The following is a 72,089-nucleotide window of genomic DNA, read 5'->3' as shown; positions in this document are numbered from 1 at the left end:
TATAATAATCAAAATCCAAATGCCTTTATTTATATAGAATATGATACAATAAGTCCAAAATACAATCATCAAATGATTGGCTCTAGGGCTCTAGCTAACATATATAGATCCAAACTGCAGATCCTATGGATTAGAATTTTTATGCTTTTAGTTTATACTATGTTTCTTTAGCTGTATCTTAGATCTGACTTTCTAACTTGGATACATTTGTAGACATACATGTTTAAATATGATACTGTACATGGGCAATGGAAGCATAACGAGATAAAAGTGAAGGATTCCAAGACCCTTCTTTTTGGAGAGAAAGAGGTTATTGTCTTTGGCATCAGGTGTTTAAAATGCTATTGTCTGTTCTGAAAGAAGTAGCTGTTGTCACTGAATTTTTTGTTGGTGTTATTTACTGAGATTGTGGTTGTGTTTAGGAATCCTGAGGAGATTCCTTGGGGTGAGACTGGAGCTGACTTCGTTGTGGAGTCTACTGGTGTCTTTACAGACAAGGACAAGGCTGCTGCTCACTTGAAGGTAGTTGATGATACCATATGCCAAGTTGCTTTATGATGTTGGAATCTATAACTGATGAAGACTAATCTGAGTTTGCTTTGGAATGAGTGAGATCAATTTGATTGAATGAGGAAGGGTTTATGCTGTTTATACTTAATCTTGTTATTTATGTTTACCTAATACTAGTGATTGATTGAGATTGATTCAATTTAGTAACACGTACATTGAGCAATTTCCTGCCAATAATGTTCAATTTTTTGACTAGTATTTCTCAAATACCTTCATTCTACTCCATGTTATCTAGCCTCATTTTTGCACACTTACATAATTATATTTAGATTTTCCTAGCATTACATAATTGGTGGGATAATGTACCTGCCTATTGACTACGAGTGACAAGAAAATTGCCTAATGCTTTGATCTTTTGATATGAATTGAATGGATGGAATTGTATTGGTTTTTCAAAAATGATTAAGGTGATGTCGAAGAATTGATCTGCCTCTATTTAGCATTTTGAAGCATATATGTTCATGTTTTTTTTCACTAGCTATTTTTTTAACTTTTTATTGGAATTGTGATGGATAAAGGTTGGATGTTTTTGCTGAGACAAACTAAGGAATACAGAAAAGGACTTGATAATTTCCTAGATTTTTTATTTTCTAATGCAAACATAAATGGATAAAGGTTAGTACTTTATTGATTTTATTCTTTACTGCTGAATTTCATTGTTTATTTTGATATTATTTATTGTTCGATGTGGCATAATGAGTTGGAGTTTGCTTACTTGAAAGCTATAAGTTGTTCTCTGCAACAACCATTATTTATTTACTGTTCTCAACAACTTTTTCAGCAGCATGTTGAAAGCTACAAGTTGTTCTCAGCAATAACTATTTCAATGATGAGCTGGAATATAGCTTCTTACATTTTGTAAGATTTTGCTACCTCTTTGCTATTTTAGTTTAGCCCTACTAATGCTTTGTCTACGTTTGAGTTCTTGTAATTAATTCATTCTTTGTATTGTTGCTTATTGTGAGAAGTTGAGAATTCAATTAGATTAAGTGATAATGTATAATCTTATTTAGCATAATTGTTGTTGCTGATGGTATGTCATATTTGTTTTCATCAAAACCTTTTCTTTTCCATTTTCATGTAGATTGGATGTTATGTCTCGATAAAAGTCTATTTTATTTGACAAAAATTGTGCAAAAGGAGTTGTTCATAGCATGAATCTGAATACTGAAGTAGGAAGACAAGCGTTGGGACCAAATTGTTGTGAAATACAAGTTCTAGTTGTCCTAGAACGGGAAGAGAGTTTGATTAGGTTATATGATCTTTTACAAAGATTTGAGGATGCACTTGGAGGATTAATAGCTTGGCCTTGTCATCTGGTATGATATACAATCTTTTAATTAACTACTATTTATTGTATATGCTCGTCATGTTGGTGTCTTTTTAAACTAATATCAATTATATTTGTAGTTGATAGTTAACAGTTAACGAAGAAGACTTCTACTAGGTGCATTTGAGTTTTGTGGTATAATAGCAAGATTTTTCATCTTTGCAACTTCGAAAAACATGAGGTTAGATTTTTAGTTTTGTTGATGTGTGTTGTCTTTTTATTTTTCTTTAGTTTCTAGTTTCTCTATCGCTATTATGTATATATTTGACCTTATTTGTGGCACTTTCTTAGAACTACAATGTTTCAAAAGTTTTCCTTATTTTTATTTTTCTTTTTAATCTGAATGGAAGAGTGAGGAAAGGATGTGTGACTTCTATTGCACTAGAGAGATTCTTTGGTTAATAAATTTATAGAAAGTTGTATTTTTATGCTAGGCCTTAACATTCAAGAACAATAGCTAGCAATCCCTTCTAATTTATACTGGTTTCATATTTCTTTCCAATATGTTATGTTTTCACAATGTAGAGCTTTCCCAGTTTATCATTTGGCATGATATTCACTAGTTTGAATTAAATTTAATCTCTTTATTTTATGCTACTTTATTTTTTTTATTTACACAAATATATGAATTTTTATTGTAGGAGACTAGAATATGTGATAGTTGAAGAATGAAGATGCTCCACAAAACTTTGTTGAAGAATGAAGATGTTTGGTTATGTTTTGCTTCACGAGATTTAATTTTTTTTTAGTTCTTATAAACTAAATACATTAGATACATTTGTTGGTGTATATATATTTTTTGAGGTGACAAGTTTGTTAGCACATTAATGATTGTAAAATTAATGATAATTATTGATTAACAATTTGATTTCTAGTTTAGATTTTTTATTTGTATTTATGTTAATTTATTATGTGTGAATATTATATTATGAAAATATTGAAAATAGACGACGTATTTCATAATATATGATATTTTTTAATGTCCTTATAGACTAGTATAGATTGACATTTGTAAATGTCACTATAAATTACATAATGAGACATTTTAAATTAACTTTATAAACTATCATTAGTGACATTTTTTATTGTCACTATAAATAAAATACAAAACACTTATAGTTGTCATAATTAATGATTTTAAAAGGCATATAAATTCATCATCATTATTATAATAACAAGGCAGGTATGGGCGTCATTACAAACTTTATAGTGACACTTTTTTGTCACTATAACAATTATTCATGACATTAGTGGTGTGATTATTTTTATACTATAATGACACTAGGAAATGTCATAATGCTTTAGACGACATCACTATAGAGGACATTTTTACTTAATGTCACTATATCAAAAGTGTCGGTATAAGTAGTATATGATGACACTTTCAAATGTCATTAAAAGCATATATTCTTGTAGTTCTATGAAAATATAACCTTTGGAGGTCTTATGATATCTAATAAAGATATATTTCTTACCCCTAGGTCCTAGTTTCTATACTTGTGAGAACTATCATGAATGTAAGCAGCTGACCTCTAAGGTCTCAGATTACTTAAATCCAATTTTTTGGTTGTCCAATGCTCATATGGGGTAGATAGAATTGACTTTGAATGCACTTTCTTAAGTATATAGGTCGTAACTAATAATGCATCTCAGCAAATTACTCTACACCATCATAGACTTAACCATATCTAGAAGAGTTCTATTTCTTCTTTCAGCAACCTCATTTTGTTGTGGAGTTCCTAGGATTGTTAGTTGTCTAATAATCCCTCTATCATTACATATTGTCTTGAATATATCAGACAAATATTTCCCTCTAAGGTCAGTGCATAAAGTCTTAACTTTACATTCCGTTTGATTCTCAACTTCATTCATTTAACGAATGAAGAAATCTAATGCTTCAGACTTATGAGAAATCAAATACACATGACCAAAATGAGAGAAATCATCAATAAAGGTAATGAAATAGGAAGTTCCATGTCTAGCCTTTGCATTCATTGGACCACAGATATTCGAATGAATTAATTGCAATGATGATTCAGTGCTTATAGCCTTACCAAATGGTTTCCAAGTTACTTTTTCATCAAGATAATGCTCAGATATAGACAAGTGAATTTTAGCCCAAGTGCCCAATAGACCCTCTCTAGCTAACCGATTTATACGTTCTTGTCCTATGCGTCCTAATCTAGCATGCCAAACCCATTAGTTATATCTGCATCACTAGTTAGAAAAATATTTAAAAAACAACCCTCAATAGCACAATTGATATTTGGTTTTACATCAAGAACCATAAAACCATTTGATAAAAACCATATCCGATTGACACTTAGCTAATCTTAAGTTCAACACTCCGGCTATAAAAATTAATACAATACCCTAAATCAAGAAGACCTATAATAGAAATAAGATCCTGTCAAATTTAAGGAGAATATAGGACATCATGTTGAAACAAAATACTACCACCACGGAGGTTAAGTTTGCAAGTGTCGACTCCTTTGACTTTAACTCTTGCATTGTTTCCTACATAGATCCATTTGTTACCAGCTGGTACCCGTCGGTACTCTATAAATGTAACTTACTTCCAAGCTACATGGTTAGTTGCTCCCGAATCTATAATCCACAAAGGATGAGAATCAGCTAACAACACTGAACTAGCAATAAAATACTCAAGAAAAGAAGACACAGTTGCATTGTTTCAATCTGGTCTTCTTTCCTTTCTTCTTGATTGGATCTTGTCCCACAACAACAACTTCTTTCTTCTTTCCCTTCCCCTTCTTGAACCATTTCTTTTTCTTAGATCCAAATGATCCAACAGAACCAATTGCCACATAGGCTAGTCCAGAAATCCTTACAGATTCAACTCTCTCCACCTCCAATTCTATATGTCATGAGATGTCAATGGGAGTCTTAATACTCTCACAGTGAGTTAGGGTCTTCTTTATGGTCTCTCAAGAATCTGGAAGGGAATGAATAACTGCTTGAACCTGTTGTTCATCGGTCAACTAATGACCAGTAGTTTTTAGCTCCCGAATTATGTTTAGCATCTCCCTGAGGTGTTGAACCATTGTAAGATTCGGACACTTCTTGTAGTTGTCAAACTTAATCGTCAGCTGTCAAAGCTTGCTCAGACTTACTCCTCTGTATTTCTTCTTAAGGGCTACCTAAACTGCATGAGCTGTAAGATACAACTCATACTAAAAAACTAGGTCATCAACCATTGAACTAATCAATATTCCCTTAGCAGTGGATTCCTTCTTCTTCCATGCCTTATAGGCGTCAAGATCTCGTCTGTTCTGTGTAGTGAGATCTACAGGTTCTTCCATAACCTGTTTTATAGTCTCAAGAACTTCTTTTTCATCAAGAATATATTGTATCTTGAGTTGCCAGATTTTATAGTTACCTCATATAATTTCTCTCTATTATTGAGTTTAGCTATGATGTTCTTTTTTGTCATGATCTAACATAAATAGACATATTATTTAGTATTCAGTGAAATTTATATACATGCAATTTATTATTGACTCAATATTAATTTGAGTTGGTTTACAAAATCAAGTAATAACTACGTTTCCACTCATCATTTGTATGATTCAATCAAATCAACATTGATCAATACTATTACATACATCCCAACAAATAAAATAGTCATCATTCTATCATGATTTCTTTAGTTAAATGAACTAATCATTTAATAAAATGAACTAATAATTTTTCATGTATCATGTAGAGTAATCAGCATATGAATGAACATATCATTCATATAAATATGCCACATATTGTTAACATATAATAAACGTACATGAACTAAATGGACTAATACTGTTCATACATAATGACAGTAACAATAACACAACTCTTACAAACTAGATAGGCTGACACCACTACTACTAGGATAGACACTAGTGCAGTGGCCAACATAGTCCCCTTCAACCTGGACTCATTTGAGGCAATCTCAAATAGATCAACTTCAAGATTTTTAATTTGATCTATCATAGAAACTTCTTCAGAATCCTCTTTAGATTCTTCAGGATCCTTCTCAAATTCTTCAGGATCTTCCTCTAAGAACTCACAGTGAAGTAGCTCCACACACAACTATGCATATAAGGTTCTCCCTTCGGAGAGCCTCCATATCTGGTGTGCTACCACCTTAGGATTCTCCGGCAGTGAATGAATCAACACCTAGATCCTATAATTATCCAGGATTGGAAACACTTCTTATTCGAGTTTCTAGGATTGGTAATCATCTGAGCCATCATTAAATTAAAATTAAATAAGTTAGTACAAAACTAACTAACCAGTACAAAATCGGCTTAATTTAATTTATATATGTATAGAACCAACATTATTAATCAAGAAAAATAAATCTTTTTGATTTTCAGGAGCCTAAATAGACTGATCCATTTGATCGGTTGATTGGTAATCCAGATCCTGAGCTCTGTCTAATATCCTCGTTAGAACTAATCTAACTAGACTGGGATTTCTTACCTATGTTCTGTTAATCTAATCCCATTTAAATCAATCTTAGACTTATTGATCAAACTCAGGTCTATTTGATCAAACCAATGTCTATTTAATTAAGTCTGACCCATTAGAACAAATCTAATTAGTTTAGTTAAACCAACTAATCATTTGAACTAAATCAAGGTCAAATTGGGCCAAAATTGTCTGATTAAACCAACATAGTCGGTCTAATTTAGTGAACCAGATCCAGTTTAAGTCCGACCAAAAAGTTTAAGTCCAACCCAATTAATTAAGGTAATTAATAATCCCAATTATAAATAAGTCCACATGCATCAATTAATTGAAACGTAAGTTTGATAACATAAACTTAATCTAACATGCAATAATCAAACAGTAAGTTGACGAACAAAATTACTATTGGACCTTTTTCTTCGCTACGCCACACGCCACCTCCACATAACCATGACAGACGTGGTTGTTAGCCATAAAGGCCAATCATCTCCCTACAACGGTGGTTGTCGATCCTTTCTGGCGCTGGATACTGGTCGCCCTTGGCCCGACGATGCCACTGTTGGCTGTTCAACGCATCCTGGCGATTGGCGCATCGCTAGCTAGACGGGAATCCTTCGCCAGATCTGGAATGTTGTCGCCGGCATACCTTCCAGCTAGCGTCTTCTGTCCAACACCAAAGAACGCCTGCTTCTTCCACCAAATCCATGCCCATGTGCACGTTAATGCCATTTGTGCCGCTCCATGCAGTGGCATGGTTGCCGACTACGACAATCAACTACTGATTTTCTAACGCCGTTTCTAGTGCTAGCAGGCCAAGAACATCTATGACTATCCTCCCGACTTGGTCGCTGGTGTTTACGACCATTTCTACGTGACAAACATGTGGTTGGTAGCAGTCGACAGTTCTTTTCGACATGGTTGGCAGCACGTAACACAACAGTCAGTGCAAAATCTGGTCGCTGGTTCTCGCAGCGATCATTCGCAAGCCATTTGCTTGCTCTAGAAGAAATTTTCGATACAAAGTTATGATTTCTAGGTGAAGTAATACAGATTATTTTCATGTTTTTACAACTCGTGCTCTAATACCATTTTTGATAGTTCTAAAGCATGAAAAATATAGAAATATAAATCTATAAAACTCACTGTGATCTCCCGTAGTAGATCTTGATCTTCCTTTGTCGTCGGAAAAACTATCACGAACCACTTGTCGTCAGAAGAACGATCACGAACGAATCGGAAAGTTCTTCATGGTTCACAAACCAAATCCCATGCCTCATATGTTCTTCTTCTCTGCATGACACATAGTCTCAACAGAATTCTGACAGCACTTTTAATGTGCTTCAGTCCCATCTGCATACACAACGCAGCAACCTTTCTTGATGCATGCACACTGGTGTCAACCATATTGCATGTCACGTGGCACATCAAATTAATTAAGATTGAAACTCATTGGATTAAAAACAAAATTGTAATATGGAGTCCCAAGTTGTGTTTCTTTCCAAGGTTAACTAGTAAATGTGTGAGTGCCTAGAATGTGAAATTCATTTAGAACTTATTTCTAGAAAGGAAGTTTAGATTATTTCAAGCTCAGAATTAAAATGAATCACTTTCATTAACAAATGCTATGGAATTTAGAGAAATATATGCTTAACAAAACTTATTTCGATCAAACAACTTACTGTACGATCTAACTACAACCAAACTTACATATGAAGTACTCCAATTCCAAAGTAAATTTGTCAACTTAACCTAAATTGATCCTATTGGATTTTGCTGAATTGAACATGATTCCCTAAAATTAAACCTATCTATGAGAAAGACAAGATGAGGAAATAGAGCAAGTTTAGAAATCAGTAAATTCAGTAACAAAATTGGAAATGAAGTTTGAATTGAAACTTGTTACCTAAGCATAAATTGAAATCCCTACTCATGTATTTGATTTTTTCTGTTTCACCTCAGTTATATGCAATAACAGGCATTAAATGATAACATCTAACAGAACAATTTTCAATTTGGTTTTGCTTGCACTAAAGGGAAAACAAATGAAAACAACAGATCTACTAATTGAAACTAAAACCAAGATGAAAGAACATCACAACTTAAATCAGTGTTTCATGAACTGTCTTTCTGCAAATTTACAGAAAATCTCTCGGAAACTCCCTTGAGCAATCACCGGATCAATTCAGATTCTCGGTTGAGAATTAAGAAGTGTGCAGATGCAGAAACCTCCCTATAAGCTTACAATCTTCTCAAAAGTTCAATGCCCGAAGATCAAGGAAAGATGAATGAGACGCGATCGTCAATCGATCGATCAAACCAATTGCGAAGTCGCGAGCGAATTGAGAAATGGATGTGAAGTAGAAACTTCCGAAAAAACTCCTCCTAGATTTCTGTTGCCTGATGGATTCCTTCAGATCGAAAAAACTCCCCCAATCTGAGCTCGTTTGGTGAATGAGAAATGCAAGGATTGCGACAGAAGAATCTTCCTCTCTCGCACTCTGATGGTCGGACAATGATCGTCGATCACTCCAAATGCTGGCGGTGATGACAAATCTTAAACTCTGATCTAGAAGTTAATGGGAGCGTCGGCGTCGCTAAGGATGAAAATGATGAACTGTAGAGAATCGCGAGGAGCCGAGCTCGAAAATGCACTGTAGCTTCTCAAAGCTTTTAAATCCTCTTCTCATCTGATCTAGCGGTCTAAAACGCTTTAATCTTGATCAACAGTGTAAACATCTCAGATTTGCTTCAAATCTTCTAGATCTTCATCAACGGCTATGATGTACTTCCTCTTAGCTTAGATTAACCAGATTTTTGACGGATGGCTAAAATCTCTCCTATCTTCAATGGACGGTCCAAATCGCTCCAAAGCTTTGATCGCCTCGTTAAGCCCTAGATTTGATCCTAAGTGTGACCTGATCAGATCGGGACCATGACCCTTTTGATGTCTACAAAATAATAATCAAACATTAGCATCAAATACCATGATAATAAACTAATTTACAATTAAGTCCAAGATCAAATGCAATTTATGAAATGTAATGTAAATGTGAGTTTAAGCTATGAATAGACCATCAAAAACATACATTATGAATCAAAATAATATAGAAAAATCATGGTTATCAAATCCCCCACACTTAGTCTTAGACGTCCCGTACAAGTAAAGAAAAACTAAAAATCCTACTTAAATGGCACCCCCTAAACAAATTCCTAAACATGATTAGAAAATAAAGAAAGTAAACCATCTAAGATTATCACATTCCAAAATCTCAACCATTCATGGACTTCAAACTTTACTCTTGGTTAACAACATAATAATTTCCATCTATCATGAGTAAATTAAAATTGATTTCACACTAGAAAACTCACAAGATAGAGTTTTTGTTGCCCTTATCCTATTTCACATGTAATCACAAAAATGGAGGGCACTCATGCTACTTGTGCTTCTTGCCCTACCATATGCTTGCTTATCTTCTACTCTCTACCATGATCATGGATACAAATCATAATATGAAGGCTAATCATGGAAAGGAAAATGTAAGAATATGAATTAAGTGCACATCAAAGCATTATTTGCAAGAAAAGATAAGAAAAGGAAGAATTAGCTCAAAGAAAAGATAAGAAAGAAAGATTTAGCTTTAGTGGAAGACATGGATACAAAGAATGCTATAAAAATGAATACTTTGGCCATACTTCCTTCTTCCTCTTCTTCCTCTACTTTCTTCCAATTACTTCACCATCGATCAACAATTTGAGTTTCTCATTCTTTTAATTTCAATGAATGCATCTCTAAAAATTCAATTAAGCTTAGCAATGATTTTCTTCTTTTCATATTTCTCAATTTACTGAGATTACATCCCTAAAAACTAACCCTAGATAACCATTTCATTCATTCCCAATTCTAGTAATCTTCATTTTCTTAACTTTAGTTCTTAGCCTTTCAAAATTTCGGCACAAAAACTGCATTAGTAGAACTTAACCTTCATTGCATTTGTCTCCTCTTTGTTTAGCTGCAAAACTCACTGTACACTTCCCTTTTAATTGTTTATTTCAAGTTCTAACTAATGATCCTACTAATCCTTGAACTCTACAACTTTTCCTTCTAAATTTTGACCATTTGTTTCACCTTACATCACTGCCCATTTGCAAAATAACCCTGAATTTCAGCTCTACAATTCCAATTTCAGCACTTTGATTCATTAAGATTCTATCAAATTAGTTTGCAATAGCATGGAAGAAAAATGAAACACCATTTGTTTCAAATAATGTAAGATCTTCACTGCTTTTCCCTTTGAATTTAAACACACCCTTGATACAAAATTCTACATTCTGGAATTGACTTCAACATTTCAGCATTTCATCAACCTTCTTGTTCTCTAATTGTACATTCAATCAATGAGACAACTTGGATCATACCTTACCTCCCCCACACTTAGAACTTTGCTCATCTCGAGCAATGAAACTCAACAAATGCTCAACTAACTCAAGAATTTTATGCAACTACAAATTAAACCTGAACTTAGTATCCAGATTCTGATACAGAGTGATTTCTGCAAAATTTTCCAGAAAATTGAGCTTAGGAAGATGGTTCGTTTGATATTGAATCGAAGGACTTTGAGTTCCATTAATTTCTAATCATAAATAGCAAGGAAACTTAACCCAAATCTGTCTTCTTGAAATCAGAATCCACTTCCTGAGTTGATGAGTTTCAGCTCCTTTTCCATTATTTTTACATCCTCAATTTCTGTAGCTTTCCTTCTACATTTAATCCATAGCAAGACCTAACCAAATTCATCTCGAATTATACCTTCAATGACTATAGATTTAGAATTCTAACTCAATTGCTAAATGGACTGATTCAGATCTTAAGTTCCAACTTCCAGTTTCCAGCTTTTATCACTGTTCTGTATCAAATTCTCACTCTAAAATTCAGCTAAACTATAGAGATGCAAGGTCTTCTTTTATCAACACTCTACAAACAGCTAGCTTCCTGATTTCCAGTGAAAAAATAGCTTTTAACTCCAGTTATCATAGCAAATGCAGGTTTTTTGTTTTTTTGTACAATTTCTGAATTTGTATCAACTCATCATCATCTAGCCTCCAAAAATTCCAATTTCATTACATCTGGCCTCTTAAGATCCCCATCAAATCATCCTCCACAGATTTTTTAATTTAAGCTACTTAAGCTTTCTACAACTCATTTTTCAAAATGCAGAAATGCTTCATTCAGTTTTCAGCCAGCACACTGTTTGAGTATCAAGTACTATCCTTCTCTTCCTTCTTTTCAGATTAAATGATTCTATCTTCAAGTACTTCATGAGTGTAAAGGTTCTTATCAATCAAATTCCAAATTTTTAACCATTAGATCAGATTACCAGCAAATACATTCACCTAGCTCAAACATTTCACAGTTTCAAATTAAGCCTTGTGATGCTTTCAAAATTCTGTTCACAACATTTTGTGAAGAAATGGAAAGCTAAACATTCTATTGATCCAAACCTTACATCACAAATCCATAGTTATAACAGCAAAATCTGATTTCAAAGATTCAGATTCTATGCTTTCATGTTGTTTTCTTCCTAAGCTTAAAGAAAGATATCCTTTAGTACTAAAACCTTTTGGAACTCGAAACAATGCAAGTCTGAATCAGCAGTATTGATACATTAATTCCAGAATTCAGATTTCTGCAAATTCTAAAGAGTTTCAGATTTCAATCTCTAATTTCATAAATCAGGTTTAGACCCTTCAAAAAGCTGCTCAGGAACATTCATCAGCATTGGCACATAAACTCAGCCCACTATCTTCAGAGTTGGAATTGCAATGTAACTTCAACTCAACTTTTTAGCTTGTTGTTGCAATAAAGTATCAGATTCAAAGTATTGGATCCAGCTATACATTTCTAAAATTCAGTTTCAACGAAATTTAAAAAGAAGATTTAGTCCTTCACAACAAAATTCTGCCTTTAAACAATTTAGAAATCAAAGTCAGTGAATATTTAAGGAATTCAACTACCTCAAGTTTCAGATTCAATGAAGTTTAAGGAATTCCTGCATTTACAAACTTAGAGAATTATCATTGTCTTCCATTAATCAACAATACAAGGTCTTCAAACAATTGCTCACGGAGTTGATGCATCTTTGATAGCATGAACAATCACAAACATGATCTCAACAATTCATTCTTCATTTCTTACAACTGCAATTGCTGAGGATTAGAGTTCATTATTCATTGAATCAATTCTAGTAGCAACTTAATTATATTAAATTACTCATGATACAACTCTTTCATTTCCCTTTTCAGACTTCCAATGTTTATCCAGAAACCCTTTATTTATCTTCAAAAATCTCCTCTACTTAACATCAAATCTTGATACAAAATTCAACAATCCATCCTGATCAAGTAAAAAATCAAAGTGCTCAAAGTGCATTAATACTTTTAGCTCTGAAATTTCACTAAGCAACTCAACACAAGGACAATGTACCAAGCTTCATGAAACCTTACAAAATCTTCAAAATTTCCAAATAGTGCAAAATCTTCCCCCACACTTCAACTTTTATTCATCTTAGCCAAGTCATTCACAATATAGCATTCAAAGTATCCTCATCCAAGATATTAAATGAGAGAAGATAAAATGATATGATGATTAACAAGAAATATAGTAAGAAATTGTGTTGGAAGAAAGAAACAAATAGATTAACCTTCATAAACATAATTTAATCCATTAGATTGTGGTTTTGAAAGAATCAAAGCAAGTTCTAGAGTGCAATGACACAAGTGCATCACTCAATTAAGGCTTAAACTCACTAGGCATGAAAAAGTATCAATCCAATTCATCAATCAAGTATCCATCATTAAGTAGAAACCTTGATAAAATCAAAAGTCCATTATTGAGATTAAACCCAAAAAATAGATTCTTAAATCTAGCTCACAATCTCTACTTCTAACATGTTATAGAAAAATTGCTAGGGGTGCCATTTTCCTATTCAAAACAAAACAAATTTCAACGATAAACTTCAACAGTAAGAATCTATTCTTTGAACAAAAACAAACATTTTGTTAAAACAACTAGAAATGAAAATAAAAAGAAAACTAAGTTGGAACAAACTCCCCTTCATATGAGTAGATAGCATCAATAAACTTCATCTTTTGCATCACTTCTCCATTGCCAATCTCATGAAACAATTTGAGTCTATGCCCATTCACCTTAAAAATCCGGTTGGTAGCCTCTTCCCTAATCTCAAAAACTCCACAAGAAAATACATTAGTTACAGCATAAGGTCCTTCCCAACGAAATCTCAACGAACCTTTAATCAAATGAAGTCGTGACCTATATAAGAGCACTTTGTCACCAATATAAAATTCCTTACCCATAATGTGCTTATCATGAAAATTCTTGGTCTTCTCTTTGTAAATCCGTGAGTTCTCAAATGCTTCTCACCGAATTTCCTCAAGTTCTTGAAGTTGCAATTTTCTCTCTTCTCCTGCTAAGCTAGCATCGAAATTACAAGCTTTAACTCTATGTGAAACCCCATATCTGCTCAACATAGCCTTTATGTGACTGTTGCAAAAATGTGTCCCTTGATCACTAATGATTGCCCTGGGCACTCCAAACCTACAGAAAATATGTGTCCTGACAAAACTAACAAAAACTGAAGAATCATCAGTCCTGGTGGGGATAACCTCCACCCATTTGGAAATATAATCAACTGGCAATATAATATATGAAAATCCAAAAGAGACAGGAAATGGACCCATGAAATCAATACCCCATACATCAAAGATCTCATAAAATAGCATGTAATGTGGAGGCATTTCATTCCTAGGCCCTATGTTCCCAATTCGTTGACACCTATCACATGATCTACAAAAAACATAAGCATCACGAAAAATGGTAGGCCAATAAAATCCACACTCTAGAACTTTCCTAGCTGTCCTCTGGGGTCCAAAATGTCCCCCACACTCAGATGAATGATAAAATAATAGCACAGACTGAAACTCAGAATCAAGTATGCATCTCCTAATGATCTGATCACTACAAAACTTCCATAGATAAGGGTCATCCCACACATAATATTTTGAATCACTCTTCAATTTATTCTTTTGAGCTTTTGAAAATTGTGCAGGAAAATCATGACCTACTAAAAAGTTAACAAGATCTGCAAACCATGGCGACTCAACATGCACCCTAAAAAGTTGCTCATCTCTAAAGTCATCATCAACACCCGTATGATCCAAATCCCCTTCAATTCTGCTCAAATGGTCTACAACCAAGCTCTCCTTACCACTCCTATCACGAATCTCCAGATCAAATTCCTGGAGTAAAAGCATCCATCTGATCAATCTAGTCTTGGCATCTGGCTTCTTAAGGAGAAACTTCAAAGCTGCATGATCAGAAAATACAACCACGTGAGAACAAAGTAAACATGATCAAAATTTATCTAAAGCAAAAACAATGGAAAGAAGCTCCTTTTCTGTCGTGGTGTAATTTGCTTGAGCCGAATCCAAGGTCTTTGATGCATAGCAAATCACATGTGGTGCTCCCTCTACTCTCTGCGCAAGTACTGCCCCAATGGTAAAATTTGAAGCATAGGTGCAGAAATCAAAGCTTCCTTCAATCTCTGAAAAGCTTCCTTGCACCTCTGATCAAACTGAAACTCAACATCTTTCTGAAGAAGCTGAGATAATGGAAGAGCAATCTTACTGAAGTCCGTAATAAATCTCCTGTAGAATCCTGCATGGCCAAGAAAAGCTCGAACATCCCGCATGCATGCGAGGTAAGATAAAGAAGATATAAGACTAACTTTAGCAGGATCTACCTCAATTCCTTTCCTAGAGACTATATGACCTAAAATAATTCCATGCTCAACCATAAAATGACATTTTTCAAAATTAAGTACTAAATCAGTCTCAATGTATCTATCTAAAACTGTAGACAAATTTTCTAGACATGCATCAAATGATGAACCATATATAGAAAAATCATCCATCAAAACTTCCATGCAATGCTCTAAAAAATCACCAAAAATGCTTACCATGCATCGCTGAAAGGTTCCTGGAGCGTTGCATAGTCCAAATGGCATCCGTCTATAAGCAAATGTACCAAAAGGGCAAGTGAAGGTAGTCTTCTCCTGGTCCTCTAGGTCAATGCAAATCTGAAAATATCCAGTGTAACCATCGAGGAAACAATAATGTGACTTGCCCGTCTCTCCAACATCTGATCAATAAAAGGCAAAGGATAGTGGTCCTTCCTGCTTGCTTGGTTTAGCTTCCTGTAATCTACACAAACTCTCCAAGAATTCTTTACTCATGTGGGCACTAACTCATTCTCTTCATTAGCCACTACTGTCACCCCTGATTTCTTTGGAACCACATGGATGGGACTCACCCACTTATTGTCAGAAATAAGGTAAATGATAACTACCTGTAGAAGTCTAGTCACCTCTTTCTTGACTACATCAAGGATCAATGGGTAAGTCTCCTCTGGGGATGTCTCACTGGTTTCACATCCTCCTCCAACTAAATCCTGTGCATGTAAATAGAAGGACTGATCCCAGGAATATCTACCAGAGTCCATCCAATGGCCTTCTTATGTTGTCTCAGAAAATCTAACAATCTTTCCTCCTAATCTGGCTTCAAATTCTGAGCTATAATGATAGGTAGCTGCTGATTCTCTCCTAAATAAGTATTCTTTAAATATGGAGGCAATGGCTTCAATTCATCCTATGCCTGATCAATAGATGGTGATCCTAGGGGTAATGTTTCCAAGGAACAATCCCCTACACATAATTCTTCTCCTCTGAGTGATCCTAGGGATAGAGCTTCTCCTAAGCAATCCCCTACTCATAATTCATTTCTCTCACTCGAAAATAATCCACAAGACCTATCATCCACTCCCAAGGCTGAAATATCTTCCATATCCGTAAATAAAATATCACCTTGACCAACCTCTGCAGAATCTGAATCTGAATCATTCATTGAAAAGAAATTGATGCTATCCAGCTCCTCTGAGATATCTAAACTAAGAAGAGAATGATCCTCTCTAGGATGTTTCATGGCATCAAAAATACTGAATCGGACCACTATATCACCTATCTCCATCGAAAGTGTGCCCGCATGAACATCAATCTTAGTCCTTGCAGTCTTCAAAAATGGTCGCCCTAGAATGAGTGGAGATCTACTGGCCAGGTAGTCTCCCTCCATATCAAGGATATAAAAGTCTGCAGGAAAAATGAGTTCTCTCACCTTAACCAATACATCTTCAATAACTCTAGCTGGGTGAGTCTGACTGCGGTCAGCTAACTGAATGACTACTCCTATTGGTTGTAATGGTCCAATTCCTAAAGTCTGAAAAACTGATTTTTGCATCACATTAATTGAAGCTCCCAAATCCAACATAGCATCCTTAAAAAGACTACTCCCAATCTCGCAAGGGACTGTAAATACTCCAGGATCTTCACATTTCTGAGGAACTGGTTGAAGAAGTGCAGATACATTCTTGCCCATGCTAATTAACTCATTCCCCTTCAACTTTTTCTTGTGCACACAAAGATCCTTAAAAAATTTAGCATATTTGGGAATTTGCTTGATCATTATGAGTAAAGGAGCATTTACCTCCACCTTGCTAGATAGGTTCACAAGCTCTTGAAATTCCTTAGCTCTTTCCTCTTCTACATCCCTCCTTGGTTGAGTTTTTCATTGAGGAAAAGGCAATGGGATGCTTAGCTCGGTATCTTTCTGAACTGAATTTTGATATCCTGAGTTTCCAAATTTGCTGCAATCTGGATTTGCTGTTGGAAACTGTCCAGCTGTATAATAGTTGTTAGAAATTTTCAGAATACAACTTCTACTCCCTTGTCCATACTCCAAATTCACAGGATCGATGAGAATTTGAGTGGAACTTGAAACTGGCACATTCTGAATTTCTGGAAATTCTTCACTGTTGAAATTCAATTGCTGGATTTCTGGAAAATTTTCAGCAACAACTCCTTCTTTTGAAAATTCTGAAACTTTTCTACCACTCCTTAAAGTCAATGCACTAATGTTCCCTTTATGATTAGGAGTTGTTTGAGATGGCAATAGACTAGATCCCTGAGCTTGAATCTGATTAATGCTGGAAGCCAATTGCCCAATCTGCCTTTCTAAGTTTTGAAGAGCAGAATCTATCCTTTGCCGATTTTGTTGTTGTTGAAGAATTTGTTGCATTAATTCCTCTAATCTGGCTTGCTGTGCATCAGAACTAGAAGCATTACTGGAACCTCCTTGAGTTAAACTCAACCTCGTAGGTGCTGGAAGTGCTTGCTGTGTAAAATTCTGTCCCTGCTGAATACTCTGATTTTGGAAGTGTTATTACTGATTTTGATTTGGAAACTGTTGATAAGGCTGAAATGATTGCTGGAATTGATTTGTAGGGTGGTAATGGTGCTGGAAATGTTGATTCTACTACTGGAATCCATGCTGAGATTGCTGAAAATGTTGATTTGAAGTTGGTTGTTGATAGAATGAATTTCCATACTTCAAATTTGGATGATCTCTCCAACCCAGATTGTATGTCGAGGAATAAGGGTCATGTTTTTGTTGGAATTGAGCTCTAGAGAATGCTGCCGAAGATTCATCCTGATGGAGATTAGGACAAAGTTTTGAAAGGTGATCTTGACTCGAACAAATACTACAAACTACACTTTGTTTACATGGAAATTACACATTTGGCACAATAGAAGAATGAGTGGCATTATTCAAGGCTAGTTGTTTCACCAAGGATGTTAATACCATCAATGAGTTCCTTATCTCCTTTTAATCATTGGAAACCATTTGAACTTCACCAACTCCTCTAGTAGTGAGAGCTCTACTTCCAAATTGCTGTGAATTTTCAGCCATGTTCTTGTAACGCCCCGCCCCTTCCTGCTCAAGCAGACGGGGGTTACTTATTTTTTCTTCTTAAAACAGCGGAAGTCTTATCTATAGTATAATTTTTTTTTCTTTAAAACTTTTTCTTTACTTTTCAATTCATCATCACTAGCTATCTATCATATGAGTCACATAACATGCTTAACATAAATTTAAATCATAATACTAAGGAGCATGATGAAATGTCATGGAGTCATAAAAGAACGACATAAACATAATTCTTATTAACTACAAGCAGGTCTTTCTTTTTAGCCGAGTCACTACTACACACGTCCTTCTTGCCCCCCTCCTGCTGCTCCTTTAGTACATCCATTCCTTTCCCTTATCTGTGGTACAAGGAAAGTAAGCTGTGAGCACACAAGGCTCAGTAAGATCCTTTCCTACTCATAAAAAAAAAAAAAACCGTATAGCATAACTAAATCTCCAAGGCATAAAGCATAAATACAACTCATCATATCATGTATAGAAGCATCATATCATAACATAATCGTAAGGTATCATGGCATATCATAACATGCATCCTAGCATAACATAAACATAATCATAACCTGATCATAAGTTCATCCTAGCATAACATAACATAATCATAAGCATCATAGCATATCATGATATACTCATAAAGTGCATCCTAGCATAACAATATCATGATCATAGCATGCCATAACATAATCATAAAGTTCAACCTAACATAACATGTCATAAGCATCATGGTATATCGTAACATAATCATAAAGTATTATGCGAGATGACTTTCAAAAACATGATTCATGCAATAATATATGCAACATGTCCTTTGAAAACTTATTACATACATACTTAAACATAATCATAATCATAACATGGTTAGAGCCCCGGCTTGTACCACATACATAAATGCGCGCGTCCTATGTAGGTCCAAGGTAGCAAGTCTTGAACCCTACAAGGCATACATACTAGGCCCGTTTCTTAGTCCATCGACCTAGGGGCACTTAGGAGCCCATCCCTAACGAGGCCCGTTTCTTAGTCCATCGACCCCGGGGCGCTTATGGAGCCCACCCTTGGTACAAGCCATATAAAGTAAAGTAGCATGTCATACATATCATGGTTCTTATCATTTCTTGCACATCGTATTTCTTATCATATCATACCATATAGAATTTGGGCACACAGCTCATCATAATGGTATGTAAAATTTGGACACACAGCACATCATAAATACATGCATAGTTTGGGCACACAGCTCATCATAAATAGCATGCAAACTTGGGCACACATCTCATCATATATATCATGCGTAAATTGGGCACACAGCTCATCATAAATAACATGCAAACTTGGGCACACAGCTCATCATATACATCATGCATAAATTGGGCACACAGCTCATCATAAGTAACACACAGCATAGCATAAGGGTTTCCATCATGTATAGATCATAAGTGTGCATAATTAAACATAGAAGCATAGCAATCTCATAAAACATGGCATATAAGATACATGGGAAACATAATTAGTTTTCTAACCCTAATGTCTTATAGTGGCCGAAACATATAGTTGGGTTTTAGGTAAAAACTCCATACCAACATGTGAACCCTAAACAAGTATCATTTCTTATACCATAACAAAAACACCATGAGCAAGTTTAGATAGAGTTCTAGGTTTCTTAAGCTTACAACTTATCATGGCCGAACCTTATCGAGCATACATTGGGTTAAAAATTATCATTCAAGCTTGTGAACCCTAAACAACTTTCATAGAAATTATTTCAAGGAACAACATGAGCATAGTTGGGTTAGGTTCTAAGTTTTCTAGGCCCTTAAACATAATGTGGCCGAAACTTGTAGGACTTAAATCTAGGGTTCAAGTGTCATAAAAGCATGAGATACTTAAACAACTTTCATAGAAATTATTTCAAGGAACAACATGAGCATAGTTGAGTTAGGTTCTAAGTTTCCTAGGCCCTTAAACATAATGTGGCCAAAACTTGTAGGGCTTAAAGCTAGGGTTCAAGTGTCATAAAAGCATGAGAACCTTAAACAACTTTCATAGCAATTATTTCAAGGAACAATATGAGCATAGTTGAGTTAGGTTCTAAGTTTCCTAGGCCCATAAACATAATGTGGCCGAAACTTGTAGGGCTTAAAGCTAGGGTTCAAGTTTCATAAAAGCATGAGAACCTTAAACAACTTTCATAGCAATTATTTCATGGAACAACATGAGCATAGTTGAGTTAGGTTCTAAGTTTCCTAGACCCTTGAACATAATGTGGCCGAATACATATGAGCATGGAATGAAATTCAATCATCATATGAGCATAACAAGTTAACAACTTCCTCATCATGAGGCACCTATCATAAATCAACAATAAAGGACATGCTTGGTTTGAGTCTTAGCTTACCTATTTTTCTTTTTATTCATGTTTATCCGAGAGTCTAGGGGTGTGATTCTAAGTTCTAATCAACATTCTAACATATGAACATGAGATAAATCCTTACCATAAAAATACATGTCACAAGGAACATATTGAGCATATCAAAATTTAGATCTTTACATTTCCTAGGTCCCTCTTTTTGGTCTTATCTTGGCCGAAATTCTTCATGAGGATTTTCTTAGTTTTTTTTTTGTAACCAAATCTCATAGAATACGCAAAAGCTATTGTACCACAGGTGAGGGAAACTTACATCCTTTCGCTTGTGGTTTTCTTAAGGAGAAAAGTATCCTAAGTGCCAAGGAAGGAGAAAACTTCTTCTTCTTGTACCTCCTTTTGCTTCTTTTTGATTGGAAGGAATAGAACTTGAAAGCTTCTTCTCGGAAATTAGTTTTCTTGGAGAAGAACTTAACATAGCTATTGAAATGAGGAGAGGGAAGAGGTTCTTGGTTCGGTGAAGAATGAAGAAGGAGGAAGGAGGAAGAAAGAAAAAGGACTTAATCTCTTGTTTTTCTTCTCCCAATCTATTTATTCCTTTTGCCAATGAAACATGTATTCATTCATTCCCTCAACTCCTATTTTCCCTCATTCCTTATATTCCCATGAAAATAGAGAGAGGGAGGGAAGTAGGCAATTCATCTTTTGCTTGCTCCTTTTCTTAACCAAGAGGAAAAGAAGGTAAGCAACTTGGTTTTCTCTTGCTCTTTTGCTTAGTTTTCTTTTTATTTCCTTCTCACCTTTAACTAAAATTCCATCCTTTTCTATCCATATATTATTCATTATCCTAGTGGTTATCATACATTAATTTATCTCCATTATTTGTGGGAGGTTCAAGGTTCAATCCTTGACCTCACCTCTTCTTATTCTATTTTCCCTTTTTCTTTTATCCTTTTTATTTCTATACTCTAAAGAAAATAATATCCATATACCTATCTTATAATTTCGTGGGTGTTACAGTTCTAGATAAGCTCCCTTGCTTACTCTAGAGTTTTGTTCACTAAAGCTCCTCCAGCTGCTGCATCTATCCTACTTTTGTCCATAGGTAATAAACCCTCATAGAAGTATTGGACTAGTAACTGCTCACTGATTTGGTGTTGAGGATAACTTGAACATAATTTCTTAAATCTCTCCCAATATTCATAAAGTGTCTCTCCTACCACTTGTTGAATTCCACAGATACTCTTCCTGATGGTAGCAGTCCTAGAAGCTGGAAAGTATTTCTCCAAGAAAGTCTTCTTGATATCAATCCAAGAGGTAATATATCCTGGTAGCAAATAATATAACCAATCCTTTGCTACTCCAGTTAATGAAAATGGAAAAGCCCTTAGCTTGATGTCCTCTTCTGATATTCCCTGTGGCTTCATAGTAGAACAAACCACATGGAATTCATGTAAGTGTTTGTTTGGATCTTCTCCAGATAACCCTTAAAATTTAGGAAGTAAATGGGTCAACCCTGATCTCAACTCAAAATCTCCTACCAAAGTTGGATAAGTGATGCATGAATACTTGAAAGCTTCATCAGGAGCTGCAAGCTCCTTCATGGTTCTATTATGATCAACCATGGGAATATCTGAATGCAATAAAGTACTCTCAGAGTCTTCTAACGTTTTCTCTTGAATTCTCAATGCCCTGAAGGTCCTCTCAATCTCCAGATCAAGTTCAAATAATTTTTTTGTTGAAGTCCTGGTCATAACATCAAAAGCAAAATGAGTATTCAGATAAATGCAATGTAAGCAAATAAGATACAAAACAAAGTATCTAATCTAAAAACAATCACACTTTTCTAGTTAATTCCCCGGCAACGTCGCCAAAATTTAGTGTCAACCATATTGCATGTCACGTGGCACATCAAATTAATTAAGATTGAAACTCATTAGATTAAAAACAAAATTGTAATATGGAATCCCAAGTCGTGTTTCTTTCCAAGGTTAACTAGTAAATGTGTGAGTGCCTAGAATGTGAAATTCATTTAGAACTTATTTCTGGAAAGGAAGTTTAGATTATTTCAAACTCAAAATTAAAATGAACCACTTTCATTAACAAATGCTATGGAATTTAAAGAAATATATGCTTAACAAAACTTATTTTGATCAAACAACTTACTGTACGATCTAACTGCAACCGAACTTACATATGAAGTACTCCAATTCCAAAGTAAAACTGTCAACTTAACCTAAACTGATCCTATTGGCTTTTGCTGAATTGAACTTGATTCCCTAAAATTAAACCTATCTATGAGAAAGACAAGTTTAGGAAACAGAGCAAGTTTAGAAATCAGTAAATTTAGTGACAAAATTGGAAATGAATTTTGAATTAAAATTTGTTACCTAAGCATAAATTGAAATCCCTACTTGTGTATTTGATTTTTTTTTTCTTTTTCAACTCAGTTATATACTATAACAGACATTAAATGATAACATCTAATAGAACAATTTTCAATTTGGTTTTGCTTGCACTGAAGGGAAAACAAATGAAAACAACAGATCTACTAATTGAAACTAAAACCAAGATGAAAGAACATCACAACTTAAATCAGTGTTTCATGAACTGTCATTCTGCAAATTTGCAGAAAATCTCTCGGAAACTCCCTTGAGCAGTCACCGGATTAATTCAAATTCTCGGTTGAGAATTAAGAAGTGTGTAGATGCAGAAACCTCCCTACAAGCTTACAATCTTCTCAAAAGTTCAATGCCCGAAGATTAAGAAAAGATGAATGAGACGCGATCATCAATCGATCGATCAAACCAATTGCGAAGTCGCGAGCGAATTGAGAGACGGATGTGAAGCAGAAACTTCCGGAAAAACTCCTCTGAGATTTCTGTTGCTTAATGGATTCCTTCATATCGAAAAAACTCCCCCAATCTGAGCTCGTCTGGTGAATGAGAACTGCAAGGATTGCGACAGAACAACCTTCCTCTCTCGCAATCTGATGGTCGGACAATGATCGCCGGTCACTCCAAATGCTATCGGTGATGACAGATCTTAAACTCTGATCTAGATGTTGATGGGAGCGTCGGCGTCGCTAAGGATGAAAATGATGAACAGTAGAGAATCGCGAGGAACCAAGCTCGAAAATGCACTGTAGCTTCTCAAAGCTTTTAAATTCTCTTCTCATCTGATCTAGCGGTCTAAAATGCTTTAATCTTGATCAACGGTATAAACATCTCAGATCTGCTTCAAAGCTTCCAGATCTTCATCAACGGCTGTGATGTACTTCCTCTTATCTTAGATGAACCAGATTCCTGACGGATGGCTCAGATCTCTCCTATCTTCAATGGACAGTCCAAATCGCTCCAAAGCTTTGATTGCCTCATTAAGCCATAGATTTGATCCTAAGTGTGACTTGATCAGATCGGGTCCATGACTCTTTTGATACCTACAAAATAATAATCAAACATTAGCATCAAATACCATGATAATAAACTAATTTGCAATTAAGTCCAAGATCAAATGCAATTTATGAAATGTAATGTAAATGTGAGTTTAAGCTATGAATAGACCATCAAAAACTTACATTATGAATCAAAATTATGTAGCAAAATCATGGTTATTACACACCCTCTTGCTCTCTTTTCCTCATTGCAACAATTACTTTGGACGTTTTTTTATAGAGGAAGATGACTCTTCATCTTCCTCTACCTCCATTAATGGAGGAATGAGAAAGGGTTGGAAGGTAAAGGGGAAGAGGCACCCTTTCATCTTCTTAACACCAACACTACTCTTGTTTCAATGCTTTAAAAGAAAAAGTTTTTAACATGCGATATTCACCCCCGCCCCCCCCCCCCCCTCCCTTTATCGCATCTTTCGATCCTTCAACAATCCCTATTCTTATGAACAATACAACAAGAATACAAATATACAAAAGTAAAATAAACTACTTTATAAGAATTTTACTTTTGACGCTTGCTTGTTATTGTGTATTACTTCTTGATGGTCCAAAAATATAGTAGAGCTTTATTCTTAAAACCCCAAGAATTGGCATCTTCAATCTTCCTCGAAACTCTATTTTATAGGTTTGTTGTCTAGTTGATTTCCACCTATTAGTTTATTATCTTTTCCCATAAGTTGATTGTTCCTATGTATTTTCAATCGTTGCTTTGACTTGTTAGCTCAATGTCCATCCATCTCAACATCAATCAATTATCCATTACCATTAGTCGATTGGATCAGTTGAGTCCTACAGTTGATTAATCATGACCAATCGAGTTGAATAATCGATTTCCTAACTTTCTGTTTGCTATAATAACACCACTAGTCAAATGATCAAATCTATCAATCGATAGTTATTATGGAAGAATACTATTCACGATCGAGTTCCAACTTTCAACCTGTTGCTATAGTGTCGAACAATCGACTATTACTGTAGTATAAATCCTAAATCTTGTTAGTATAGAAGAAATCCTAAACTCCATTACTATAGCAAAAATCCTAAACCTCATTACTATAATAGAAACCCTAAACTCTGTTACTATAGTGGAAACCTTAAACACTACTTATGATACCAGAAAATACTATTTGTACCAAATACTCTTATGCCAAGGGACTCTTATGGTATAGGTTAATCCCGACTTATTAGGGGTCTCATCCTTATCTAGTATTTGATTGACTTCAATTTATTAGGACTTTCTATGCCCAACATTCAGTCAATCTTCGTCTACCTAGACTTTTCATTGCTTAGTATATGTCAACCTCAACCTATTAGGACTTCTTTATTTCCTAGTATCTAGTCAACCTCTCCACCCTTCTTGAAGGGGGTCAACTCAATTTAACTCTCCCAACTGAGACTTAGTCACGGATTGAGCTCTCCCTCTTTCTCGGAAGAGATTGACTTGATTTATCCCTTCTGACTGGAACTTAGTCACAGGTTAAAATCTTCTCCCTTCTTGGAAGGGGTCAACTCGGTTTAATTTTCTCAACTTGGATTTAGTGGTGGATTAAGCTCTTCCCCCTTCTTAAAAGGGGCCCACTCAGTTTAACTCTATCGATTGGGACTCAGTCACAGATTAAACTTTCCCTCATTCTCAAAAGTTGACTCGTTTTAACTCTCTCGACTAGATCTAAGTAGCAAATTGGGCCATCCCTCCTTCTTGGAAAGAGTCTACTCAGTTTAACTTTTCTGATTAAGACTTAATCATGGATTGAGCTCTCCTCCTATCTCAAAATGGGTTAATTTAGTTTAACTTTTCTGACTGGGACTTAGTCGTGGATTCAACTCTCCCTCCTCAAAAGGGGTCGACTCAGTTTAACTCTTTGAGTGAGACTTAGTCGTAGATTGAGCTCTCTTCTCCTTCTCAAAAGGGGTTAATTGGTTTAACTCTCTCAGTTAGGACTTAGTTGTGGATTGATCTCTCCCCCTCCCTTCTCGAAAGGGCCCACTCTGGCCCCCTATCACTACTTAGTTGCAAATGGCATTCTCCTCCCCTTCTCAGAGGAGTCTAGCTCACACAGCTTCTCCTAAGTTGGCTCCTATAGGATAATGGGCTTTGTGAACCTAAGTCCAAGGCCTCAGAATCAAGTCGAATACTTCAAGTTGGAGAGGCCTGGTAATAGTCGATAAAGTTAGTTGTAACAACACACTGACAATGGAAGTCATAGGAGGATAATTCATTCATTTCAAAAGATGTTTACATGGATCCTACCAATGGAAAAATGAAAAGACAAATCCCTCCGGCTTGAACATTACTTTGAGGGAGGAGGTAAAGGCTTGGAATTAGGGATGACAATTTCACCTAAACTTGATGGAGGATCCGACATCCAACCCGAATGGAGGTGGGTATGGAGGGACTATCAATACTCGATACCCGACCCGAATACCCGATTAAATAATATATATACATATATTAAAGAAAATTTCTTTTTTTTCAAAATCAACTTACTATTTTTGTTGATATTAGAAGGAGATGTTTAATCTATTTTTTAAAATTATATATATATTTTTTAATAGGTTGTTAATTTTAATATATTTTTATTGAATGATAATAGTTGGATAGAAAGGAGAAAAATTATAACTATAGAAGATATCCGATCATTTAATTGACATGGGTATACCCATCGGAGATCCTATACCGATGGGTATGGGGACGGAGGATATAGAATCCGACAAGAACCTGACTCATTGTCATCCCTACTTGGAACCAAAAACCTCATGAGGAAGACCTCGCAAAAACTTATAACGTGTCCAAGAAGTTAGCTGGGATCCACTCAAGAGGATGGCTAGGCTCCTTAAATTGTTGGATATCTCCCCTAAACCTCAGCTCGAAGAGGAAGACCAAGTGGGCACCCAGTAGATCATAGAACTCAGGTGACTCCAAGAAGTGTTTTTTCTTTTCAATCCATTGCTCCTCTTCCCGAGTTTATAGTTCACCAATTCTACCTTGACATGCTCAAACTCATCCTTAAAAGGGCATTCTTCTCCTTTTTTTCCATCACCAGTTTCACATGCCCTTTGTGACGACTCTCAGTGTTGTCTAGCTTCGCTCAAAGTTTTAGTAGCTGCTCCGAATAGAGGGTCATCTCTACCTTGTCATCCTCCAACTCCTAGGTTTGTCACTCTAATTAAGCCCTATGCTCCACCTCCCAAGCCCACAGATTAAGGTAGGTCTCAATTGAATGAGGAAGCCTATCTAGGAGTTCCTGTTGGCAAGTAAGACGTTGCGGAAGTAGTAAGTTAAGCTTACGGAGGTCAGATAGCAAGTTGAGAGGGGAGAAGCCTTACCTTCACACTATTGGTGGTCATGTCGTCCACTAAAGCCGCCAAGGGGAGATTCTTGACTGCCTCCCACTTGGCCATGGAGATGCTAAACAAGGTGGTGCTAGGGTCGATGTGGGTGACGGGCCTCGGGAGAAGCTATAGCCCAGGCTGACACCGCATAATGAAAACACACTCGGTCTAGAAGGGGGAATTGGTTCCTGGGAAGGTTATTGGCACAACAAGGATGAGGGAGCTAGTGAATGTTGAAGGGGGCTTGACAAGTGCCTATATAAGCTTAGCTTAGTTGAATGGAGGTGCTGAAGCTAAAGAAAGGGACTCAAGTTCTTGGATTGAGGATCGGGGCCATTTCATATGCTTGGTGATTGAAGCACTCCACATCTTATTAGCTATCAAATGAGAGAAAGAGAAAAGGAAGTCAGTGATAACTAAAGGAGAGATAAACAATGAGTTGAATACTTGGAGGAAGGGTGAGCTCAGTCTCTAAGGGACTTTGCCTGAAGTAGTATTATATTTGAGATATGTCCTAAAGACTATTGCGAAGGCTGTTGTGTGGAGATAAACTTTGCCATGCTGGGGGCACCAAAATAGGGTTTGGGCGTCTCGATCATGTCATGCCAACAAACTGTTAGATTTGATTAGCAGGCTATAATAAATAGAGCCCTAGTCTCAATAGTTTGGAAGAACACACTTATGTACTTCGAATTTCATTATGCTTTTCATTTTCGAGCTTTATTTTATGTACAAGGCTTCTCCACCTCTGACGTTTTGTTCGAAAAGGAGATCTTCATAGTGGGTATACTTTCCTTGGAGTAGTAATCTTATGATTGCAAACCAAATAAAGTTGTTTGTCTCGTATTCTTCTTATTTCTATTATCTTTTTGTTAAGTGTGTAATTGTTTAAGCCCAATAGTTTGTGAAAGGTGTGAGTTTTCTTTGCAGGATAATTTACCTCTCTCTTGTTCACCATACAAGACCTATAATTGGTATCAGAGTAAGGTTGCTTCAGAAGGATTAACCATCGATTGAAGCATAGAAAATGATGGTTAGAATAACTATCCATCCGCCTAAATTCGAGGGAGACTTCGCCCATTGGAAAAAGAAATAGAGGTATACTTTAAAATAGATTTTGATATTTTGCAAATTTTGAAAAATAGTTTTATAGTACCTACCAACAACAACAACGATCTAAAGAAAGAGGACAACTAGATAAAGAAGGAACAAGCCAAATTTATGGCCAACAGAAAAGCAGAATTCCATCTACGAGTGCGCTGCCACCACAAGAGGTCAACAGGATCAGAGTCTACAAGTCTGCAAAAGATCTATAGGAAAAATTCTTGGAGCTCCACGATGGATCCTCCGAAGCCAAGCTTGCAAGAAGATATCTACTTCGAAACCAACTAAGAAATCTTCGATTAAAGGAAGGTGAAATTGTAAAATACCGGAAATAGGCGGATATGAATAAGGGAATTTTTCGGAATTTTTGGACATTTTTCGGGAATTTTTCGGATCTTGTACGGACGAGTTCACGGGGATAAAAAACGGGGCTCCGAGAAAGCCTGTTTGGGCTACCCATTTAAGAGAGAAAAAGATTTATTTATTTATCTCTTTTTCCTTTTCTAATTTATTATCTTATTTCTTTTATTTCCTCTCATTCTCGCCGTTCTCTCTTATCTCCCCGACGCCGCCGAGCCTTCTCCTCCTCCTTGCCCTAACCGCCGGCCGACGGTTTCTTCTTCCCGAACGCCGGCGACCGGTTAATTGCCGGAGCCCTAGCACCGCCTGCCTGAGCCAAACTCTTCTCCTCTGCTTGCCCTAGCCACCCGATGCCACCACAGCGCGTCTGTGCCCAGTGCCGGCGCCACCGTGGACCACTCGGTGCCCTAGCCACCCGGCGCCGCCCGACCACCTTCTTCTCTTCTCCTCTCCTCTGCCGCCACCTAGAGCCAACGACCACCTTGTGCCCTAGTGCTCTTTGCCATTGATCAAGTCCACGGTGAGGATTTGTTTGGTTGGGAATTTAGTAGGTGCAAGGATTTTTATTTTTGATCCGGTTTGCTTATGGTGTGCTTTGGTCCAGTGATTCACCTGGTTGCCATTAGCAACGATCTTGGTCTGAGGATCATCAAAAGAGGGGCTGTGAGGAAGAGGTAAGGTTAGATTGTTGTTTGGATTTGTAATCTTTAATTTTTATCCAACCTTGGATCAATTGAGTTGTTGGGCAGTGGCTGAAAGGTTGTTGTTTGTGGTGTTCTTGATCAAGCAACTCATCCTTGTTTCCAGTAGCTGGTTTTATTTCGACATCTACAATAGTTGATTGAGGTAAGGTGTAGTAATTTTTATTCATGATGTATGAATGAATTGGGTTTATGTGTTGATCAGAGATTTGCCCTAATTTAGGGTTAGAGAGTTATTTAGCTATTTATGAGAATGTAGCTAAATAAAAATATATGAAATTGGTAATACAGAATCTTGACGCGAGACGAGTATCTCGGAGTCAGAATTGGACATTTCTATTGGAGGTGGGTACTTTTGACTTATGTCATTTGATATGCTTAGTAATTAAATTAACATGCTGCAATAATTGTGTTTCTTATCTGTTTCGGTTAATCACTACCCAAATCTTACATGCTTGATTGATTGATTGGTTTTGCATCTCAGGTATATTTTACCTGTTTATACATGCTTATAGGGGTAGTGATATACCATGCTTGACCATGTTCAGGACCTTGGTTTTATACCTTCTGTATACCTTTGGATTGTTTTGGATTCGTTGACCCTTGATGCATTTTTATATATATGTGGATTAGGTCAGGATATTCTTGTGGTTAGTGCCATGCACCATTTGCATGATTGCATGCTGTGCGATAGTCCGCTCCATTATTGTTGAGCACATCGCCAGTTACATGGATCTGCACACACCACCACTCATGGGTTAGTGGTCGATTCAGGCAGTGTTGCAGCAGGGACTCTGTTAGGCACCGTTGGTCCGCTCATGGGTAGTGTGACACAACGTGTTATCCGGCAGGGATTCCTCCCCGTCTTTGAGTACCGAGAGTTGAGAGCATTGCGCTCCCCCATCTATGATTTGGGGTAGGAGGATAGGTGTACTCCGACAGCATCCCGTCCACTCGGTCACTCATCAGGAGTAGTGACGACAGAGTGCACGGTTGTCACAGCCCTACCCACTCGGCCTCACTTTTGTATGAGATGATCGACTGGCGTCAGGGGTGACCAGGACGCATCATTGGCATCATATGCATGATGCATTTATTGCTTGTGTTTGTGGCTGCTGCATTTATATGCTGCATATTGTTTGGATACCTATGTTTGACATGCATACAGGATTTCCTTATCCCTCGGACTGTTTGACTTTATACTCAGGACCTGGTTAGTACAGTATTCTCCTGTTTATTTCAGATGCATTCTTATCTTTCTTATCAGGAGACTGTACGCATGATTAGTGCTAGGTGTTGTTTCTTTACTTTGCATATCAACTGTACCTGCTGAGTGTTGGACTCACCCCGCCTCCATTGTTGATATTTTCAGGTTGATGCTGTCAGGAGGGAGTTCCAGTCGCTAGTCCTCACTGCACGTAGTGCTGGTCCTGCAGACCTCCAGGATATGTTTGGTTTTCTTTGGTTTCTTTCTGTTCTAGACTGTTTGAACTCGTTATGTTCTGGATTTATTTATTTATGGACATGATATAGATTTTATTATATTGATGGATTTGGATTTGGTTTTTATTCTAGTACATGCCTGCCTGGATGGCAGAAGAGGTGAGTTCGTTGGTTTTGAGCTTTACGAGTGTAGTTGAGTAGGGTGGTTTTTGAGTCAGAGTATTATTACTGCGTGGTTGTGTCAGCCAGAGGCTGAATATATATATAAACTGCGTGGTGATTGATTTTTATTATTGTTATGATTCCAGCCGCATGTGGCTGAGTATTTAGTGCTTGTAGAAAATTTTTGATTGTCCGCCGTACAGGGGAGATGCTGCCGAAATTTTCTCGGACAGGGACTCTTCTGGGGGCGTGACAATTTAGTGGTATCAGAGCACAGTTTTACGATCTTTTGTTTCGTATTTTGGATTTTCGGGATTTATCTGATACCAATTTATTTGGTATCAGAGCGGGTTACGATACCTGCTTTTGGTGTTCTGGAGATTTATCGGATACCTGTTGTTGGTATTCTGGATATTTGGGTAAGCCAGGTTTGCGAGTCAAACTGGGCATTATTGGATTTTCGATATGTTATGTTTCGGATTTTCGTTTCGGATTTATTGGATTTCCGGCGATATTCTCGTTCGGAATTTTGAGGTTAAATTGGGGACTGGACAGCGACGGAACATCTCCAGACAACAAATAGGTATGTTGTTATTTTATGTTGTAATATTGGTATTGATATCTGTAATTTAATTTAACAGATATGAGACGATCTATTCGTATTGCTGCGAGACGTGGTGCTGGACGACCACGTGGGAGGACCACGGGATCTCTGGATATGCCAGAGATGCCCACTGTTAGTGAGCCTGTCAGTCAGGGACAGACTCAGGATGCAGCGGGAGCATCGGGCTCTCAAATCCCGATAGCTCCTGTAGAGATACCTACTTTGGCCACACCGACGGTATCCACGCCTACCCTGTTTACAGTACCATCAGGAGTACCATTGGTGTACCCAACATCTGCTCCAGCGCAGCCTACGGTGTATTCAGGACCACCGCCACTTGGACCTACAGTGTACCCGACACCAGTGCCTACAGTAGCAGCAGCTGCACCATATCCGGTACCATTACCTACCGTACCTCCAGCTGCCACCTCTTTTGTTCCCCAGGCAGTACCACCGACGGCTTATGCTCCGGTATATACAGCAGCACCGAGAGTTCCTCCTCCGGTCTATTCTGCGGTACCACCTGTAGTATCAGCTCCAGTGTTTCCGCCAGTTCCTGCAGCCGTCCCGACACAGATCACTGATATTGTCGCTGCACGAGCTAGGATTCCAGCACTGGCTGAGTCGATGAAAACTCGTTTCACTCTTTTCCGCGGGGATCTCGATCCGAGTATGGCTCTGTCATAGATAGAGACTATGGAGCAAACTTTCTTCTATATGGCTTGCTCCGAGTGGGAGAAAGCAGAGCTGGCTGCTTACCATATACGGGATGAAGCTAATGCCTGGTGGGTTACTCAGCATGCTATTATTGGTGAGCGCAACGTCACATGGACCAGGTTCAGAGAGGCTTTTGAGAGCCGTTTCTTTCCACTGTCCTATCAGATGGCTCGCCGACAGGATTTTATGAGTCTGAGGCAGAATAATCGCTCTGTGACCGAGTATAATACTGAATTCCTCCGGTTGGCTCAGTTTTGTCCAGAGTTAGTTGCGGAGGACAGAACTCGCATGATGCAGTTTATACAGGGATTGGACGGTTATCTGCATGTACAGCTTGCCGGATTAGGGATTTCATCTTACTCTGATGCATTGAATCGAGCTTTGATGATAGAGTTAGCTCGGCAGACAGCATATCCGGACAGGAAAAGAAAGCATACGGGTCAGACATCAGAGCAGGTCCAGCAGACACAGGCGACAGGACAGCCACAGAGTAGTCGCAGACGGTCAGGTCAGGGTACTTCTGGGGCGTCTCGTAGGCCTCAGAAATCAGGGCGGTCTTCTTCAGGACGTTCCCGATTTTCTCAGCAGAACCGGCAACCACCTTCCGGTGATACTCATTGTTTCAGATGTGGATCCAGAGATCACCTCACCCCAGCTTGCTCTCTGGGACAGTCAGTTTGCTTTTATTGCAAACTGCCGGGGCACCAGAGCCGAGATTGTCAGCTGAAGGCTCAGCACACGGCTTCCGGAGGGTCAGGTCAGAGGGGACAGTCTAGTCAGTCAGGGGCATATCGAGGAGGGCAGAAAGCCCAATCTTCACAGCGTCAGCAGGGAGCAGCTCCCTCCGCAGCAGCATTTGGCATGCTTGGACAGGAGTACTCCAGTGCTTCTGTAGCACCCCAGAGTTTTGCTCCAGGACCTTATTATCCGACTCAGGGGCAGTATCAGACTCAGTCCCAGCCAGCTGCACAGTATCAGTCACCATCCTCTCAGTCTTATCTGGCACATAGTCCAGCATTACCACCTCCTCCTCCGCCAGAGACTGGTCGTGTTCATGCGATTACCAGAGAGGATGCTCAGCGGGCCGACGGATCCGTTTTCCGCGGTACGATTTCTATTTATGCATTTACTGCTGATATTTTGATTGATACTGGTAGTTCGCATTCTTTTATATCCCGTACCTTTATGCGGGAGATTGGTAGATTACCTACTGTTAGGTTGCGGCGATTGACTGTCTCCCTACCGTCCGGTGATACTTTAGACGTCACCCAGGAGATCAGAGGTTGCCCGTTAGACTTTGGCAACATGATACTTACGGTAGATCTTCTAGTATTGGAGATGATCGAGTTTGATGTCATACTTGGCATGGATTGGCTGTCAGTTTATCATGCTACCGTTGATTGCCAGACGAGGGTGGTCACCTTCCAGCCTCCGAACCAACCCTCGTGGAGTTTCACTGGCATCAGAGACGACGGTATCTCGATTATTTCGGCGATTCAGGCGCAGAAGCTGCTGTCTCACGGCTGTCATGGTTTTCTGTTATCGTTGATCAGTACTGAGGACAGTAGTAGTTCGCAGCTCTCCGATGTTCCTGTAGTCCGGGAGTACCCAGATGTATTTCCAGAGGAGCTGCCAGGTTTGCCTCCCAGAAGGCCAGTGGAGTTCGCTATTGAGCTGATTCCGGGAACCGCGCCGGCATCGAAAGCTCCGTATCGTATGGCACCAAAAGAGTTGAACGAGCTGAAGGTTCAACTCCAGGAGCTTTTAGACAGGGGATTTATTCGCCCTAGTGTTTCACCATGGGGTTCTCCAGTTCTATTTGTCAAGAAGAAAGACGGCACCATGAGGTTATGTATTGACTACAGGCAGCTGAATTCAGTGACTGTCAGAAATAAATATCCATTACCACGGATTGAGGATTTGTTTGATCAGCTCAGAGGTACTTCAGTGTATTCTAAGATTGATCTGCGATCCGGATATCATCAGCTGAGAGTCAGAGATTCTGATATCCAGAAGACAGCTTTCCGTACCAGATACGGTCATTATGAGTTTTTGGTAATGCCATTTGAGCTTACCAATGCTCCAGCGGTGTTTATGGACTTGATGAACCGCATCTTTCTGGAGTATCTGGATCAGTTTGTTAGTTAGAGCCCTAGAGCCAATCATTTGATGATTGTATGGACTCATGTATATCATATTCTTGTATATTAATAAAGGCATTTGTTTGGTTATTATACTTATTTATATTAGTGCCAAATAGACTAAGTATAATAGCGTCCTTGAGTAGAAGGTTCATACCTATATCAATCGATTAGTTGAATCGATAGTGAGATGATATAGGGAACACTACTCTAAATCATTCCTAGTCGAGTATTAGCATTCAGGGACAATGTTAATACAATAAGACTAGCATGTAGGTCAGCTCGATGACTTGATCTCACAAATCATGGATATAGAGATATCAAGCTGACACATGGGTATGCATTAGAGAATGTATATTGAATGACCCGCCATGAGAAAGTATCATGGATCGTTATATGAGTGTCATATACTTTCTCATGTGGCTATTAGTATGACTATTAGTCCTTAGACCTGAAGTCACCATAGATCCCTACATAAGGAGTTATGTACTTTAGTTTCGTCAAACGTCACCCATAATCGGGTGGACTATAAAGGCGATTACCGGGTATGTAATGAATTATGCGAGAGGGATGTGAGTGATGTAGATGGGATCTATCCCTCCCATATGACGGGAGCGACATCGCTATTCTTGATAGAGTGAGACCACTAAGCGCATGGCCATGCCCAAATGAGTCAACATTAGATGTTGAGCTCATTCGATCGAGTGAGTCTAACTTGGAGTTCAAGATTTAGATTGATTAGAGGATGACACGGTCTATGCCTCATATTGATCAATCTAGATGTCTAGGATAGAAGGACACTTGTCATTATTTTGTGAGTAGTCACAATTGGTAGTCACAAGGTGATGTCGGATCTCGACATTCTTGTAACTTGGGTAGTAATGATGTGTTGCTAGATACCGCTCATTACTTATGCTCCTAAATGGGTTTAGGGCATTGCCAACGTTACAAGAACCTATAGGGTCACACACTTAGGACAATTAGGTGGAGATTAGGTTCATATGATGAACCAAGAGGATTAGATTCATTTGATGAATCAAATTGGATTAAGAGTAATACTAATTGGGCTAACTTGAGTTCGACTCAAGTTGATTCATGTGTTAAATGAGTCTAATTTAGATTTTGACTCATTGAATCAATTTAATTTAATGAATTAGATTCATTATATTAAGTTGGCTCGGATCAAATTGTTGGATTAGATCCACCATGGTAGAGATTGAGTCAAGTTTGACTTGACTTGAGAAGGAAGACCAAAGGTCAATTTTGACTTGACCTTTTGCCACCTCATTGGTGAGTTGGCATTAGGTGGACCAATAATGATGTTCCACATCATCATGGGTGCCACCTCATGGAAGTGACAAAGCCACTCTCTTAATGGTTTCATATTAATTGCAATTAATGCAATTAATGTGATTTTATGGTTTCATATTAATTGCAATTAATGCAATTAATGTGAATTTTGGAAAAGTGGCCGGCCACTTGGTTTTTGGGTGAAGAAATTCATTTTTCATTCACTTGTGTGCATCTTCCTCCTTCTCCCTCTCAATCTCTCCCTCTCCCTCTCCTCCCTCGGCCGAACCACATAGGTGCTAGCACACCTTGGTTTTTGGTCATCTCCATCTAGTGTGTCCGTGTGGATACTTCTAGAGGACCGGCGCTTGACGGTCTTGAGATCCGGCATCATTTGGACGAGCGGGAACGCGAAGGGCATCGCTACAAGGGTAAACATTTTTTTCTCGTAGATCTAAGTAGTAGATCAGTTTTTGAACTCGTACAAGAAATAGTTTTTCGAATTTTGTATACGAATCTTTGCACGGATCTACGGCTTTGGGTCCTTCGGGGTTTCCGCGACGCGAAAAAGCGGTTTTTACGGCTCGAAGAACCCAACAGTGGTATCAGAGCCACGTGCAAAGACTTGTACGAGTTAGTTTTTGGTTTTTGGAAAACAAAACTTCTGTGATTTTCTGTAAAAATTCAATTTTTTTGTTTTTATGGGTAATTTTTCCTTATAGGCGAAGCACAAGTGTCTCGGCACTTGTAGGCTTCGGCTATCGGGAAGAATTTTCCCAAACGGCTTCATTTCGACTCAAAATCTTTTGGGACAGCGGACTCAGGTGCCTTTAGATCGCAAAGGAGCAACTCACGATGGTTAGATTGTGGGTAGGGGAACTTCCCCTAACCCCGCAAGGGGATTTGCTCCGCGATCGCACCCGAAATCGCTAAAAACGAACCCGCCGGGAAGATTTTTCCGAAACGGCAATGTCTCGACCCAAATCGTTTTGGGACAGCGGGTTTAGGCGCTGTTGGATCGCAAAGGAACCCTCGCGATGGTTAGATCGCGGGTAGGGGCGATGCCCCTGGGCCTCGCAAGGGGATCCGTTCCGCGATTGCGCCCGAAACCGCTAAACGGGACCGCCGGGAAATTTTACTCGTAAAATTGTAAAAATTAATTTTAAAATTATAGAAAATTGTGAAAAATATATAATTTTGAATTATATATATTAATTTGTGATAGTCATGGCCCAAAGCCCAATATGATTGGTTGTGTTGTAATTCATAATACGGCCTGCGTGCCGTGATGTGTTTTCGCGTGTTGTATTTATTTTATTATTCGCGACCTGCACGTCGTGCCTCGTCTTTTATTCTTGTTGTAAATTAGATTTAGACTCGAATGTAACTCGAGTTTCAAATTGTAATGTACAAATTGGAGCGGTGGAGGGTCCACACGAGACGGAGTTCCGAGGTGGGCACGAGCAACACAAGGTGGTCAAAGGGAGGAGCTTGGAGAAGTTGTTGACCCTAGGTTGACCATTCGATCTTCTCATTGGCTTGAGAAGATCGTAGTAGGGCCATGACTAAATCACAAATAGATTAATTATTTAATTATTATGTATCTGATGCATGTTTAATAGTTAATTAATTAATTAGTGCCTTAACGATTAGATTAGATCTAAGTCGTGCACATGATGCACCCTTGCGATTAGATTAGATCTAAGTCGTGCACAAGATGCATCCTTCTCGATTAGATTAGATCTAGATCGAACCAACTCTAAATGCCTAACCGTGTCGTGATACCTATCACTACCTCGATCACATGTATTGTTGAATCTGCCAAAGCAGAGCAATACATATTATCTTGGTAGGGTACGGAGGGACAATCTTGGTCCCGCCTATCAACGCATGGGTGAATACAAACTCAATTAGATTGAGTATTCCTAGTTACTCGGTTGGATCGAGTCAACTATAGGCATTATTCCAACGGTTGGAAAAGATAGGTCAAAATCACATCTATATTAACTCTCGGGCGTATTAGCCAAAGCTAACTCGAGTTTTAATATAAATGCGGATATTGATTCTATAAACAAGAGTTGCATAGAGATGTAATTGGTAATCGTTATCTACCGATCATACTAAGCCTTGGGCGTATTAGCCAAAGCTAACTCAAGGGTTAGTATGATGTGGATCTTGTCCCACAAGAATTATAGAATTCAGTGGGAGCATCATTTAATTAAAGGCCTAATTAAATGATTTTTAAGAATATGATATTTATTTCTGCAAATTTTGTTGTAGATAACCATGACGTCGAATACTTTTTCTCTCTGCGATCCGTCCTTAAGAAGGACAAGCTCAACGGAGCAAATTTCCGACTGGTGCAATCTGAGAATAGTTCTCACCCAAGAACGTAAACTGTACGTTCTGGAGCAGCCCATTCCGGAGGCCCCTCCTGCCACTGCCACGCGAGCAGACCGAGATGCTTACAAGAAGCATCAAGATGACGCATTAGATGTGTCTTGTCTTATGCTCGCAACCATGAACTTTGAGCTTCAGAAGCAACATGAGTTTATGAGCGCTTACGATATGGATGAACATCTTTGTCACCTATATCAAAGACAAGCAAGGCACTGGAAGAGGAACTCCAAAGAATACCTGGAAGATCTTAAGAAGAAAAGAAATAAGATTTCTACTTCAGGTATAAATGTTATAGAAGTCAACCTTTCTATTTCTTCATCGTGGGTATTAGATACCGGATGTGCTTCGCACATTTGTACTAATGTACAAGCGCTGAGGAATAGCAGAGCATTGACGAAGGGTGAGATAGACCTACGAGTAGGCAATGGAGCACGAGTTGCTGCTATTGCTGTATGAACTTATCATCTATCTCTGCCCTCTGGGCTAGTACTAGAATTAGACGATTGTTGTTATGTGCCTGCCTTGACAAAGAACATAATATCAGTTTCTTGTTTGGAAAAGAGAGGATACTCGTTTATAATAAAGAACAAATGTTGTTCCGTCTTCTTAAACGATATGTTCTATTGTAGTGCACCTCTGATAAAAGGACTCTACATTCTAGACCTAGAGAGCCCTGTCTATAACATAAATACCAAGAGGATCAAGTCGAATGACTTGAACCAAACTTACCTCTGGCACTGTCGCTTAGGTCATATAAATGACAAGCGCTTATCCCAGCTCCATAAGGATGGTTTGCTGGACTCATTTGATTTTGAATCATATGAGATATGCGAGTCATGCCTACGAGGCAAGATGACCAAGACTCCCTTTAGTGGGCACGGCGAGAGAGCGACTGATTTGTTAGGACTCATACATAGTGATGTATGTGGCCCTTTCAATGTCGCTGCTAGAGGCGGTTATAGATACTTCATCACATTTACTGATGACTTCAGTAGATACGGTTATGTGTACTTGATGACACATAAGTCTGAATCCTTTGAAAAGTTCAAAGAATTCAAGAATGAAGTACAGAACCAGCTTGGCAAGAGTATTAAGGTACTTCGATCAGATCGAGGTGGTGAATACTTAAGCCATGAGTTTCGTGACTACTTAGCTGAGTGTGGGATTTTATCTCAACTCACTCCTCCTGGAACACCACAGTGGAATGGTGTATCCGAAAGAAGGAATCGTACCTTATTAGATATGGTACGATCTATGATGAGTCACACAGATCTTCCGAAATATCTATGGGGATATGCTCTAGACACGGCAGCTTTCATACTCAACCGAGTTCCATCAAAGGCCGTGATAAAGACACCATATAGGATATGGACTGGGAGAGATGCCCAGGTGTCTTTCATGAGGATTTGGGGTTGTGAGGCTTACGTTCGACGTCAAGTCTCAGACAAGTTAGGACCCAAATCCGACAAGTGCTATTTCATCGGATATCCCAAGGAAACTAAGGGATATTACTTCTACATTCCCAGGTAGTTGTGGCAAAGACTGGGGTCTTTCTCGAAAGGAATTTTTTTTCTAGAAAGACTAGTGGGAGCGCGTTCGATCTTGAAGAAGTTCAAGATGCGAACAATAGCACTGATGCCTCGATGGAAATTGAACTGGAACCACAAAGTGTTGTGGATGATGTTGTTCCACAAGGAGTTGAGGAACAACAACCGGTTCAAGTAGACATACCTCTTCGCAGGTCTGATAGGGTACGTCGTCAGCCTGAGAGATACTCATTTCTCTTGTCTGACCATGATGACATTGTGCTCATAGAGGATGAGCCTACCACCTATCAGGAAGCTGTGATGAGACCAGATTCTGAGAAATGGCTAGAGGCCATGAGATCCGAAATGGAATCCATGTACACCAACCAAGTATGGACTTTGGTTGATCCACCTGAAGGGGTAAAACCCATTGGGTGCAAGTGGGTCTTTAAGAGAAAGACTGACATGGATGGACTTATCTATAAGGGTCGCTTGGTAGCTAAAGGTTTCAAGCAGATTCATGGTATTGACTATGATGAAACCTTTTCTCCAGTAGCGATGTTTAAGTCCATTCGGATCATGCTTGCTATTGCAGCCTACCATGACTATGAGATATGGCAGATGGATGTCAAAACCGCGTTTCTGAATGGAAACCTACTCGAGGATGTGTACATGACACAACCTGAGGGTTTTGTAGATCCACAGCATACTAGTAGAGTATGCAAGCTGCATAGGTCCATTTATGGACTAAAGCAAGCTTCTCGGAGCTGGAATCTTCGATTCGATGATGCGATCAAACAGTTTGGTTTCATGAAGAACGAAGATGAGCCTTGTGTCTACAAGAAGGTTGTAGGGGACATAGTTGTCTTCCTCATATTGTATGTGGATGACATACTACTCATTGGGAAGGACATCCCTATGCTTCAGTCTGTCAAGACCTGGCTAGAGAGTTGCTTCTCAATGAAGGACTTAGGTGAGGCATCCCGCATTCTAGGGATACAGATCTATAGAGATAGATCTAAGAGATTGCTTAGCCTAAGTCAGAGTACATACATTGACAAGGTACTCCTTTGGTTTGCCATGAAGAATTCCAAGAAGGGATTTCTGCCGATGTCACATGGCGTGAGTCTTTCGAAGACTCAAGGTCCCTCGTCTAGAGAGGAGAGAGATCGCATGTATCAGATCCCTTATGCATCAGCCATAGGATCGATCATGTACGCCATGCTATGTACTCGACCTGATGTCTCGTATGCTTTGAGCATGACGAGCAGATACCAGTCAGATCCAGGTGAAAGTCACTGGATAACGGTCAAGAATATTATTAAGTACTTTCGAAGGACTAAAGAATATTTCTTGATATATGGAGGCAATGCTGAGCTAACTGTAAAGGGTTACAGTGATGCCAGCTTCCAGACCGATCAGGATGATTATCGATCGCAGTCAGGGTTCGTATTTTGCATTAATGGTGGTGCTGTCAGCTGGAAGAGTTCGAAGCAGGATACAGTAGCTGATTCTACAACAGAAGCCGAGTATATTGTTGCATCAAAGGCAGCAAAGGAGGCAGTTTGGATCCGCAAGTTCATTACTGAACTTGGGGTGGTTCCTAACATCGCTGATCCAGTTGAGCTCTATTGTGACAACAATGGAGCTATAACACAGGCGAAGGAACCTCGCTCACACCAGCGGACCAAGCATATACTACGGCGCTTCCATCTCATTCGAGAGATTATCGATAGAGGAGATGTGAAGATTTGCAGAGTACCTAAAGAGGCTAACATCGCAGATCCCTTGACCAAGGCTTTGGCACAGAGGAAGCATGATGATCACACTAGGTCTTTAGGCCTTAGAGCCTATACTGATTGGCACTAGTGCTAGTGGGAGATTGTTAGTTAGAGCCCTAGAGCCAATCATTTGATGATTGTATGGACTCATGTATATCATATTCTTGTATATTAATAAAGGCATTTGTTTGGTTATTATACTTATTTATATTAGTGCCAAATAGACTAAGTATAATAGCGTCCTTGAGTAGAAGGTTCATACCTATATCAATCGATTAGTTGAATCGATAGTGAGATGATATAGGGAACACTACTCTAAATCATTCCTAGTCGAGTATTAGCATTCAGGGACAATGTTAATACAATAAGACTAGCATGTAGGTCAGCTCGATGACTTGATCTCACAAATCATGGATATAGAGATATCAAGCTGACACATGGGTATGCATTAGAGAATGTATATTGAATGACCCGCCATGAGAAAGTATCATGGATCGTTATATGAGTGTCATATACTTTCTCATGTGGCTATTAGTATGACTATTAGTCCTTAGACCTGAAGTCACCATAGATCCCTACATAAGGAGTTATGTACTTTAGTTTCATCAAACGTCCCGTAACCGGGTGGACTATAAAGGCGATTCCTGGGTATGTAACGAATTATGCAGAGGATGTGAGTGATGTAGATGGGATCTATCCTCCCATATGACGGGAGCGACATCGCTATTCTTGATAGAGTGAGACCACTAGCGCATGGCCATGCCCAAATGAGTCAACATTAGATGTTGAGCTCATTTGATCGAGTGAGTCTAACTTGGAGTTCAAGATTTAGATTGATTAGAGGATGACACGGTCTATGCCTCATATTGATCAATCTAGATGTCTAGGATAGAAGGACACTTGTCATTATTTTGTGAGTAGTCACAATTGGTAGTCACAAGGTGATGTCGGATCTCGACATTCTTGTAACTTGGGTAGTAATGATGTGTTGCTAGATACCGCTCATTACTTATGCTCCAAAATGGGTTTAGGGCATTGCCAACGTTACAAGAACCTATAGGGTCACACACTTAGGACAATTAGGTGGAGATTAGGTTCATATGATGAACCAAGAGGATTAGATTCATTTGATGAATCAAATTGGATTAAGAGTAATACTAATTGGGCTAACTTGAGTTCGACTCAAGTTGATTCATGTGTTAAATGAGTCTAATTTAGATTTTGACTCATTGAATCAATTTAATTTAATGAATTAGATTCATTATATTAAGTTGGCTCGGATCAAATTGTTGGATTAGATCCACCATGGTAGAGATTGAGTCAAGTTTGACTTGACTTGAGAAGGAAGACCAAAGGTCAATTTTGACTTGACCTTTTGCCACCTCATTGGTGAGTTGGCATTAGGTGGATCAATAATGATGTTCCACATCATCATGGGTGCCACCTCATGGAAGTGACAAAGCCACTCTCTTAATGGTTTCATATTAATTGCAATTAATACAATTAATGTGATTTTATGGTTTCATATTAATTTCAATTAATGCAATTAATGTGAATTTTGGAAAAGTGGCCGGCCACTTGGTTTTTGGGTGAAGAAATTCATTTTTCATTCACTTGTGTGCATCTTCCTCCTTCTCCCTCTCAATCTCTCCCTCTCCCTCTCCTCCCTTGGCCGAACCACATAGGTGCTAGCACACCTTGGTTTTTGGTCATCTCCATCTAGTGTGTCCGTGTGGATACTTCTAGAGGACCGGCGCTTGACGGTCTTGAGATCCGGCATCATTTGGACGAGCGGGAACGCGAAGGGCATCGCTACAAGGGTAAACATTTTTTTCTCGTAGATCTAAGTAGTAGATCAGTTTTTGAACTCGTACAAGAAATAGTTTTTCGAATTTTGTATACGAATCTTTGCACGGATCTACGGCTTTGGGTCCTTCGGGGTTTCTGCGACGCAAAAAAGCGGTTTTCGCGGCTCGAAGAACCCAACAGAGTTTGTTATCGTTTTCATTGATGACATATTGGTCTACTCTCGTTCCGAGGAGGAGCATGCACAGCATCTTCGCACAGTCTTGGAGATTCTTCGACGACATCAGCTGTACGCGAAGTTCAGCAAGTGTGCATTCTGGCTATCCTCAGTCGGTTTTCTGGGACACGTGGTTTCTAGCAGAGGTATTTCAGTTGATCCTCAGAAGATCGAGGCTGTCACCGGTTGGGAACAGCCGAAGTCAGTTCAGGAGATCCGCAGTTTTCTGGGATTGGCCGGATATTACCGACGTTTTGTCGAGGGATTCTCGCGTATTGCTATGCCACTGACACGTCTTACCCGGAAAGGCGTGAAGTTCATATGGTCCGAGGATTGCGAGACCAGCTTCCAGGAGCTGAAGCGGAGATTAGTGTCGGCTCCAGTTTTGGTTTTACCTTCTGGAGAGGATGGATTTGTACTTTACACCGACGCATCTCTTCAGGGTTTGGGCGCTGTTCTGATGCAGCACGGCAGAGTAGTCTCTTATGCTTCTCGTCAGCTGAAGGAGCATGAGAAGAACTACCCAGTTCATGACTGCCATCATCTTTGCTCTGAAGCTATGGCGACATCATTTATACGGTATCACATTTGAGATTCTCACTGATCATAAGAGTCTCAAATACATTTTCACTCAGAAGGAGCTTAATCTCCGACAGAGGAGATGGATGGAGTTCCTGAAGGACTACGATTGTACCATTAGCTACCACCCGGGGAAAGCTAATGTGGTTGCAGATGCGCTCAGCAGGAAGTCCAGAGGGACTTTAGCTTGCCACCGGATTTCGGTTACGGATTTGATTCAGAGTTTTTTTGAGTTAGGCCTGGAGGAGCAGGGACCGACAGAGCAGGGTATTCTGGTTACCATGGTTGCTCAGTCGTCGATCAGGACGAGGATCCGAGAGGCACAGGCCAGTGATCAACATTTGCAGTTTATTAGCAGTCAGATAGCTTCCGGACAGCAGACCGAGTTTACACGAGACGAGGAGGGTATTATATACTTCCGAGACAGATTATGCGTACCTCAGTCTCATCCGGTCTTACAGGAGCTACTTCAGGAGGCACATCGTTCTCGATTTGCGATCCATCCAGGCGGAACCCGTATGTATCGAGACTTGAGACGTTCCTATTGGTGGAACGGCATGAAGAAAGACATCGCGGATTTCGTAGCTAGGTGTCTTGTTTGTCAGCAGGTGAAGGCTGAGCACCAGAGACCTGCAGGGTTACTTCAGCGGATTCCTATTCCTGAGTGGAAGTGGGATCATATTACCATGGACTTTGTGGTGGGTTTGCCGAGGACACGACGAGGCCATGACGCGATTTGGGTAATCGTTGATCGATTAACCAAATCCGCGCACTTCTTAGCGATCCGGAGGACTGATCCCCTGGATCGATTGGCAGATCTGTATTGCCGAGAGATTATCAGACTACATGGTGTTCCGTTGAGTATCATTTCGGATAGAGATCCACGGTTCACGTCTCGTTTCTGGCAGAGTCTGCAGCAGGCCTTGGACACACAGCTCCGTTTCAGTACAGCCTTCCATCCACAGACAGATGGACAGTCAGAGCGGACCATTCAGACGTTAGAGGACCTGCTGAGGTCATGTGTTATGGATTTTGGAGGCAGTTGGGAGGACCATCTGCCGTTGGTAGAGTTTGCCTACAACAACAGCTTTCATTCGGCTATCCAGATGGCACCGTTTGAGGCGTTGTATGGTAGACCTTGTCGGACACCCGTCCTTTGGGATGAGGTTGGAGAGGCCCAGTTGTTGGGACCTCATAGAGTTCAGCAGGATGCAGAGTTGGTCCGTACTATCAGACGGAGGATGTCAGAGGCGCAGGATCGCCAGAAGAGTTATGCTGATCGGAGACGCAGACCACTAGAGTTCTCTGTTGGCGACCATGTATTTCTGCGAGTTTCACCCACGAAAGGGGTGAAGAGATTTGGCCTCAGAGGTAAGCTAGCTCCGCGGTACATTGGTCCTTTCGAGATCTTGGAGAGGATCAGAGCGGTAGCTTACACCGTCCCTGTCAGGCGTGCACGATGTATTTCATGTATCCATGCTGAGGAGATATGTACCCGATCCGACGCATGTGCTGGCAGATATTCCAGTTCCAGTTCAGCCTGACATTACCTATGAGGAGGTTCCGGTACGGATTCTCGACCGGAAGGAGCGTCAGTTGCGGAACAAGACCATCCGGCTGGTTAAAGTCGGATGGCAGCATCATTCGGACGAGGAGGCTACTTGGGAGCTCGAGGACACTATCCGAGCTCGATATCCCCATCTTTTCACTTGAGGTATGTGATTTATTTACCGTTCAGCATTTATATTCTATATCTGTTATTAGTACTTGCTGATGGTAGATACTGAAATTTGGGGACCAAATTTTTATTAGTGGGGGAGAATGTAAAATACCGGAAATAGGCGGATATGAATAAGGGAATTTTTCGGAATTTTTGGACATTTTTCGGGAATTTTTCGGAGCTTGTACGGACGAGTTTACGGGGATAAAAAACGGGGCCCCGAGAAAGCCTGTTTGGGCTACCCATTTAAGAGAGGAAAAGATTTATTTATTTATCTCTTTTTCCTTTTCTTATTTATTATCTTATTTCTTTTATTTCCTCTCATTCTCGCCGTTCTCTCTTATCTCCCCGACGCCGCCGAGCCTTCTCCTCCTCCTTGCCCTAACCGCCGGCCGACGGTTTCTTCTTCCCGAACGCCGGCGACCGGTTCATTGCCGGAGCCCTAGCACCGCCTGCCCGAGCCAAACTCCTCTCCTCTGCTTGCCCTAGCCACCCGACGCCACCACAGCGCGTCTGTGCCCAATGCCGGCGCCACCGTGGACCACTCGGTGCCCTAGCCACCCGGCGCCGCCCGACCACCTTCTTCTCTTCTCCTCTCCTCTGCCGCCACCTAGAGCCGACGGCCACCTTGTGCCCTAGTGCTCTTTGCCATTGATCAAGTCCACGGTGACGTTTTGTTTGGTTGGGAATTTAGTAGGTGCAAGGATTTTTATCTGTTATTAGTACTTGTTGATGGTAGATACTAAAATTTGGGGACCAAATTTTTATTAGTGGGGGAGAATGTAAAATACCGGAAATAGGCGGATATGAATAAGGGAATTTTCCGGAATTTTTGGACATTTTTCGGGAATTTTTCGGAGCTTGTACGGACGAGTTCACGGGGATAAAAAACGGGGCCCCGAGAAAGCCTGTTTGGGCTACCCATTTAAGAGAGGAAAAGATTTATTTATTTATCTCTTTTTCCTTTTCTTATTTATTATCTTATTTCTTTTACTTCCTCTCATTCTCGCCGTTCTCTCTTATCTCCCCGACGCCGTCGAGCCTTCTCCTCCTCCTTTCCCTAACCGCCGGCCGACGGTTTCTTCTTCCCGAACGCCGGCGACCGGTTCATTGCCGGAGCCCTAGCACCGCCTGCCCGAGCCAAACTCCTCTCCTCTGCTTGCCCTAGCCACCCGACGCCACCACAGCGCGTCTGTGCCCAGTGCCGGCGCCACCGTGGACCACTCGGTGCCCTAGCCACCCGGCGCCGCCCGACCACCTTCTTCTCTTCTCCTCTCCTCTGCCGCCACCTAGAGCCGACGGCCACCTTGTGCCCTAGTGCTCTTTGCCATTGATCAAGTCCACGGTGAGGTTTTGTTTGGTTGGGAATTTAGTAGGTGCAAGGATTTTTATTTTTGATCCGGTTTGCTTGTGGTGTGCTTTGGTCCAGCGATTCACCTGGTTGCCATTAGCAACGATCTTGGCAGAGGATCATCAAAAGAGGGGCTGTGAGGAAGAGGTAAGGTTAGATTGTTGTTTGGATTTGTAATCTTTAATTTTTATCCAACCTTGGATCAATTGAGTTGTTGGGCAGTGGCTGAAAGGTTGTTGTTTGTGGTGTTCTTGATCAAGCAACTCATCCTTGTTTCCAGTAGCTGGTTTTATTTCGACATCTACAATAGTTGATTGAGGTAAGGTGTAGTAATTTTGATTCATGATGTATGAATGAATTGGGTTTATGTATTGATCAGAGATTTGCCCTAATTTAGGGTTAGAGAGTTATTTAGCTATTTATGAGAATGTAGCTAAATAAAAATATATGCAATTGGTAATACAGGATCTTGACGCGAGACGAGTATCTCGGAGTCAGAATTGTTTCGGAGGCGGGTACTTTTGACTTGTGTCATTTGATATGCTTAGTAATTAAATTAACATGTTGTATTAATTGTGTTTTTTATCTGTTTCGGTTAATCACTACCCAAATCTTACATGCTTGATTGATTGATTGGTTTTGCATCTCAGGTATATTTTACCTGTTTATACATGCTTATAGGGGTAGTGATATACCATGCTTGACCATGTTCAGGACCTAGGTTTTATACCTTCTGTATACCTTTGGATTGTTTTGGATTCGTTGACCTTTGATGCATTTTTATATATATGTGGATTAGGTCAGGATATTCTTGCGGTTAGTGCCATGCACCATTTGCATGATTGCATGCTGTGCGATAGTCCGCTCCATTATTGTTGAGCACATCGCCAGTTACATGGATCTGCACACACCACCACTCATGGGTTAGTGGTCGATTCAGGCTGAGTGTGTTGCAGCAGGGACTCTGTTAGGCACCGTTGGTCCGCTCATGGGTAGTGTGACACGTGTTATCCGGCAGGGATTCCTCCCCGTCTTTGAGTACCGGGAGTTGAGAGCATTGCGCTCCCCCATCTATGATTTGGGGTAGGAGGATAGGTGTACTCCGACAGCATCCCGTCCACTCGGTCACTCATCAAGAGTAGTGACGACGGAGTGCACGGTTGTCACAGCCCTACCCACTCGGCCTCACTTTTGTATGAGATGATCGACTCGGGGTGACCGGACGCATCATTGGCATCATATGCATGATGCATTTATTGCTGTGTTTGTGGTTGCTGCATTTATATGCTGCATATTGTTTGGATACCTATGTTTGACATGCATACAGATTTCTATCCTCGGACTGTTTGACCTTATACTCGGGACTGGTTAGTACTCTGCTTATTTCAGATGCATTCTTATCTTTCTTATCGAGACCGTACGCATGATTAGTGCTAGGTGTTGTTTCTTTACTTTGCATATCAAACCTGCTGAGTGTTGGACTCACCCGCCTCCATTGTTGATATTTTCAGTTAATGCTATCGAGGGAGTTCGATCGCTAGTCCTCCTTTGCGTAGTGCTGGTCCTGCAGACCTCCAGGATATGTTTGGTTTTTTTTGGTTTCTTTCTGTTCTAGACTGTTTGAACTCGTTATGTTCTGGATTTATTTGTTTATGGACATGATATAGATTTTATTATATTGATGGATTTGGATTTGGTTTTTATTCTACTACATGACTGCCTGGATGGCAGAAGAGGTGAGTTCGTTGGTTTTGAGCTTTACGAGTGTAGTTGAGTAGGGTGGTTTTTGAGTCAGAGTATTATTACTGCGTGGTTGTGTCAGCCAGAGGCTGAATATATATATAAACTGCGTGGTGATTGATTTTCATTATTGTTATGATTCCAGCCGCATGTGGCTGAGTATTTAGTGCTTGTAGAAAATTTTTGATTGTCCGCCGTACAGGGGAGATGCTGCCGAAATTTTCTCGGACAGGGACTCTTCTGGGGGCATGACAGAAATGGTCCCTAAACTGCTTGCCAAACTAATGGAGTTAATCACCGAACTTATAAATCTCGAAGAAAAGGTTACTAATCAAGATTAGCTAAGGTGTGTACTTAACGCTTTTCTAAAAACACCAGAATGGTCAATCTTAGTAGATGTATACATCTCTAGGGACTTAGAGGTAAGTAATTTAGAAGATTTATTTTCTATTTTAGAAATTTATGAATCTAGATATGCAGAGCTAATGAAGGAGCTGAATCAAAACATTGCCTTAAAAGTAAAAAATGGAAGAACTAGATTCTGAAACTTCCATTGACGAAAATGAAGCAACCCAATGGTAAGAAACTTTAGTAAATTTCTTAAAACTAAAAAATTTTACAAGTCGCAGGCAAAGAAACACCTTCTAAGTAAAAGGAAGGTTCGATGCTACAACTGCCAAGAAGAAGAGCACATCAAGGATGACTGCCCTAAACTAAAACGGAAGGAAAAAGAAAAAGACAAAGGATCAAGATGAATGAAACAAAAAAACTTAAAAAGCTATGTGGGATGAATCATCATCCTCCGAGTCCGAGATCAAGGCTTATGCCAGACTGGCACTAATGGCGAACCATCAGAGGGATGAAGAAAGTACATCAGAGATGAGATCGATGAAAAAGAAGCATCAGAACACGAACTAAGTGAGGTACGTGCCTTACCTTATGAACAATCATACCAATTTACTAAAAATGATTACTAGAAATATGATTAAATTATAAAAAAATACTAAGTTAAAATTAACATTTGAAAATGCATGCCGATTGAAAGATTTTGAGAATTTGAAAATTAAAAATGAAAAGTTAAAAGAACAATTAAAAAAATTGAACAAAAATGATGCATACTCACATGTTCATCATGGTAGCAATTATCAATGACTAAATTGGTATTTTAGATATTATAAGAGTTAAATTAAAAAATTATCATGAAAACATGTTCCTAGAAAATTTCTTATTAACCTAGTAGGTGGCTATATTGACTTTCAAAATCATATCTAATTTAAATTACTTTCAAAATTGAGTACAGATTAGGAATTTACTTTTTATTTTTTGAATAAGTTATTGGTAGAATTGGTTCTCAATTTTTTTACAGTAATAGTATAATAGACCCTCTAATAACATGAATTTGTTAAAAAAAATTTGACTCATTACAACAAAATTCTCATTCAACAACACTCAAACGACAACGATTTTATGCCAAATCATTGTCTTTTTACCTTTTAACAACGGTTTTAACAAAAACCGTTGTCTTTTAGCATTTTTTTTTGCTTATGCCAATGGTTTTTAAAAACCGTTGTCCATTTATATTTTTTTGGGGCTATGACAACGATTTTTAAAGGCTACGACAACAGTTTTTGAAAATTGTTGTCTATGTACGCTTTTTTTGGGATTACGACAACGGTTTTTGAAAATCGTTGTCTATTAAGTGTTGTTGAATACCGTTATTTTTTTCCTTCGTCATTTTTTCCCTTCGCCATTTTTTACCGCCGCATTTTTTGTTTCCCTCTTCTCGAAATTTTTTGTCGCTGCATTCCCCCTTTACCTTCTCGATCCTTAAGCATTTTCGTCCAACCCCTAAACCTGCCGCCCTTCTCGATCTCTTCACCTACTTCAAGTTTTTTTCTCCTTTCCTCTCCAAGCCCTAAACTTGCCGCCCCTTCTCCTTTCCTCTCCAAGCCCTAAACCCATCGCCCCTTCACAACTCGTAGCGAACTAGTCACGGGGAGGGAGAGAGATGGGCAACAGAGGCCACAAGGTTGGAAAACCTTACCATGATGATTTTAGCAAAGCCGATTCTAATCTTTCCATCCTCGCGCAATTCCCTCTCGGTTCTTGCATACTCGATCTTCTTCCATATCACAACTTTTCCCTTTATTTACCGGAAGAGGAGGTGGCCCTCTCCTATTTGTCCATCGATGAGGCGACGAGAGCCCTATTTCCTCGCCTTTCCTTTCTCTTTAAGGTTTGGTTTCCATCCTTGTATATATTTGGTTTCCACACTCCAAAGGCATCTCCATCTCGCCGCCGCTGCATCCATTACTATAGTAAGCACTACCTCAATTCTTTCTCTCAGTACAACATTTGATGGATGCATGTAGATTAAATTGTTTAAGGGATCCTTCTCTTCTTTTATTTTGTCAGATTGTTTGAGATTAGGGCTTTTTCCCTTGCCAATTACTTCTACGGTCAATGAGTGGACTGCAAAATGTATTTCCAAAGCATAACAATTTGTCTAAAAGTTTGCGTGAAAATTTTACTGAAGGTTGATGGTTAATATGAATTTTTGAACACTGTTGGAATTATGTATAGCCTCGACAATCGCTAAAATGCTGTTTTGGTTGCTTGTGTCCTTTATACTAGCTTTAGTTAGCCAGAGACGTCCAGAATGCTGATGTTTAATTTACTCCAGAATTTCAACTCTTTCTTCTTATTTCATCTTGTTAGTCATAGGGCCTGGAAATAGAGATGAACATTCATTTTGTCCTTTTAATTTATCATTAGTGCATGCACATCTTTTGGGAACTTCATACTAGCATGATACAAAAAATAACAGCTATCAAATTTTGAGACCATAGTATTCATCAATTTAGTACCACTATGTTGATTTCTCACATTCTATGATGCATTGAGTTATACAACTTTAATATGTTTAACAAATATGGCTAGAAGTCTTGCAATTCTTAACTATTGATTGTTGAGACTTCCTTAATCATTTGTTTTAAATTCTTTCTTTATTTTTAATTTTTTTTCTTGTGTCTGACTTTAATTGACAATCGACGATTGGACTTAAATTACTTGGAAGTAGATACTTTACACATGAGGTTATGTTTTGTGTTTCATGTCATCCCTGCGTATCAGAAATTGTGTGGAGTAATGTGAGAGAATTAGAATAATTGGTGACCATACAATTGAACAATGCATGTATTCCAGCAATGATTTGTCCCTCAATAGTTCATGGTATATACAAGAGCCACTTTATTTGCAGTGGAAGCAATTGAACTGCAGGAGTGACTGTCGGTATTACTATTTAACATCATTTAACAATTGAAACGGTTCTCCTTTGTTTTCCCCCCTCTTCTTGTTCAAACCATAAGAGGATAAAATCCTATCGGCTTTGTAGATTTTGGGTCATGTAGTCCTTGCTTTAATTCTGTGGAGTCATGCTAGTTCTCTCGATCTCACGAGCAAAGTTGCAATAACATCTTTCTACATGTTTATTTGGAAGGTAAATTATCATTTTTTTGAATTATTTCATGAACAAGTAAATCCTTGATTGTGGATCACACAGAAGTTAATCGTCGAATTTGCTTTTGCTGTTTGCAGCTCTTCTATGCAGAATACTTGCTCATTCCACCAGTGAGATGATTCCTGCAAACAAGTTGAAAGTGTAGAAGGAAGCTACTCCAATCTTCAAGATGGATTATCAACATATGAAAGTGTAGATGGAATCTACAGATGGTTTCGACCAGAACCTGCAGCCAGGTAGAACTTTAACTCATATTCTGACTTTGGTTGTTTAGGTTCTTTATGGTGCTGATTTCAATTCTGGATTCAATTGTGTGGAGATTGTAAATGTGGCTCCTGTTGATTGGCTGCTCCATGGACAGCATGCAGTGGAGCTTTACCGTGAACAGGGACGCAGGATATCCATATCGCATGACAAATTGTTGCTGGGAGCTGCAAGAGAAGCCATTAGAGCATAGTGGAATATTATATTCCTGAGGAAAAACACTCCAGATAATTTAAGCTGCCTCAAATGCAGAGTCCGTTGAAAGTCATTTACGTGGCATGCCAGCAATTGCATTGGAGGGTAATGTATAGTGCATGTTTTATATAGACTTGCTCTAAATAAAAAATATGTGGTCTTCTGAATTTTCTATATAACATGCATGCCAATTTTCCTTAGTTATCTTTTCTCAGGAGATGGTAATAATGCAACTGATTATATATCTTTTCTCAAGAGATGATACTAATGCAACTAATGTAATCTTGAAATTTGACCCGATTAAACATCAATTACATTTCATTTCTTTTAAGTTCGAAGTTTTTTATATTACATGTCTCATGTTCAAATAAAATTTAACCGTTTCATTTTATATATTACGTTTGATTTTACTTTAGCAGTTTCTGATATAGTTCTAATAAACATGTAAGTTCATTTTCATTATGCATCAAATGCTACCTTTGTCTAGAACAAGAGTGAGCATTTGCCTCTATGATATAGGTGGTGTCATGATATTGGTTGAGAACAAGTGACAAACAAGCCTCTTTTAAAGACAGTCTTCCAGGTTATCTTTCACTATCTTAATCTTATTCCCATCTTACAACTTTTTTACATATACTTTTAATTTGAGTTTTGCTTAGTGGCTTTCGTTTACCTCATGACAGGTGATGTTGAGATTGTTTAGTCCTCATAAGACCACTCTACTATTTGTTATACGAGATAAAACAAGGGTGAGCATTTTCATATGTGCATTTTTAAACTTCTGTATTGGAGACTCCTAATCCAATGAAAATGAGTATTCATGTGCATTTTTTATATGTCGAGATCTCCTGGTGCCTTATCAAAGGGATGAAAAGATTGGACTTTTTGATGGAGCTGGTGTGGGAAGACTGGATTTATTATGGAATTGATGATCAACAATGTTAGAAAAGGTTGACATGGAAGAATCAGCAAGTGAGAAAGAGGAGTCCAATGACATTCTACAAGTTGAAGATTGTGATGGGGCATGGGTTGACAATAATTACTTGCAATCCTACATGTCATGCACCACCATCACAAGTTTCTAGTCTTTTGACTATTGTTCATTAGTTGTAAATGAAGTTTATTTATTTATTTGTATTGAGATAAATTTTATTTGAATATTAGACATGTTTCTTCTTTTGTGATTGTAATTCTTGTATTAACATTTTGAATGACATTGATATGGAAAATATTCTTTCTTTTGTGATTATGATTCTTTATTATATATTTATATTGAAATATGATATATATTGGTATTAAAAGATAATAATTGAAAAGACAATGATTTAAAATCATTGTTGTTGTCTATCACCCTCAAAGACAACGGTTAAAAACTGTTATCGTAGCCCCAAAAACGGTTGTAAACTCGCATTGTTAATAAAAATGCTCTAAACAACAACGGTTTTAAACCGTTGTATTTTCATTCAAAGACAACAGTTTAAAACCATTGCAAAACTGTTGTCTTTTCATTCAAAGACAATGGTTTAAAACCGTTGTCGTAGCCCCCCACTTTTAACAACACTGCCAATTACAATGGTTTTAAAGGGCCTACGACAACAGTTTTTAATCGTTGTCTTTTAATATTTTTGTTGTAGTGACTATTAGAATTCTTTACAAATTCTATGCCAAAATATTAATTTTTAATATAAAATTCTTTTTAACATTTAATATTCAAAAAAAATATTTTTTTTTGTAGTTTTTATCATGTTTGCATACTCAGAAAATTTTTAAACTTTTTTCAAACTTGACAACTATTTTTAATAATTATCTTGGAAACTATCTGTTTTGTGAAAAATATTTATTTTCTGTCCAATAAAAAAAATTATTGTGAATTTTTTCCTAGACCTGAATAAATATCTTTATTATTTAAAAAAATTTCAAAACTTTTTGACTGATATTGAAGTTTCTACAAATTTTTTATCAAAATTTTAATTTTTAATATTAACAATTCTCTAACATTCAATTTTTGAAAAGTTGATTTTTTTTTACTATCAGACATTATGTTCTCAATATTTAGAAATATTTTCAAGATTTTTCAAAACAAAAAATTATTTTTAATACTATATTGAAAAATATACGTTTCTGCCAAAAATATTTTTTTATCATGTTGATAAAACTTATCTTTTTGTGAAAGATTTTCCATAGATCTAGATAAAAGTCTTTTACAAGTTAAATTTTTTTCAGTGATTAAAGTGAATTTTAAAATTAATTTTAGCAAATCTAGTCTTTTAATCCTAAAAATTTAGATTTTCAACAATTAATAGTTTTTTTTTAATTATTGGCGGCCTAATTTTACCGTTAAAAATTTCCTTGGTTTTTTTAAAAAAGTTAGTACTTTTATTTTTAATGTGATCAAAAGGAGAGAATTAAGGTTAAGTCCAAGGGGAGTTAATAATGTTGTTATTGGGTTATTTGCATATTCTTTTACTTGCACATAACTATTTTATTTTATTATTTTTTTTCTTATCCTAATTTAACTTGGGTTGCTCACATCAAAAAAAAAGAGATTGTAAGTACCCTATGGTAGTTTTAGTATGATCAACCAAATCAGATTAGGTCTTATGTATTTGATCCTTCTATCTAAGTGTGCAAGAACTTAGGAGCACAAGAAGTCGAGTGAAAGACGCAGCTAGCGAGAAGGATGACACGGGAGAGAGTCGATGAGCTCGGTGTGTCTGAAGAATAAGGTGTTGCGGAAGAGTACGCTGGTGCATGAGAAGGAAGCAGGTGGTGTTTTCAAGGGATGAGAAGCTGGAGTAGAAGACTACTCAAGGAGAGAAGGACGGTGTTGGGCTCAGGTGAGCACAATTTTGGAAGGCTGGAGGATCACCCAAGTGACCGGAGAAGGAGGCAGGGATCGGAGAAGGCACCGGACAGTCAGGACATGGCTGACCAGTCTAGGTGCCCAAATCACTTTAGTGCCAACCAGGGTGCCTCGTCGAGTGGATCAGTGTTGGGTCCACGTCAGCGGCTGTCCGGGCGCTTGGAGCGGGTCCCGAAGCTCGGGAGCGGATAAAAAGTTATCTTCACACCATTACAAAGGCCATTGCATGTCGATAGACTTTGCCTCACTAGGGGCACCCGGATAGGGTTCAGGCACTCGGATCATGCCATATCAGTAAATGGTTAGATTCGACTAGCCGACTATAAATAGAGCCCTGATGTCAGTAGTTTGGAAGAGCACACTTCTGTACTTTAAATTTCATTCTACTTTTTATTTCTGAGCTTTATTTTTGTGTGCGAGATTTCTCTGCCTCCGACATTTTGTTTGAGAAGGAGATCTTCATAGTGAGCCTACTTTCCTTGGAATAGCAATCTTCTAATTGCAAACTAAGTAAATTTGTTTATCTCGTACTCTTCTTTTTTCTATTATCTTTTTGTTAAGTTTGTAATTGTTTAAGCCCAATAATTTGAGAAAGGTGTGAATTTTCTTTATAGGGTAATTCACCCCCCTTCTCTTGTTGGCCGCACGGGACCTATAGATTGCACATCATCAAATTAGTGAGACTAGCACATATTATACTCCTTGGTTTATCTAAGAAGTTGATCCTCATTGGCTGAAAACATTGAGATGTTGAGACTTGACATGTAAATGCTAGTTAAGTGTAGCTAGTTTATCAGATGTGACCTGCTATGAGACTTCATATGATTTTTTACATGTTGATGAACATCTCATTATACCTCAAGTACAAGTTTCCTTATACTTCAGGTATTCAAGTCATCTTGGTCATGGAGTCTTATACTTTAACATCTTAGTAGGACATCTCCTTGGAGGTATAAATCTAGGATGATTGTTTATAAGCCAATATATCTGAATGTGTTTAAATAGGCTACAGAAAATTCACCACTCCTTTTATAAATAGATGTATATTCTATGACCTCTTGTCAGAATTATTACTTATAAGTCTTTGGCCAAAGAAAATATGTCAAAAGGATGATCTTCTTGGTCATATACTTTTTTTAAAGTAATTTGAATCCATAGGACAATGAACTACAACTTGGACTAGGTGTGATGTAGTCAACCTAGTAGGGACTGACAAATAGACCATATCCTGAACTAAGTGGGTATGAGATGAATGAAAGGAACAGACACATTGATAGCTATAGATGTTGAAGGGCTCAAAACAAGTTCTAAAGTCAACTATGATTTTTTAATTAATTATGGAAGACCAACATAATTAGAAACCTATCGAGTTACATGCATTATGAGTATGTCTTAAAAACTTAAGAACAAGTTAGTGAATAGGATTCTCAAAGAGAGAAAAAGATTAAGTCTAGTTAAACCAAACAAAGGGAAAATATGAAAAGTATTTGACACATTGGAATTGCTTAAGGGATATGCCTCTTGTAGGCAGGTTAGGCCTACTTATATGACATGAGTTTGGATTTTGTTCACACCTCTGGTAGGTGATTCGGGCTTACATATGTGATATGAGCTTGGGCCTTGGCTTGTTCCTCAATCCTTAATAAAGAGGTATATAAATGCATATCAATGAAACAAGAGGAAAATAATCTTTTGAGAGTTTTTATTTTCTCCCCTCCTCTTGTTGTACCACCCCCTCCTTGGTGTCACCAACCTCTAAGAGCCACCAACTCTTGCAAACTGCTGACTAAAAGTTTGGCCAGATTTTTCATGCCACCAACCCAACTTGTTGGTCAATCTTCTCTCTTCCTCCATCCAAAAGATTTTGACCGGATCTATCTTGCTGCGACCGACTTCATCTTGTGTCACCAATGCACCCTCTCTTCTCTCATGTCATCTCCTTGATTTGGCTAGTACCAATCGGAGAGGCAACTTGTGGCTTACAAAGTCATCTTGAAGACTACTCGACATGGACATGATGTGAATAAACTACAAGTGCATGATCATGTTGTCAAGTAATAAAGAACAAATCCATAGGAGCTGGTGACTAATACCAGTTTACTAGTTAGACTTAATTGTTCAGACCAAATTAGTTATGTAGAGTACCATGAACATGAAAATCAACAACTAAAGTGGAAAGAGAAAAGAGAGAGAAAGATAGGTATATTAGAAAAGCAGTAAGGGTAGTAGTGGTCCAATCAGAGGAAACCCACGTAGCAGTAGAAATGCAGTAAAGAAGCAATAGCAAGGAAGAATAGGATGTAGTCAGGGAGAGAGATAGAGAGTGATTCTAGGACTTTGATTTCATTTCAATACAAGTAAATACTTGATCTATGTTTGAATCTCTATCCTCAATGTTGATTATGTAGGTAGACTAAACTTTTGGAACTACACTAGCGTACTAATCTCAATTATCGCCTACTTTCAGAGTGGACTAAATTAACCACCATAATCTAAGTAGGGCCCTATCATTAGACCTCATTGATGGATCGAAAAGAATGCTAGAGGAGGGGGGGATGAATAGTGATTGTTGAAAAATCATTATCGAGTCCAAGTACACAGCAAAAAATAATAATGAAAACAACGCTAACACACAAAGTTTTACTTGGTTCAGAGCCTTCGTCGACTCTTACTCTAAGTCCCGCACGTGAGAGTGCTTTCGTTGGGTAATCCACTAATAGTTCAAAAAAGTGTTACACAATAAGTAAAAGAACTATAAAATAAAGTTACCGACAACAAGAAAAATAAAACTGAGTCGCAGTTTGTCAAAGAAGCTTCACAGCGTCGTAGGAGCATCTTTGGAGTAGCGCGCAAGAAAGCAATTGAAGTGAGAAGTTGTGTTTTTTGCTCCTAGTGGAAGGCTGCTTATATAGGCAGTTCCAGGTGCCTGGATCCTTTTCGAGCACCTGGATCATGACATCAGCCATCCAATCAATGCTCTCCAAGCTGGCAACAAGATTGATTTTGGGCATTTCGGGTGGTCGGATCACATTCAAGCGCTCAGACCACTTCGGGCACCCGAATCCCTTCTGTGCACCGGACCAACTTTTCCAGCATTCTTTATTTCCTACAAAATGAAGTTAGTCCGAGACAATAAAATTTATATTACCCTGCAAAATAAGTGTTAGCACAATTATAGACCAGAGTAGTAATTATATTCTGTCTCCTTGAGACCAGAATCTAGTCAAGATCTCAACTTAGATTTCCCAAATGGATCTAAGTTGGATCGACACCTACTGTTCCCTCAAACGGGCAACGTGTGTAACGCCCACCCTCCTAGTGCTCTCTAGGGTGAACGATACTTATCTATGAACTTTACTTACCCAGTGTTGCTTATGCTAATGATAGTTGTACATAAAATTTTCTAAACTAAGATGCAGAACTTTTCCACTAACTTGGTTCTTACGGTGAGTGACATCATAACATGCAGTTTGTTGGTGCAAAATCCCTCAGGTCAAGGTTGACCTGGTTAACCAAGCTGAGTCCTGGTTTGGGTTTAGATGTTTGACAATAAGATATTGATCGAAGAAGAGTCAAGTAGGTCAAGGTTGACCGGATACTTGACTGGAAAGTCCTAGTGAGTGAAGCTAGGCAGAAGGAAATCCTAGTGAGTGAAGCTAGGTGAAAGTCCTGGTGAGTGAAGCCAGGTGAAAGTCCTAGTGAGTGAAGCTAGGCAGATGGAAAACCCTAGTGAGTGAAGCTAGGTGAAAGTCCTGGTGAGTGAAGCCGGGTGAAAGTCCTAGTGAGTGAAGCTAGGCAGATGGAAAACCCTAGTGAGTGAAGCTAGGTGAAAGTCCCGTGAGTGAAGCCGGGCAAGGGAAAATCCAGATGGATCAAGGATGATCGGACATCCGGTGTTGGGAAGTCCAAGTAGGTCAAAGGATTGTTGGATACTTGGCAAGGAAGGAAATCCGGATGGATCAAGGATGATCGGACATCTGTGGGGGAAGTCAAGTAGGTCAAAGGATTGATTGGATACTTGGCAAGGAAGGAAGTCCAGATGGGTCAAGGTTGACCGGACATCTGGTGGAACTCAAGTAGGTCAATGGAGTGACCGGATGCACGACGAGTAAAAGTCCAAGTGGGTCAAAGGATTGACCGGACACTGGTGGGGAGTCCTAGCAGGTCAAGGGAGTGACCGGATGCGAGGCATGATGTACCAACAGGTCAAGGTTGACCGGATGTTGGTTAGGGAGGATTGGGACTTGGTTTGGGCAAAATCCAGTCCGGATCGATCCGTGGATCGATCACGGTGTGGATCGATCGGTGGATCGATCCAATTCTGCCCGTGAAGCTTACGGATCGATCCGTGGATCGATCAGGAGCTCGATCGCCGATCGATCGGCTGCTTCGCGCGATAAGCGCCGGATCGATCCGTGGATCGATCCAGGCGCTTCCTGATAGGCGCCGGATCGATCCGTGGATCGATCCAGCCTCCCGATCGATTGGAACATTGAATCGATCGGGATCCGACCGTTGGGGTCGCAGGCGAGCGTGGTCTTCGGCATTGCTTCACGAGCTCTTCTCAGATTCATTCCAGCTCCTCCACAGCTCTCTACAAGCACGTGATCGCCAGTTCTTGAAGGTTCTTGGAGGCTTTCCAAGTCAAGAGGCGGATCTATTGCAAGAGGAAGAAGTTAGGGTTAGGGTTTTTACTGCACATCTTGTAAGCTTTTGCTTAACTTGTATTTCCCTTTCTTCTTCTTGTCTTGAGAGTCTTGTAGGGCTTCTCCGCCTCGGTAGTTACCGAAAAGGAGTGTTTCATAGTGGAGGGTGCGTGCGTGGTGTGGATCCTTGGACTAGTCACCTCTTGTGAGGTGGATACCAAGTAAACCAACCTTGTTAGCGTTGTGTGTTTTTTTCTTGTATTTCCGCTGCATATCCTTGAAGAAACAAGCAACGACGAGCACCTAGCACGCGACGAGCTATTCACCCCCTCTAGCTACTTTTCCTAACAAGTGGTATCAGAGCGAGGCCGCTCTTCACCGGAATCATCGCCGGAAGGGTCAAGCATAACAAGAAAAGCTAGAGGGTGAAGAAGTTGGAGCAAATTCTTCAAGTTCAAGACTTTATCAAGCTCAACTTCAAGATGCAATTCCAAGATGGACTTGGATTTGACACAAGGGTGGCTCCACCATACACTTCTACGAGTTTCGATTCTTGGAAATCAAGAATCGAAAATTTTCTTATGATGGAGATAGAGCAATGGTTTGCTCTAATGGAAGGCTTCAAGGCTCCAAGAAATTCAAAGGGTAAAGTTCTCAAGAGGAGCAAGTGGAGCCAAGAGCAAGTCCAAAGGTGCGAGGCTAATGACAAAGTGACCAAGCTTTTGGTCAATTTATTGCCAAGCACCATCCTTTAGAAAATTGGAGAATTTGAAGATGCAAAGGAATTATGGAGCAAATTGGACAAGCTTCATAAAGAGATCCCCTCCACTGTACAAGATCATGAAGAATCCAGAGAGGGTGACTCTTTGGAGCAAGATCAAGAGGAGGACTCCGAGGTTGAGAGATGCTCAACCTCCGAAGAAGAGGAAATCCAAGAAGCTTCATCCTCAAGGGAATGCAACGAAGGGAACAAGGAGGGAGCATACTCCTTATTTCATGTTCAAGATGATGAAGCCTCCACCTCTAGGATTGAGGGGGAGCAATCCTTGGTGACGCCGGATCAAGAAGAAGGAGAAGCTTCTACATCCGGGTCAAGTGAAGAAGAAGAAGATGGTGCCACCTCCGAAATTCAAGAAATATCAAATGGAGGAGCAAGTGCCATCCCTACACAAGAAGGTATAAACATTTCAATTAATAATAAAAATCATATCATATGTTTTGAGTGCAGGGAAAGTGGGCACTACAAGAGCAAGTGTCCCAACTTGGCCAAGAAGAAGGGTCAAGTGACGCAAAAGGGCAAGGAGAAGCCCGAGGAGACCATTCCCGGAACAAAGAAGAGCAAGGAGCATATCATATGCTTCTCTTGCAATCAAAAGGGGCATTATCGGAGTCAATGCCCTAAGGGGAAGAAGATGGTCAAGGCTCAAGGAGGAAGCTCAAGTCAAGGGGGAGCCTCTAAGGTAAAAAGGAAGGTAACATTTATTGAGCCTACCCCTTTACATTATGGTAAAAAGCATGATAGTTCTAACTTTTATCATTTTAATGCAATTTACCATAAGAGTAGGAAGCATGAGGGCTTTAAAGAAAAGCATGTGGCCCTACATGCCAAAACTACTACATCTAAGGCTAGGAATGTAGGTAAAAGTCTAGGCAAGAACTCTAAGGATTGTAGCTACAAGCCTAGAAACAAAAATGCTCATGAACTTAATGGAAAAACAAAAACTAAGGACTTAGTGATGGAAAATCAAGTCTTGAGGTCAAGACTTGATAAAATGGAAAAGACCCTAAAAAGGATGGAAAATATCCTATTAGGGCAAAAAGAGCATAACCTAGGTTTAGGGGTACAAAAGCCATCCAATGGGCATAGAGGTTTGGGATACAAACCAAAGGCTAAGAAGGATGTGCCAACTTACCATAGAGTTCCATATAGTTATGGAACAAACCCTAGGTCTAGTGGTCAAGCCAAAAATACTAGGGAAGTCATCCCTAAGAGTATTTTTGCAATAAATGTGACTAAGGCTTCTAAGAAGTCTAAGAAAGTCACAAACAAGGTCACTAGGAAGGTATCTAAGGAAGTTATCCCTAGTAAATACCTAGAGCATCCAAGGAGCACCAATAGGTGTTGGGTTCCTAGGAGCATCTTCTCTACCCCATAGATGGGTTAGAGAGTGTCAACTCCGATTAGAAGGGTAGTTAACCCAACTTTGAGGAAATTGACACTCAAGGAGCATTTTCAAGGTTTTTGTTAACCTTTGAAAATGAAATGGAAGTATTATTTACTCCTTGAAAGAGTAAAATGTGCCTAATGGTGGAAAATTGATTTTATCTTAAAAAGGCATAAATTGGGAAAACCTAGAGAAATACCAAGTTGGGATTTTGGTATGTTCTTAGGAAATTTAAGGCAATCCGGGCCTTAACTTTAAAGTGCTACTCTTGTGGAAAAATGAAATATGCCAACATTTGAGGAATATGCTTAATTTCAATTGGCATAAATTAATCAAGGGAATTAGAAATGCCAATTTAGGTTTTGGCGTTTTCGTGACGCACTTAAGGGCAATCTAGGATTAAGTTGTAAGTTTAGCTAAGGTTCTAAGGATACTTAGATAGTTAATCTAGGTATATTTTATTTATGCTAAATCTTGCCATGATTGTTTGCCCATCATATGTCATGACATCATGTCTATTTTTGCGTTCATGTTTTATTATGAAAAATCCAAAAATACCATGTCATGACATTCATACATCATGTAGTTATAGAAATATTTCTTTTGAAAGTTATTTTATTTTGATGTATGCCATAACATTATCATGCATTAGTTTAATTCCTTGTAATTAAGGACAAAAGGCATTTAACAACAATTATTAACAAGTGACATCCTTGGTGGATGTCTAGTATATATCTAAAATGCCTAGATAGATATGCATGATTCCTAGAATAGGGCAAAACCAAAATCTCACATCTCACAAAGACTATAAGGTGACTTGTATGTGGTTTAATGCACACAAGATACAAGTGAGATGTTAGGATGATGAACAAAGCTCAAGATGTTGATTTAGTGCATTCTTTTGAGTTTTTAGGTTCATCAAAACACATAGTTATGTGTTTTCCCATCATTGGGAAAGCTAATGTACAAGTCATGTGCATTATGCCCAAGGAACATGATGGGATATTGGTTTTAAAAATGTTTTAAAAATGCTTTTGGAAAACCATGGTGAAGGCGATCTTTTGATAGTAATCACCATTAAATAGTTAGACACAAACTTGAAGAAAACGCTAAAGTTTTAGCAAGTTTTCAATCTTGTGTCAATCTTTGAAAATATGATGTATTTTCATAGAAAACTATTTTTCCATGATTAGGTATGCCCTAAATAATGTCTACACGAAATTTCATGATTTTTGGATTTTTGTAGAATTTTCTAGGGGTTTCTGAAGTTGACTGAAATGGAATTTCAGCAACTATCAGAGCTTCGATCGATCCATGGATCGATTGGAGTTCCTGAATCGATCCGCGGCAATTCCTGCGAGCAGAAGCTCGCTGGATCGATCAGCCGATCGATCCAGGTAGTCTGAATCGATCAGTGGATCGATTCAGAAAGGTTCAATCGATTGGAACTCAACTCCAATCGATCCAAGTTGCTGATTTTGGCTGGGAAGGCCTGATTTCAGCATCTTTGAACCTCTTTGAGTCTAGGTAACCATTCCAAACCCCTAAAATACATGTGTATACATACAAAGGGTGTTTTCATGTGAAAACAAGGATGGATTGGTTAAGGAAGGCTTCATTGAAGTTTAGGTTGAGGTTTGTTTCAAATTTTGAACATTTGAACCTCAAAACTTCTAAATCTGGGTTTCCTAAAGGTTTAGGGATTCCAAGTCATTGTTGGTGCAATGACAGAAGTTACCACCATGTCTTTAGGGGGAGGGACTCTTTAAAGACATGAAAATTATTTTTCATAAACCTTGGAAGGTGGTTAACCTTCTGTTAATAGAATGCTCATGGATGAGCAGTTGAACTTGAAATGGGGAGTGGATATCCTCATTATTTCAAGTGGGAACTCAAGATGTTAGAAAATGCTCAAGGTTGGGTATTTGTCTACATTGAGGAAGAAGTTAAGGATAAATGAAGGGTATGGGACCTTCATTATTGTGTTGATCACAATGAGTGAAGTTGTGATCACGATGAGCAACTCTTCAGGGGGAGAGTCTTCAACAGATGAAGTTGTTGAAGTGTGCCCAAAATTGGAGCATAGGTTGATGTGTGTCCAAAGACGGGTTGATGTGTTTTATTAGTAGGGGGTTGATGTGTGCCAATAGGGGGAGAATGAAAGGAAGTAAGTTAGGTTTTCATTACCTAGAGGGAGTTTGCCCTCTTAGGGGGAGAATGAAAAGCTTAACTTATGTGTTCATTACCTAGTGGCATGAAGAAGGAGGCTATAGGATTAGCCTAACTTACATGTGGGATTGTAAGTGTTATTGTGGTATTGTCAAACATCAAAAAGGGGGAGATTGTTGGTGCAAAATCCCTCAGGTCAAGGTTGACCTGGTTAACCAAGCTGAGTCTTGGTTTGGGTTTAGATGTTTGACAATAAGATATTGATCGAAGAAGAGTCAAGTAGGTCAAGGTTGACCGGATACTTGACTGGAAAGTCCTAGTGAGTGAAGCTAGGCAGAAGGAAATCCTAGTGAGTGAAGCTAGGTGAAAGTCCTGGTGAGTGAAGCCAGGTGAAAGTCCTAGTGAGTGAAGCTAGGCAGATGGAAAACCCTAGTGAGTGAAGCTAGGTGAAAGTCCTGGTGAGTGAAGCCGGGTGAAAGTCCTAGTGAGTGAAGCTAGGCAGATGGAAAACCCTAGTGAGTGAAGCTAGGTGAAAGTCCTGGTGAGTGAAGCCAGGCAAGGAAGGAAATCCAGATGGATCAAGGATGATCGGACATCTGGTGTTGGGAAGTCCAAGTAGGTCAAAGGATTGACTGGATACTTGGCAAGGAAGGAAGTCCAGATGGGTCAAGGTTGACCAGACATCTGGTGGAACTCCAAGTAGGTCAATGGAGTGACCGGATACTTGGCACGACGAGTAAAAGTCCAAGTGGGTCAAAGGGATTGACCGGACACTTGGTGGGGAGTCCTAGCAGGTCAAGGGAGTGACCAGATGCGAGGCATGATGTACCAACAGGTCAAGGTTGACCGGATGTTGGTTAGGGAGGATTGGGACTTGGTTTTGGGCAAAAACCAAGTGCTGGATCGATCCGTGGATCGATCCAGGCTGTGGATCGATCAGTGGATCGATCCAGATTCTTCCCAGCGAACAGAAAGCTTCTGGATCGATCCGTGGATCGATCCAGGCGCGATCCCTGAGCACAGAGGCGCTCTGGATCGATCAGTGGATCGATCGGGATCGATGCTGCTTCGCGCGATAAGCTCTGGATCGATCCGTGGATCGATCCAAAGCCTCCCCGATCGATTCAGAACATTCGAATCGATCGGGATCCGACCGTTGCGTCGGGTTTAAAGCCGCAGGCGAGCGTGGTCTTCGGCATTGCTTTACGAGCTCTTCTCAGATTCATTCCAGCTCCTCCACAGCTCTCTACAAGCACGTGATCGCCAGTTCTTGAAGGTTCTTGGAGGCTTTCCAAGTCAAGAGGTGGATCTATTGCAAGAGGAAGAAGTTAGGGTTAGGGTTTTTACTGCACATCTTGTAAGCTTTTGCTTAACTTGTATTTCCCTTTCTTCTTCTTGTACTGAGAGTCTTGTAGGGCTTCTCCGCCCTCGGTAGTTACCGAAAAGGAGTGTTTCATAGTGGAGGGTGCGTGCGTGGTGTGGATCCTTGGACTAGTCACCTCTTGTGAGGTGGATACCAAGTAAACCAACCTTGTTAGCGTTGTGTGTTTTGTTTCTGTATTTTCCGCTGCATATCCTTGAAGAAACAAGCAACGCCAAGCGACGAGCACGCGACGAGCTATTCACCCCCCCTCTAGCTACTTTTGGTCCTAACACAGTTAAGTAACATAAGTACTACTAGCTTCTTAATACATTCTTACTAAACATGCAACATATAAATGAACGTAAATGATTCATTTCAACACTCAACTCATAATTCTAAAGCAGTTAAAGCATTTCTAACTATAATTGCATGCAAAGGGTCATAATGAATTTCTTGCACTCTTTAAAACTAATCTACATATAATGTATCAAATAGTATACCTCATGTGCCAAAAGCATCAATCTCAGGGAAATATGAAATCATAATATCTAATAACCATCCACCAAAACTAGTCTATTCAATCATTAATAACAGAAATACTAGACGACACTCGACCCATGCAAAACTAACAATTTATGGCATCCTCTTAACAATAATTAAAAAGTAAAATCTCTAAAATTTTACTAGCAATTTTAAAAAGGAAATCTTAATATGCTCCCAACGAATTCCCAAGGCTTTCCATAGTCCAGGCATCACACACACACCATCACGCATCCCCTTGTCGCCTTCCTGCACTATTGTTTTTCTTTTCCTTTATTTGTAGTAAGAGAAAATACAACTAGTAAGCAACAAGGCTTAGTAAGTACTATCTAGCTCACAAAAATCTCGAAATGTGCAAACATGCTTTTAAAATACTTTTCATGCTGGAACCTTTAATATTACTTACACTGATAATATAGATAAACATGCATAAATACTTTTTTACTAATAGAGGAACTAAAACATGTTTAACTCAAGGCAACAAGCATTGCAAGCATTTAACTTCCTTAAACATAAACAAGCATTTAACTTCCCTAAACTTGCTTTTTCTTAACTTATCTTGAAACTTGAAAATTCATTAAACTTGAAAACTTTGCTAAAGCATATACTTGAAAATAAATAGCTTCACTTGGGATCCCTAAGGCGTAAGTATCATCTCATGCGCGTTTCCTAATAGGTTGGGGTAGCGAGCCACCAATCCTAAAAGAGCAGACCTTAGTCTACCAGGGCCAAGACCTCGGAATTGGACACCTGGATTTATTTACGACAACCTTGGAAGTCGGGTACTGGCCTTTCAAAGTAAATATCTTAATTACTTATTCTTTAAATGCCTTGGCATTTTAACAAACACCTTGTGTGTCAAAATCCTTAAAGTCTTGACTTTGGGATCTACTTAAGGCCTTGGCCTTTTTCTTTCTTTTCTTTATCTTTCTTATACTTTTCTTAAACTCAAAATACTGATAGGGTATTTTTTCCATATGCATCTATAAGTGAAACTAACTAGGTAACACACAATCATGCATAGAACACAAAAGAAATCCACACATACAATATTTCTATGATGAGAAATCAATGGGAAACACCTCTTACTACAGGTGAGCGGTACTTACAGTATTATCTTGAACTTACTAACGCGAAAACTCTCTAGGATTCCGGTGAAACTTGAGATCCTCGCGTTTTGCTTACGTCCACGCGTTCCTCTCGTCGAGACGAGTCAAAAAATATCCAAAAGCTCCCTCGAAACTTGTCCTAGCCGGCCACCACAAGAAGCGCTAGGCTTCTTTTGTTTTTCGCCCAAACCCAGGAGAAATTTGGCGCACAAAAGAAAGAGGAGGAATTAGGTCGAGAATCCCCTTATTTCACTTAAGTCCTTCTATTTATACCGAAGGATATTTCTGTTATTTATTACCACTTAAATTTACTTTCATCCTCTATTTGATCAGCACGGCCTTGCTGGGTTCTTGGTCATCCGAAACAACTTAAGGCTTTGCTTAACTAGAGGTCTCCGGTTCGATCCTTGGCCCGACCTCTTTTTGCCTTAACTTTGTTTCTTTTGGTAAAAATACCAAACGAACTCCGAAAATTACATAAAAATACTCTAAAATTTCTAAAAATCTATAGAATATTTATAAAGCATTTCTAAATATTTATAAGCACTTTTAGAACTCGTAATGAGGAAATTTGGGTTGTTACAATTTCTCATACCTTATAAAAGTTCATACTCGAACTTAGAATAATTCTGGATATCCCTGTCTCATACTGTCCTCACTTCTCCCAAGTAGTTTCCTCGTGCTTCTAATTTTGCCAAATGACTTTCACTAGAAGTACGTCTTTGTTCCTTAGTCTCTTAACTTCTCTGTCCACTATTTGTGTAGGTCTGCTCTCATAGCTAAGATCCTCCTAGATCTGCACTGACTGAGGCTGAAACTCTTGGCTAGGGTCGTGGAGGCACTTCTTTAGCATAGAGACATGAAATATATTGTGTATTGCTGACATGTCTTGTGGTAAGTCCAGCTTGTAAGCTACCTTCCCAATCCTCTCTTTGATCAAGTAGGGTCCTACATAGCGAGGACTTAAACTTGCCCTTTTTGCCAAATCTCATCACTCCCTTCATAGGAGCAACTTTGAGGAAGACTGAATCCCCTATTTGGAACTCAAGTGGCCAATGGCGTGTGTCAGCATAGCTTTTCTGCCAACTCTGGGCAGTCTCGATTCTCTGTTTGATCTTCTGGATAGCCTGAGTGGTCTCATCTATCATCTCAGTCTTAATGCCCAGCTCTGCTTCCATTTCCTTCCTTTCACCTGCCTCTTCCCAGCAAATGGGTGATCTGCACTTTCGGCCATACAGTGCCTCGTAAGGCGCCATCTTGATAGTGGCCTGGTAGCTATTATTGTAGGCGAATTCAGCTAAGTACAGATACTTCCACCAACTACCCTTAAAATCTAATGCACAAGCCCTAAGCATATCTTCTAAAATCTGATTTACTCGTTCTGTCTGTCCATCAATCTACGGATGGAAGGTTGTGCTGAACTTGAGTTTGGTGCCTAGTGCCTTCTTAACGCACTCCCAAAAATGAGAGGTGAAGCGCCCATCTCTATCAGAAACGATAGATTTTGGAACTCCATGAAGTCTGATCACTTCCTTAACATATAGCTGTGCCAACTGCTCTATAGAGTGGGGCACCTTGATGGCTAGAAAATGGGCAGACTTTATCAACGTGTACACTATCACCCATATCGCACCGTACCCACTAGTGGTCCTTGGAAGACCTGTTATAAAGTCCATGGATATTTCTTCCCACTTCCACTCTTGTATTGGGAGGGGTTGTGTAACGACCCAATTTTCCTTATTTCGAGTTCCAAATGTCCATAAAAATATTTGGAAATACTTTTAGAATATTCTAGAGATTTTTAGGAATTTTTAGAGTATTTTTATGTAATTTTTGGAGGTCGTTTAGTAGGGTTACAAAAAGAAAGAAGTTTTGATAAAAAATGTTGAAGGTGAGATTCGAACCCACGACCTCGGGTCGGACTGACCCAAGCAAAACCGGCCGAACCAGCTGAGCTACGCTCGTTTTATTAATCATATATGGAGCGATATATATTTAAGTAATAGTTAGGAACAGTAAAATAATAGGAAATAAAATGGTTGCAGCTGGGATTCGATCCCTCGAGTTGGGCTTTGAGCAGAGCGCAGCCCACCAACAGACCAGCCGCGGGTTTGTTAATAAAACCCGAATCAAGTTGTATTTAAGCAATAGTTAGTTAACAGAATATTAAAGTTATAAGAAGAGAACTTGGGTTTTTCCCCGTGACAAAAATCTTCTCTTCTCCTCTTCTCACGCGACGGCGCATCTCTCCACGGGGGAAACCGCAGCGAGCAAAGCTAGGGCGTTGCGGTGGCCGGCGAGCACTCTTCTCCGAGAGGTCATCACACCACCGAGCTCCTCTCGTCAAGAAGAGGCGCGAGCACAAGAAGAAGCCAAGTATTTCAAGCCTCCGAGCCCTAGATCTTCTTCCTCTCCTTCGGTTGTAAGTCCAAGCAAATCTAGGTGAGTTGCATCTCACCTGCAGTAGGAGTTGTTTCGAGCTTTGATTCGTTTTCATGGCTTTCGGATTCTTGTTTCCTTTTGGATTTCGAAGCAAGTTTGAGGGGATTTTTGATTGGATTAGATGCTGAACCTTGCTTATTCCTGTTTTCAAATTATTCTGTGAAAGATATGGTGATGGGTTTACTGCCGTGAACCCTAAAGAAAGAAAGGTAATGATAGGTTTGGTTTAAGCATGTGGATCGGTTTTCTTTCAAGCCTTGTAGTTGGTATTTTCTTATTCCAGTTTAAATCCTGTCTGTTTGTTATCTTAATAGACATGTTTGGTTTATACAGAGCATGGTAAGTCTCAGATTTTGTTGCTAGGCAGTGAACCTAGAATGGGTTAGATTAGTTTTGAGCATGTAGTTAGTTTTCTTCCTTACCGTTAGCTTTTGGTTGGGTGTTCTGAAATGAAGATGAACAACTTTTGTTTTTCTTGATGTTGGGAGCATTCGGCCAGATTCTTTGGCAGTGTAATTGGACCTGCAGTTTTGTTTCCTATTGCCCTATCCTTTGTTCAAAGTATGGGTATTAGTTTCCTCGCTATGAAATGGGCACAAACAGTCCCACTTTGAGTTTCTGGTTAGATGTTTTTATTACAGTTTTAAGAAGCATGATCAGCCTTGTTTTTTTAAGCATGGCAAATTTAGTTTCCTTGCATTGATAAGCATGAACAACCGTAGCTATTAGCATGCAGTTAGAGGTGTGTTATTACAAGAACAGTCCATAGATCATGAGCTTAAGCTTTACATAGTTTCTGTACATGTATTATGAGCATGCAGCTTTGCCCCTAGTTAGTATGTATGCAGATTTTAATAAGCAGATTTTGATAAGTATAGCATGCAGATCTTAGATAAGCTTAGTATGCAGATTTTAGATAAGCTTAATATGCAGATTTTAGTTAAGTTTATAATATGCAGAATTTAGTAGTATAGTGCAGAATTTTAGTATAGTTAGATCTCTTTGTATGCTTAAGTTGTTTTACTTTCACAGCATGCTTAAGTTGTTCTAGTTTCCTATTTGCTATTGGAATAACATGAGCAGTTCTATTTTTATAGCATGCAGATTTTTATAAGTAAAGTATGCAGATTTTGATAGGCTTAATATGCAGATTTTTGTTAAACCTTGCATGCAGATTTATGTTAAGCTTTGTATACAGATTTTCAGTACGTAGGGTGTGTTCTAGTGCACACCAAGTGCTTGATAAAATGCTTAGCTCAATATAATGCTACAGTAGGCATTTTAATAGCTCAGTTAATGCAGTAGAAGCATTTAAAATAACTTATTTAGTCTTGCTTCAGCTTATATGGGACTACGGTCCAATGGGTGGGCTCCCACAGTCGCCTCTAGGTTCAGATAACCTAGTTCTAGGTTCAGATAACCTAGTTAAAGCAAGGTAAGAAAATTAGCTATGAAATCAGTATTTTATTTTCAGCAGTGGCACTGTACTGGATTAGATATCCATTGGGTTGGGCTCCCACAGTCGTCCCTAGGTTTAGATAACCTAGTAAACCCTACTAGACTCGGAACTTGCAATCCTAGATTTAGTTAGGGATGCGCGCACAGCAAGTACAGATGTCGGGCCCATCAGCAGCATGATTATTATTTTAATCTATTATGTAAATAGTTTTCAAAACTTCACAAATTAGTTATGTGAATACAAGTTAGACTCAGTTTAGCATTAATTAGTTTAGCTTAGGTATCAATTCAGTTTCTTATTGATACACATG

At 39.1% G+C, this 72,089-nt stretch overlaps 2 long non-coding RNA genes across 5 annotated transcripts in view; both read left to right on the top strand.

Annotated features, from left to right (window-relative positions):
- The window catches only part of LOC122025766, a 9,766-nt gene extending 9,277 nt beyond the window's left edge, over window positions 1–489 (top strand). The window contains exons 2-3 of the long non-coding RNA XR_006123826.1: window positions 214–329; window positions 423–489. This is a non-coding gene — a long non-coding RNA (uncharacterized LOC122025766). The remainder of the gene's footprint in view (window positions 1–213; window positions 330–422) is intronic.
- A 50,359-nt stretch (window positions 490–50,848) lies between these two features.
- Window positions 50,849–54,201, top strand: LOC122025737. 4 transcript variants are annotated; one of them, XR_006123816.1, is made up of 6 exons: window positions 50,849–51,362; window positions 52,642–52,800; window positions 52,884–53,128; window positions 53,543–53,606; window positions 53,707–53,772; window positions 53,867–54,201. It is a non-coding gene; the product is annotated as an uncharacterized LOC122025737 (long non-coding RNA). The 4 variants fall into 4 exon arrangements; XR_006123817.1 differs by adding an exon at window positions 52,439–52,543 and having other exon boundaries at window positions 53,707–54,201; XR_006123818.1 differs by having other exon boundaries at window positions 52,926–53,128; window positions 53,707–54,201.
- The last annotated feature ends 17,888 nt before the right edge of the window (window positions 54,202–72,089 follow it).

This window comes from Zingiber officinale, chromosome 9B (genome assembly GCF_018446385.1).
Source record: "Zingiber officinale cultivar Zhangliang chromosome 9B, Zo_v1.1, whole genome shotgun sequence".
NCBI lineage: Eukaryota > Viridiplantae > Streptophyta > Magnoliopsida > Zingiberales > Zingiberaceae > Zingiber > Zingiber officinale.
Note: the sequence above shows the minus strand (reverse complement) of the source record. Positions and strands in the feature narration are given on the sequence as shown.